Raw genomic sequence first — 70,390 nt, forward strand, 5'->3', positions numbered from 1 at the left:
TTCAAGGGAACTTACGTTCCCATCAGTAGTGTGTGAGAATTCCAATTTCCCCACATCCTCATCACTACTAGCTATCATCAACTTGTTTAATCTCTTCATCTAATAGGTAAAAAAGTGGTACTTATGCTTTATGTTATGTTTATTTAAATGAGTAGGATTAGAATTTATAGTTTAAATAGGTTTGGAACTTATTATTAGCTGTAGGCTAAGCTGAACGGCCTATGGAGAAAAAAAATAATTCAAGAAGCACATTAACAGTATAACTAGGGAGACTGGTAATGTTTAACCAATTTGGGATTTTAGCATGGAGTGGACAATGACGCCATCACAAATGAGTCTGATCTCTTCACTAAAGCACGATCCTTACCTTTCACTTGAAATTCATTGCTATCAGTTCTTCACATTATGCCATATATTTTAGAAATGTTTCTTTTAAAAGAGTATATTCAACTTCCCAGTCATACATTCACTTTCTTATTTTTACTTTCTCACAACACCCCTGTGTGATCAGGCCACTTTGATATTTTACTTTTTCATATGTTGTTTATTAATCTGACCTTTGACCTCTTTTAGATGTTAAAGCACAAGAGTGTAATCAATATCTAACCATGAACATCCAATATAATTAAGACAATTGATACAGGTGGTTAGAACATAGAAAAAGGAGAGTAAAAAAAGTAAATGTTAGCAATGGCCAACCATAGAAACATTCTACATTCTGGATTATGAAAACAAAACACTAACAGAGCCCCACATACTCAGTGAATGCTAACATAAATGAGATGCCCTCTGTTCATGAACACTGATTCACTGTCAAAGGCTAGATGTCTATGATTATAATGCTACTAGCAAAGATGGTTGAACTGAGCTATTCACACATTTTCTCACCTGATTTTCTTTGTGGCCACCTCCAGGTAACAATTTTTGTCAGGGAGACTCTAGTTAGCTCTAACAGGGATTTTGACCTTATTATCCCGATGAATTAGTATCCATAACTGAAAAAATAAGTACCACAAATTATCTAGCATTCTAGAAAGGTTTTGGCTCAGAACTGATAAATCAGTAAACCCCTCTCTGCCCTTCCTTTAATTCTCAATTTAAATTTATATTCTTCACAGAACAAACTGATACTTAAGACTTTATTTCAAAGTCAAAAGCTCTTGCTACATTAACATGCCCACATGGCCTATCTGAGTGAACACATGACAGATACTACACATCATCTTTTCCATGTCAGAGACTGAAAGACAGAGACAGAGCGGGGGCAAGAAAGAGCAGAACACCAATGTGACAAAGTGCTAGAGGCAAGCTGTAAATTGTCTTTTGGTCACTCAGGCTGCATTTTGAAAAAGCTGACGGAAAAGTAGGGCCTATCTTTCCTTTGGAGAGAATCAACTGTCATATAAAAGCATCTTCCTAACTCACTAGCAACAGTGCTGCCCTCCCACCCCTCACATAACTTGCCCAGCAAGAGAAGCACTGCTGGTTTCTAAAGACAATGACAAAAAGCTTTGTATTCTGTCGATGGGAGGGAGCAGTGAAGACCAGCTTCCTGGGCTCTAAACTATGCCAGACTGCCCTGCTAATCCCCCCTAAATCCCACAGTGTTGGGGTGGGTGTGGGGGTGGGGGTGAGGGTGGGAGACAGAATAGAAAACAATCCAAAGTTGAATCAAGGGCAGTAGCTCTGGATTATAGGAGGTCATAACATTTCTGTTTGAATGAGGGAGGGAGCGGGGGACGGTGTGGCAGGGGAAGGGCAGATACAAAAGCCTGTATGTTTATAAAAATACAACACAAAAATAAATTTTATCCCTGATCCTTCTGATATGCTAACCAACATCTGCCCCTGATCATTTGCCAGCCCAGGCTGCATAGAAGGCACAGAGTAGCAGGCATTTTCACACAGCAGGCTGAAAGAGATGTTACTAGAGTGTAAATTACTAATTAGCTCAATAGAAGAAAAGAGAGAAAATACCTGTCACAGAATGCTGTTTACAACTTGACACATAATAAAAACAACCCTGAAAATTTCAGAAGAGTGTCTTACTTTTCAGACTTCTATTAACATGTAAATGGCAAAGGAACAGTATTATAGTCTTTAAAAACTGCCCATGTCTCAGGAACAATAACACACGACTGGAAAGAATGCTTTCCAAATAATCTGTAATTTTCTCATCCTATGAGAGCAAAGTGTTTTTCATTATTACAATCAGCTTTAATACAGAGCGATATTTCATAGCTTTGATGATCACCTAACGGAGGAGGGGAGGTGGCTTCAACTGCTGTATTTTACATTTGTCGGAATCCAGTTAATAATCCTTTCACTGAAATCAGACAGGCCTCATTCTGCAGGTCATGCCTTTATCAAACAGACAGGCCACCATTTTAATAAAGACCGAGGATGAGCTGGAAGGGCAATGGGAATGGGGGTCAGTGAAATTTCCTTATATCACGACAACTGAAAAGACTCCACAAATTTCTGTTAATTTTGGGGGGAGGTAATAGAATGTTAAGATATTTATATTCATCTCCTTACCATAAGGCAAACCTACTTGTATTAATTGCAAGCAATATTCCTCAGGCAGTCTATTTTACACTTAGATCTTTTCCAGTTCCTTGAAGCAACATAAGGATCTTTAGGTAAAATATGTATTTTACCTACATATGTCTCAGTCATGGTGTTGAACAGCACTGTGGCTCCTGTTTTCACATAATAATCACCCATACATCATCAAGAGCTAGCATATACTGAGGACCCACTGTGTGTGACCACATCATGCCAGGCGCTAAGGAGGTCCCCTACAAAAGGGCAGACCACAACAGCTTTTGCTAATGAGGGATGGTTTTCAAAATACAGTGAAGACAACAAACCATAAAATGACAAAATCCACTCCAAATCCAACCTCGAGATTCCTTTGCTTCACATGCTTGACTAAAATCAAACACATACCAACTTGCTAATATACTCAAAACATTCTTCCCTTTTCTTTTTAAAAGTAAGGCCTTGATATCCATTTCTTTTCAAATTTACTTGTTTAAATATATGCACATGAGAGAAAATGATAAAGCAAATGGGGCAAAATAAAAAGCAATTCGTGAATTTGAAGAAGGGTATATAGAAGTTCCTTGTATCATTTTTGCAACTTTTCTATAAGCTTTGAAACATTGTAAAAAAATCCAAAGTCAGAAAAAAATTGAGTGGTAACAAAAAAGCTTTCTGCTAGGGTTGTTTTGAGTTTCAAACAATTTACCTACTTAGCTCATGCTGGGCACTTAGAAACCCTAATTATTAGTTATTTTGAAAAGGTCGGGGCTTCTTTGGTGGCACAGTGGTTAAGAACCCACCTGCCAATGCAGGGGAGACGGGTTCAAGCCCCGGTCCAGGAAGATCCCACATGTCGTGGAGCAACTAAGCCCGTGCGCCACAACTACTGAGCCTGCGTGCCACAACTACTGAAGCCCGCACACCTAGAGCCTGTGCTCCGCAACGAGAAGCCACCGCAATGAGAAGCCCGCGCACCGCAACGAAGAGTAGCCCTCACTCTCCGCAACTAGAGAAAGCTTGAGCGCAGCAAAGACGACCCAATGCAGCCAAAAATAAATACATTAAAAAAAAAAAGAGTAGGTCAATTGTAACAAATGAACCACTTCGATGAGGGATGTTGATAACGGGGCGGGGGGAGGCTATGCATGTGTTGGGGCAGGGAAATCTCTGTACCTTCCCTTCAATTTTACTGTGAACCTAAAACTGCTCTAAAAAAATTAAAGTCTTAAAAAAAAAAGTGAATCAATTATTTAAGCAAATTAAAGCACGAATAAATAGTATTTAGTATGTTGCTTGCATAGGCACACATAAAGAGAAGATAGAAAAAATCAGCAAGAGTCTGAACAGATTTTGCCTATGGATAACCACACCGAAATCTGAGTTCCATTTTTTCCTCAATGGGCAATAATCTCTCATCTGCAAACCTGTATGGACTTGTTATATATCATACAGGTTTGCAGATGAGAGACTGTTGCCCACTGAGGAAAAGTCCAGGGCCTTTTTCTAGCTAAAAAGGTAATTCATTAAACTGTGATGCAATTAGGCATTTTATTGATTTGGGGTTGTTTTGTTTTATAAATACAATTTTGCAACAAAAAATTACGAGCATGTAAGAACCGTGATGTAATCTTTGCATGAAATATGGCCCTTATTGGTAACTGTCCCAGGTTCCAATCTAGGAAGGAACTGAGAAACAGTTAATAACAGAACCATAGGGCTAATTTAAGGATTGGCAAACAAAACTGGTTAGGGTTAAAATAATGTGGAGAAAAGCATGGTGGGGGATCATTTCACAACAGTCAAGCAGAGGTAATACAGAAGCAGACTGCCCACAAAAATGCCAAGGTTCAAATCCCATCCCCACCTTATTCTACTTTATAAACTAAAAAGAAAGATTAAATGTATCATTTAGTTACTACTTGACAAAAAAAACAGCATTATCCGTACTATAAGATTATCAACTATCAAACAAGTAGCTGTAGAAAGGTCTGAATATAACCCCGGGCAAGTCATTTAATCTCAAGGAGTCAGTATTTCAACACATGTAAAATGGGAACAGTAATAGTGCTGGCCTCATTGGATTGCTGTAAGAAGTAAGTGAGTTACAATCTGCAAAGAGCTTACAACAGCGTCTGGCACAAAAGCACTATACATGGGTAGCTACTGAGTTTACAAAGAAATAGGGTCTTCTTAATACTATAGTAAGCAGGTATTTTTACTCAAAACTCGAGAATGGGGCAAGAGAGAACAAACAAATATTGTACTGTGTTCTGCTTAGACAGAAGACACTGTCCTTATAGAGAAAATAATTAAATGCTGGAAAACAGTACCTACAAAGGTTGCCACATTACCTGTGAAGATTTACACAAATAGGATACATTTTTATCTACCTGGAATGATTTAAGTGGGATACTGACTGAAGTTGAAGGATAAACTAGAGGTCCTTTCAAGGTCTCTTCCCATCCAAAGAATCTACAATTAACCAGAAAAACATTTAATTATGTACAACCTACTTATTGAATATATAAACTTAAAATTTTTTGGCTTAGGGACTTCTCTGGTGGCGCAGTGGTTGAGAATCTGCCTGCCAATGCAGGGGACACAGGTTCAATCCCTGGTCCCGGAAGATCCCACATGCCGCAGAGCAACTAAGCCCGTGCGCCACAACTACTGAGCCTGCATGCCACAACTACTGAAGCCTACGAGCCTTAGGGCTCGCATACCGCAACTACTGAGCCTGCGTGGTGCAACTACTGAAGCCCATGCGCCTAGAGCCCGTGCTCTGCAACAAGAGAAGTCACCGCAATGAGAAGCCCGCGCACCACAACAAAGACTAGCCCCCGCTCGCCACAACTTGGGAAAGCCCACGGTCAGCAACGAGGACGCAATGCAGTCAAAAAAAGTTTTCGGCTTAGCAAATAAGATTGTAGTCAAAATAAAGTAAATCGAGTAGAATTCTACTTGATGAACAAATGAAGATAAAGCTTAAATTTATCACTGGATTCCTTATTGATAAATAGTATTATTTGTACTAAAAGATTGTCCATTTTCAATTTTAGAAATATCAACTGAGGGACTTCCCTGGTGGTGCAGTGGTTAAGACTCCGCGCTCCCGGGGCTTCCCTGGTGGCGCAGTGGTTAAGAATCCGCCTGCAAATGCAGGGGATACAGGTTTGAGCCCTGGTCCGGAAAGATCCCACATGCCGCGGGGCAAGTGAGCCCGTGCGCCACAGCTACTGAGCCTGCACTCTAGAGCCCGCGTGCCACAACTACTGAAGCCCACATGCCTAGAGCCCGTACTCCGCAACAAGAGATGCCACCGCAATGAGAAGCCCACACACCACAACGAAGAGTAGCCCCCACTCACTGCAACTAGAGAAAGCCCACGTGCAGCAACGAAGACCCAACGCAGCCAAAAGTAAATAAATAAAATAAATAAATTTATATATATATAAAAAAAGACTCCACGCTCCCAATGCAGGGGACCCAGGTTCAATCCCTGGTCAGAGAACTAGATCCCACATGCACACTGCAACTAAGGAGCCCGTGAGCCACAACTAAGGAGCCCAACTGCCGCAACTAAAGACCCAGCCCAACAAAATAAATAAATTCATGAATAAATAAATTTTTTTAAAAAAGAAATATCAACTTAGAAATAACCACTCACACAAGAAGTGGTGATTTAACACACTATGGCAGCATACAGAAACGATAAGACCCAAACGGACTTTCCCTTTGTTTAGCTTATAGTTTATATTTTCTTCTTCATCATTATCAAATAAATCTAAAATAATTTATGTAAAGATATCAGGTACAAAACAATTACATTATAAAAATGGCGGGACTTCCCTGGTGGTCCAGTGGGTAAGACTCCACGCTCACAGTGCAGAGGGTCCGGGTTCAATTCCTGGTTGGGGAACTAGATCCCACATGCATGCCACAACTAAGAAGCCTGCATGCCACAACTAAGGGTCTGCATGCTGCAACAAAGACCCGGTGCAGCCAAAATAAATAAATAAATATTTATAAATAAATAAATATGGCAATACCACATGTAGAGCACAACCTACTAGCAACGCCAGACATACCTAGAAATGAAGGGAACATGCGCACACATCTCACAGAAACAGGTGCCTCATAGCAAAGTTACTCTTCAGCTTGAAAGTTAACATTTCAGACTAATCCTCTTGAAACTTAGAAGGAAAAATAGTAATTTTTAAAAATCCTGTTAAACTGCTAAATCAATCTAGACACCCTGAACACCTCTCAACAGAATCTAGAATCCATGAACATAGCAGCTGCATCCAGAAAGATTTAAGATCCTAAATTATTAAAATACATTAATAACCAATGTCTCTGATATCCACTAATCAAAATCTAATCTTTGCTATCACAGATGCTATCAACCATTTGATCTTTGCCGTTTATACAAATACCCACAAAACAGCAGCAATCCAAAATTTACACAACTTTGAAGAAAAAGCATCTTTGTGTAACTGAATGTACACTAACGAAATAACCTCAAATAAGTCTCGAGAATAGTTTGCATTTTTTTCTTAAGTACATTATATGCTATCTTTGCCACCATCAAATGCAAATAATCATTCATATTCTTAGCTAAATGTAAAAGCTTCAGGATAAAAATCATCAAAACAAAATACCTGGTTAAGAATAACCTAAATTTTGTCCCAAATTTCTTATCTTCCTTTTAATTTCCAAAAGTGTCTTAAAAATCAAAAGCTTCTTCTAGAAAATATTAATCTTTTTCATTCACAACTACAAAACAGGAGAGGCAGTGGAGCTGTCCAAGGCTCCAGCTTGCATTATCTTAGAGGTTTTTTCATGATAAAAATTACCCATAAACCCATTATTTAACCTAAAAGGTAAGTCCCACTCTAAAATCCTCTACTATTCTAAACCTCCCTTTCTTTATTCTATTTTTGTTAAATGGGTGAGTTCCCTACTACAGTATAAAGAGTCCCACACAAAGCTAAAGGTAGCTTAGGAACTAGGTGTCCTCACTGCCCCGATTTAAATGTCATCCCCGGCAAACTTCCCTGGTTGGCTATTCGCCTTTCTCTGAAATGATTTCTCAATATTCTCCAGCCACCAAAAACAATTAGGCAGAAATCTGGTTGATCAAACAAAACAAAAAGATTTTCATCTTTCTCTATCTCAACAACAGTGTGCTCCCCATTGAAAATGAAAAGGCTATCGATAAAGCACTGCCCAGTGCTTGTCATTTATCACACTGCTACAACACAACACTGTCACACCAGACGGGCACAACCACACTGGAAATACAACCCATTTCCCCATTATCACAACAGTGGTGAAATGCAGAGCTTCTCGGCACCCAGTTGATGCTTCATCATTCATACAAGAACAAAATCAAATCAAAATGGGTCTCATCTTTTCAAAGTGGACATGAAAAGTCGATTTAAAAAGCCATGAAAGGTGGAAGCAGATTCAAGATTCCCTGAAGAGAGAAAGAGATTTCTGGAATATCCTACTTTCATGGACAAAAGGACTCACAGTTTCAACACACTCACAGTTCTCTTCTCAACAAAGAATTCCTTTCCTTCACCCCCTACCTTCACTGTTACTTTTTGGTTTTTGCTCCTATCTCTAGGTCTCTTTACACTCACCATGGTTCCTCCTCTTCTGCACCAAAGGCTCCCTACACTTGATCCTTCACTACAGCGTCTCTGCCCTGATCCACGAGGACCTTCTGGAGCATCTCCCCCAACTACCCACTTAATTCCCACCCCTGTGCAGTCTACCCCAGCTCTACATCCATCAGGCTTCCCCAAGCTGCCCTTAACCCTGTTCTCTTCCCTCACTCCCCATCTCATCCTTTAAATCCTGGGGCCCACCTCTTCCTTGCTCCTCTGTTGGTCCGCTTTACACCCTGTCTCTTAACCTCCCTGTTTGTACCTTGGATCTTGCTGAACCTCGTCAGTTAACACAATTCCCCAGTTACCCTGTCCCAGACCGTCATCACTTCTCACACCCTCACCCTCTTCTCCTTTCAGCTTTCTGGTCCCCGAATCGTCCTACAAACGCCCCATCTCTCATCTCTATTTCCTTTCACCCTTCCACTCCCACCGCACTTATTCCTAACTCCACCTGGTTCTAGCCCAGTGTCTCATTCCCCCTCCCTCACTTTCAAGAATTTACACCCACTGCCCACCCACTAACCCATACCTTTCTCAGAACCTCGCAGTTCCCACCCACCGCCGGTCCTAGACCTTCAGTTCATCTCGCTCTGCACTAGTTCACACCCTTGTCACGTCTGGCTCTAAATCACTCTCTCTCCTCTACTCCCAACTACTACCCCAGCTCTGCCCCTCCTTGCCTTCCACTTGCAACTCTTACCCCAGTAACCCTCACCCCACTACCATCCCCTTCAGAGCTTTCCCCTCCAAACCCCTGCTCTCACACCTAAGCCGAGGAGCCGTCTTCCTAACCTCACTCCCGGCCCGGCTTCCTTATCACCCACCCTGGGTTTTGCCTCCTTCCAACCTCCTTGGCTGGCTTTTTCTCACTCCTCTCCCTGCCTTCTAACCCTTTCTCCCCTTAATTCTCCTCGTCTCATTCACAGACCCGTTCCCCCCAACCGTTTCCAAGCCTTCCTTCCCTTCTCCCCTCAAAGCTTTTACCCCAAACCCAGCGGTCGCCCACCCCGCCAAAATAAAGGGCCGGCGCTCCCGGACAGCCGGCTCTCGCCTCCCGCCGGCCCTCGCCCCAGGCGCCCCCAGCTCGCCGGCGCCGCGGTCCCGCCCCCTGCCGCCGCTCCTCCCGCCCGTGAGGCGCGCGCCGCCTTTGTCGCCCCTCACCCGGTGTGTGAGGTTTTGCTTCTTTAAAGGGGAGGGCCAGTGTGCCGGAGACTCCTGTCCCCGCCTCCGAGTCTCAGAATGGGCTCCCTGGCCGTCGCGCCCTCCCCGGTCCTCGTCCCCCCACCCCCTGGAGCTTTCCCCTTTGCTGCCTCCCCACCTCCTCCGCCCCCTCCCCTGACCCCCCTCTATTTACCGCCATCATCAGCACGCGCGAGCTGTCACCAGGGCGCGAGACAACCGAACACGGCCCCGCCCCCTGCCCACCCATTGGCCCGCCCGCCGGAGCCCCGCCCCCGGGCCCCGCATTGCGCCAACGGCGCAGCGCTGGGCCCTGACCCGACACAGACATCCCCTCCGAGGGTTCGCGCCGCGGCTGCCAAGTTTAGGGTTAGCCACCGACGCGCGGCCGATTTGAGCCTGCCGTAAGGGGCGGCGGCGTAGAGGGGCGTTGTGAATCGCGGGTCGAAGTTTGGTTGAAGCACAGGAGGGTAAATAAGGAGGTTTCCAGACAAAGAGACTCTTAAAGGTACAGAGTCTTACGCCTGTCCCTCCTCCTTAAAGGGCCAGAGACTCACCCGAGCCCATCTCCGCCCCCTTCTCCCCAGCCCATTAGCCCGCGGGAACTGTAAAGGAATTTTACGGTAGCTCCCCGCACTCCTTTTGGATGGAGCGTCTTTGACATCGCTTCCCAATGCCAAGGGGAAAAGCCTTTCTTATTATCCCGTCTAGGTTTTTGTTTTGTTCTGGTAAAAGACTATTATTTTTCAGTGTCCGAAAAATGCAGCTTCCGAACTGTGGGGTTTCCTGAGGCAGCTTTTGCAAAAGTTACTATTGGCTCCCAGGCGAGTGAGCACGTGTCTGACTTTTGCCACTGATGACCCAGTCGGAATTCAGCTGTTTTATGGAAATCCCCCTAAGAGTTTCGCTGCTGTAAACTGAAGTTCGGCACATCGTGGGGATGGAGACCCCAGGTAAATAGAACAGCGGTTATTTCTACAAATCTTCTCAGTCTAAGAAAAGGCTTCCTTCCCGAGCAGCCTCTTGGGTGCATTGCCCTGACACAGCTTGGGATGGGGGGGCTTCCTCCAAATAAGACCAACAGTTACATCACCCAACGCAAGGCTAACAAAACAGGTAAAGGCTTACATTTAAGTACAAGGGCAAGGAAAAGAAATAAACATATGTGTTACCACCTACACTGGCTCAAAGCTACACACCTGTAAATATGAAATAGAGAAGCAACAAAAGCCAAAGAACAACAAATAAAACAAGAAGGGGGAAACAGCATGTGCATGTGTAAGCAAGAATCTACAATGCCCGGAGCCAAACCTGTGAAAACATTTCCAAACTTAGGCTTTTAAGACTTGATGAAAGGAGAAGACCTAGTGGTTGACTGACTGATTTGGTGAGGATTTGCCATGTGGTTCAAGAGCTCAGAGTTAGACCTAAAATTTAGCATTCCCTTTGCTGTCTAACACCTTTAACATAATTTTCTTTAAGGAATTCTTATCTTACATTATGACTCATCTATTTTCTCCTCTTACTCCCCAGCCGCTCGAGAAAATTCTTGGAGAATAAAGATTGGATCTTATTCAATGTTATTTCCCTAACAAAGTACATGACACCATTATAGGTGCTTTTTTGAGTGAAGTATTTTGGAGCCACTTAAGACTTCTGAAGGAAGGGGTGCTCTCAAAATAGCAATGGGGGTGGTGATTCTCAGTGCTGTGAGTATGTATTAGACCAGTGGTTCTCAAAAGTGTGGCCTGCGGAGCCCTGGTAGCTACAGACTTTTTTCAGGAGGGTCCCTGAAATCAGAACTATTTTCATAGTAATAAGATATTACTTGCCTTTGTCACTGTGATGACATTTGCACTAATGATACAAAAGTCACAATGGGTAAAATTGCTGCTGCCTTAACACAAATCAAGCCAATGGCACTAAACTGTACTAGCAGTCAAGGTATTCTTCACTGCCACCCATTCACAGGAAAAAAATAATATCTGTGTCACTTTAAGGAAGTCCTTGATGAAGCACTAAAATAAAAACTATTTGTTTTATGTAAGAACAAATTTTTTCAATAATACTCCTCTATGTGATTAAGTGGATGTAGGCATAAAGCACTTTTGTTCCTTACAGTGTTTTTCTTGAGGAAAAGAACCTGTGCAATTTCTCTGAATTTTGAGCTGAAGTAGCAATTCATGCAATACCATTTTTACTTGGAAGAACAGCTAACAGATAAATTACAGTCATTCAGCCTTGGGTATCCGAAAGATACTTTCTCAAAAATAAACAAATTGAGCCTGACAGCATTGATCAAACTCAAGCTCTCAGGCAAAACTTAGAATTTTCGAAAACATATCTGCCACTGTGGGCTTAATAGCTTCCCAAGACTTTTCTGATGAGATTGGTGGTGATATTAACAAATATGATTGTTTGATATTGCAAAATGAAATGTGTCAACATTTAAAAGATCTGCAGTATTTCCAAGATGACCAATGCATGATGCTACAAAACTGTGTATGGGTAAAAGATCCCTTCAAAGTGCAAAATAAACCAATGAATGTTAATATAATAGAGTACAAAAAGTTCACTGATAGAATTTGAGATTCCACATTACAACTAACCTTCAGCGGAGCTGTGATGTAGTATCAAAAAACATCCACAATTATCGGAAGACGGTATCACTATACTTCTCCCTTTTTCCAACTACACATCTGTGTGAGGTTGGATTTTCTTCATATTCTTCAACCAAACAACAAATTTCAACACACTGACTGCAGAAGCAGGTATTAGAATCCACTGTCTTCTATTATGTCAGACATTCAAGAGATTTGCAAAAATATAAAACAATGCCACTCTTCTAAATTTTTTCTTTGAAAAAAAAGTTATTTTTCATTAAAATATTTTCCTTATGTTAACATGTGATGTGTTTATTGTTACTTTTAAGTGAATACTTTCATTTTTCATTATAAATAAGTTTTAATAAGGTAAGTACCAATAGATATAACCTACATAAACAAAAGCTCTTTGGGGTACTCAGTAATTTTTAAGAGCATCAAGGAACCCTGATACCAAAAAGTTTGAGAATTGTGTATCAGATGGAAGCAGAAAGAATAAGAAGGCTATTTTAGATAATTCAAATATGAAAAGGCTGTGCAAGATAGCTAACAAAAAGGTTTTATTGTAGCTAGAGGGTTAAGAGCTTCAGTGGTTCATCAATGAGGAATGTTAAATAGAATCAGGAACACTGAACTTTCTTTAGACACAACTTTCTTCAGTCACCATATACACTGGCACCCAAAAAGCAGTTCAGAAGCAGGCACAACTAAGGCTTGGGGGTTGACGGGAAACAGGGATGGATGTGTTACGCAAAGAAAATATAGCCATTTCTACCCGACTCTTGTTTTTTTTTTTTTTTAAAGCTCAGCTTCTTTTCCGTTAGGTTGTAGGAGAACAAGTAAAATCCCAACACTATGAGTAAATATTAAAAATATATTTCCATGCTCTAGAAGTGGTCCCTACAACTGTGCTCACTGATCTCACTGATTACAAAAATACACCTGTATGATAGATACTTTCTCTGGACTCTCTCTCCACATTGCTTCTTCTCTATTACAACTATTTCCTTTGCACTGGAGGAGAATTTTAACCTGCTACCAAGCAGTAATAACCCTATAGCTTCCCATCTCAAACATCCTAACTATACACAATACCTTTAGCACCATTAAAAAGAAGTAAGAGCAGAGACAGCCTCACCTTGCCTCCAAAGCACTCTTTACATCTATTCTCCCTTGAGCCTCTCAACAAGCTTATGAAATACGGAAAGAGGGCATCATTACTTCCACTACACAGATGAGATCCAGAAATGCCAACGTGATTGAAGTTACCTGGCAAGTTAGGGACAGCACTATGGCTAGCACGCAGACATCTGTCTCCTAAAGCAGTGTTCTCTTCCATTTAGTAAGCTGCCTCGAAACACCTGTCACCTCCACATTCCTAGCCTTGCCTTTCCCACACAACAGATGTCCGATATTGACTTCTGCCTTTGGGACAATCTAGGATATACAAATGTGGTCCCTAAATTCTTTTTTAAAGCCTCCAAAGAAAGCTCAGTAGAATTCAGATTAACCTTAAAAACAGGTCTATGCCATCTGATGGGGCAGGGATATGTTAGGGAATAAAACAGAGACTACAAGAGAATTAGGAATCTTTGCCCCGAGAGTTCCAAGAATCCTTTAACTTCCTAATTTCATCACAGAGGCAAGGAACTATTTCTCTGCCTCATCAATCACACCATCCTGAAAAATGAAAACACGCTCATTAAGCAAAATGCCATTACAACAGGATAATTTTCAGATCCCATGGGGTGTCATAATGGAAGAGTAACGCCTGGGGCCACAAAGAGTACTATAAAGATTGCTTCACACATATTTGCTCCTACTCATTTCTGAGAGGTTGTGTGTATGTATATGTAGTGACAAGATGAGAAGCAGGAACCTATAGGAAAGAAAAGAGCAGGAACACAGTCCAGCTTCCCAGAAACTGACTGAAAGGCCTGAAGACCTATAAAATGAAGGAGGGAAATCCCGAGATGGGACCCGAGGTGAGGATTCAGAAGTCAGTGGAAGGTCTCGCTTGCAGTAAGTCAGCCGGATGTATGTCACACCTGATTTATCTTTGTCTTCCTGCTCTTTCCCTTCACAATGTACTCCCTTTAGAGATTCTTTTTTTGGACCACGGATCTTTGAAATACTCTAATGAACCCTATAAATCCTATTCCCAGAAAACTGCACGTATACACAAAGCCGTGTCCACTTTCAAGGCATTTTAGGCCTCCTGAGGCTCCCCTCAGGGGCTGAGAACCCACAGTGCATTGAAGAGTCATGGCTCGCTCATACTATAGCCCCAACTAATGGTCTACTCCCTCATTAAGTACCACACAGTCTCCACAACCTGCAAGGGAAAGGACAGGTATGCTTTGCTTTGCTTTTTGTCTCAGAGCTAATGACAAAAATGAAATACACAGAGAACAGACTTCCCTAGTTAAGGCCAAGTTAATGCTGCATGATCTCTGGGAGGGATGGTGTAAAGATGTGAATACTGAATGATGGTCAAACTGTGTGACCTCAAGGGTCCCTTCTAACCCAAGAGACTGATTTTGGAATGCTCTACACAATGGCAGAGTTCTCACCTTGGGGGAAAATCCCCTCCACAAGTGACTGTTTGAAGGCCAAAGACAGCAACCCCCCAGGAGAGGACCAAACTTGTAACCCAGCCGGTCACCATTCCACACAGCAACTGTGACCGGGGACTGCCGCCCAAGGCTCCCAGACAGCAGCAGATATGGAAAGGGAGGCTGTGGTGAGGGAAAGGCCACACATCAGTCCTGCCTGGCTCTAAATCCACTGTGAATAACCTCAAAATGTTCAGCCTAGAGCCCTTCCCATATTTTAAGTCTCAACTTTTGACAGCTGGAGGACACGCTTCTGCTCCCCGCACCCTCCCTCCAGGATTCGGAGAGAAAACTTTTCACTCATCCTGAAGCCTGAGGAATGAACACTGGACACAGTGGGTTGGGGCAGAACTGGTGGTGGGGAGGAGTGGCCAGTCCCTAGGTATTCCCTCAGTGGAGCAGTGACACCAATACACAGTGGGGGACACGTGACGACTTGGTACTCAAGACCTGAGGAAAGCAAGCGGCAGGCAGCCTGGAAACAGGTACAGAGAATCAAAACAGCACAGGAGGAAAGAGCAGGAACTATCAATGGATACACGAAGTGGACGAAACTTAGTGTTTCCCCAAATTCTAGCATCCTCCTTCCTCCTCCAGATTTTGCCTTTTGCAGGTATCACCTGCACTATAACTTAACAGTTCCCTTTAAGTGGACTCTTCTTAAAAACACGTATTTACCCTCATCCTAAGACATAAAGTGCCACTTATACTTTGCTCTAATGTACATTAGAATAAGGCATAAGTACGAAAACAAAAATGTATTCCACATTCCACCTAAAATCACCTGGCACCACACAGAGGTCCAGGCGCCACCCTTTGTCACACGCTGGGAGCCACGAGTCCTGAGTCTGAAGTTTGGTCCTGACTCCAGCCTCACCTCTCAGCATGACCCCCCTGGAAGCCACCGCCTCCCCATTTTACAGTGAAGGAGAACCAGGTAAACTCTAAAGCTGCCCTGCATGGTTCTGACAGTCAAGGTTGGCAGATTTCTATGTGACTCTGACAAAGGTACCCACCAAGGTGACATGTTAGCAGAATCCCAGAAATGTCCTGGTTTCTGCTCTTTTGGGGTAGCTACAGACAGGGAGAGGGGTAAGGCATCCGGAAGCAAAGGAAGGAGTGACAGGAAGACAGTCTAGTGTAAAAGGAGGAATGTCAGATTTGAACCCAAAATACAGCATCTCCATTTACTAGCTGAGTTTAAGTTTTTTTCATTTTTAAAATGAGGATAACCATGCCTCTTTTCCCTTTATACAAATGCTCCTCAACTTTCATTCAACCTGAACTTTCAAAAACTATACACCAACAACCCTAAACTACTCTTGAAAGCCCCATTCAGACTTACATACAAAAGCTGGATGACATTTGGGCCCTTCCCACTAGTTACCAGTTCAGTTTTGGCAACTTTGCTAGTGGAGTTGAATTTGTTAAATTAAAAAATGTATTGCATTACCCACCTTTTTTAGTAATAAGCTTTCTTTAACTGACGCAAAGGACAAAGATGGACAAAAAGTGGCAATTCTTAAAGCCTGATCTGGTGTTTACTGGACTTAAATCTTGGTCAAATGTGTGCTCAAAATAAGGGAAAATAACAAAAGTGAAGTATGCTGGAAATTTATGAGTGAAGATTATGTCTAAAAGGCACAGATAGTTAGGGAGTTTATACTACTTTTTTAGTTTTTAAGGAACCCCTCCTTATAATGCATAAGTCTGGGGTTACATTTACCACACTCAATTTCTATATATTTTCGGGAACACATTATGTTCAAAATGCTATCTCATCTCATAGAAAATTTGAGGCAGCCTACAGAAAAATACAAATAGATAAATCTAGACAAAAGCAAACATAAATCAGAAGGCCAAAAACATAAAAAAATCTCTGCATTTTATTATGTGTAAATAATATCTAAAACATACCTCCATTTAAAAAAGTAAAAACAAAGCAAAGAAACAAGAAGCCGGGGGAGGTGAGAACAAGAAACACAAATGACAGGTCCTACAGTTAGAAAGTTGAATTGAGCTTCCTGCCAGCCAAAGCTAAAAGGGAAACATGACCACTGCATGATTCTTGTTACAGAGGCTTTAGATCTGAGCACTTAGATCTGAAAACAATTTCTCTTTAGGTGCCTTCAATGAGGGACAGTATCCTTGAGGACAATACTGCAGTATGTACATTAATACATTTCCTAAGACCATCTCTGTGCATCTAAATGCTAGCTGGACTGAACATTTCTGCAGCAGGAGTGGGGTAGGCAGACAATGTAGGTCAAATGAGCAGCTTGGAGGCTCAAATGAGATGAGGAGAAAGAGCTCAGGAAAGCATGAAGCACAGTGTGAGTACGAGGTCAACTGTCGAACCCTAAGCTCTGGGCGCATGAGAACTGGAGAGGTCTTGGTGCTGAGACTTAGGCAAGGCGTGTGGAAGTGACTTCCCATGTGACTAATCCAGCTAAAGTGGCTCTCGCATCAGCCCTATCACAGTCCAACTCATAAACGAATGGCTTGCTTACAGGGGTACTCTCTGCAAAGTAACAGCCAAGAACATTCCTGGGCACATCCATTGAGCTCCGTGTAGCAGAGGCTACTAACTGGGTCCCCACATCCATTTTCTCCTTCATCTTTTAGTCACAGAACCCCCAGCGTTTTAACTGGGAACATGACCACCCAAATAAGAGGCTCTATGTCCCAGAGTTCCTTTCAGCAAGATGTGGCCAGAGTGATTTAAGCAACTCCAGGTCATGTCCTTTAAAAAAGAAACTGCTTTCTCTCTCTTTCCCCAGTGGAATGTGGACATGGAGCCAATGTCTACTTTGACTCACCCAAGGACAACACCCTAGGGGTGGCTGAACAAGACAGAAGGAAACCAAGTTCCTGATGACCCTGTGGAGTTCAATCTGCCCTGGACCATTTGATTACCTCTGTACTATTAGAAAAGAGAAAAATAAACTTCTAAGAGCCACTGTACTTTAGGTTCTCCTTGTTACAGCACCTTAGCCTGTGCCTTAATGTACTTCACAACAGAATGGAAAGATGTCCAGAGGAAGACTTCAAAGGACTCAGGCAACACCCTAGAAAAGTAAACTCACAATTCACTTCAGCAAAGAGGTCAGAAAATGATAACCATCAAGTAAGCTGTGCCTCTTACTCCTTTTCCAGGAGGGGCCCAGCCACATTCTTTGAGCAGAGGGAGAGGCCTTTATTACAGCCCAACCCAAACACAACCTGCAGCCTGTCCACTGTGGGCCTGGACCAAATCCCCAGTAGTTAGCAATACAGCCTGCCTTCCCCACCCTCACGAGGCAGGGACACCCCCATCCTATCTTTTCCCCTAGAGCAGGAAAGCTCCAAACTTCTCCACTCTTCGTAATTACTATTCTTGAGGACAGGCCAAGTCCAGCTGAAACACCTGTCGGGGGCTGTGTGTGAGGGTCAGGGGAGGGGAGTCCAGAGCCCCAGAACGGAAGCCACAGCTGGGAACTAGAGAGGGAGGAAAACCTTCCCGTTTGGCCTGGGTTTCTGGGGTCCAGAGGCCTGAGGGTGCAGCACCTGCTCCTCCTGTGGAGTCCGCCTGGCGACAGCTCAGCGGGCAGCTGCCAGTCACTAACGGATCCCCGCCACCGGCACCTGCTGCTGCTTGCGGATCTTGTTGAAGAGTTCCATGTACTGGACCATGGTGTCCGCTGGGCTGTAGACAGCGTCGTGCCTGTTCCCAAACACAGTGGGAGCCCCTGGGGTGTGGCTGCCTAGAAAGCTCTGCAGGAACTCGAGCAGCAGGCTCCAGCAGTCGCTAGCTACCACACAGGGGCCATACTCCACCTGGGGACCAGAAGAACAGAGACGGAGGGTAAGCGAGGGCCAGGACAGGTCATCTGCTTCTCGTGCGCCTCTTGCCCCCCGTGCCCCTCTTCCCCAACCCTGAGGCAAAGACACACACCTTCTAGCACAGGGCTGCCCCGCAGGAAATATCCAACCCAAACACCAGGGATTCGATACACCCAGCATAGTTCCCTTTAGGCTCAGATAGTCTCATCTTGGGGTTATCAACCCACAGTCCTATGCACAAGACCCAGAAGCAGATTTAGGACCCTTTGAATTATCTCAGAACTATACAGTCCCAGCTATGCTGGATGCAGATTCATGGAGAGCTCAGGAAAATTCTGAGAGAGAAAATGAAGAGCAGGAGACTGAGTGTGTATGAGTGTGCGTGTGTGTGTGTGTGTGTGTGTGTGTGTGTGTGTGCTGGGGGGATCAGTAGAGGGTAAAGTAGACACATGCGCTCATAAGTCACTTCAAGACCAAACAATACTCCCTAAGTAGATAAAACCTGGGCTCTGACCCTAAGAAATAATTTCCCAACCCATGTGACAGGGGCCAAAGGACACATATCTTAGGCTTTCTCATTTTCCTTTCCTAATTTTTCACTGGAGAGATGGCCGGGGAAATTACTGGTAACCATAAGGAGAAACAAGTAAAGAAACAGCCAGGCTGTGTTTGTACTCAAAAGTTGGAAACGTGAAGGATAAACAGACTGGGTTTCCAGTGGGTCTCGGCAAATGAAAAGGGTCAGGAAATGAAAAGGGTCAGGAAATGAAAAGGGTCAGGAAATCCTGGCTCTAGAGGTCCTTGGAGTGTCATAGCAGTAATGACCACTAACGCCCTTTTCTTCAGTTGGGGTGCTCCTTAGGGCTGACCTATCCCCGGTTTCTATATTTTAAGTCCCTCCTTAAATGCTACTCCTGCAGGAGGCATCACAATCCCCAAAGTCAGCAGTGCTCTCTTTGGCCTGAACTCCCAGAGCAATCTGTGCCTTTTATGGCATTTCTTATAGACTAACTTCAAAAACAGTTTGTGTGTTTGGGCCTTGCTCTTTTACTAAATCGTCAATTTTCAAAAGGCAGGCCCTGTAGCTTACTTATTACTTTGGGGGGGACCATGGTAGATTGCAGACTCTCACTGGTCCCAAAGCCAGCTACTGACACACTCCGTCTTTGTCATTTTCAGTGTATACGTCAAAGATGAAGTCATCACACACACCATGAGAGTAGAGAGCATGTCAAAGGGAAAGGCACATCTTTGCTTCACAACTTTTTTGGCCGTGGCAGCTTGTGGGATCTTAGTTCCCTGACCAGGGATTGAACCCAGGTCCCAGCAGTAAAAGCACCGAATCCTAACCACTCGACCACCAGGGAATTCCCATGCTGCACAACTTTTCCACCTCCCAAAAGTTAACTGCACTGAAAGTTGCCCTGGTCTGCTCCAGTCCTTGTGATGGGTGACTGGTCCCTCCACATCAGAATTCACCTGCTCCCACCGCCCTCTCCGACCATCCCTCCCCTTCTCCAGCAAGTCAGCCTTCCTAAGCTCTCTACCTGCTGAGAACCCAGCTTCCCATTCCTATCTTGGGCTAGAGAGTCCCTGAGTGATTAAAGAAAGGGTAAAAGACGCAGGGAGAGGAAGCGCAGTGGCTCTGTGGACAGGAATCAGGTAGGTAGAAACATCTGTTTGCAATCAGGGGTCATGGAAATCTGCAGAGCCAGCCCCTTCAGCACATATGCTCCTATTTCACCGAGGTCTTACCTCCACGGAGATGCCTCGGGCACTGGGCCCCATTGTAACCGTGCCCACCTTCACTAGGAAGTCACAGTACTGGTAGCGGGTGCCCCGGGTCTCAATCTTGCTGGCCTTGGCACTCTGAAAAAAGCCCTTGAGCTTCACCATGAGCACATCAAAGTTGGTGTCAGCAACAAGGCAAGGGCCATTCTCAAAGAGGGCGAAGCAGCTCAAAGGGTACTCGGAATTGTGCATCACATACATCAGCTTCCCGGCCTGACCTGCAAGGGACGGAGATGCTACTCAGTATCAAGGCCTTCGTCAGCAAACCGCGGAGTAGAGTCCAATGCGCTGAACGAAGCCAGGTGGCAATCGAGCATCACCTCAACGGTCCTGGAGGGCGGTGGAGGGAAGCCCCTCGCCAACAGCCTTTTCCAGAGAAGAAGGGAGAGGAAAAGGTGGCATGTGATATAACCCACCCACTCTACAGAAAAAGGTGAGGGGCACATGGGGAACTTCGACAGTGGATAATGGTTTAATTCTTAAGTTGAGTGATGGGCTCACAGATGGATGATTAAGGATGATGACTAATAACTCAGAGAGGATTTACATATGGTCTTTTGTACAGACAGGTATCACATATTAAGGAAAATAAAAGTAACAGCATTTGAGCACACCAAATGAAGCAGCTGCTCTCTTTTCTGTCCATCCCTACCTTCCTTGGCCTCCTCCCTCTTTGAAACATAGGAAGTGGCCCCACAGAAGAGTATCTGAGCACGAGGCTGGAAAGGGAGGCCAGAGCCTTCTCTTCCATGCCCAAGTTCATTTAAAAAAATATATTTATTTGGGGCTTCCCTGGTGGCACAGTGGTTGAAAGTCCGCCTGCCGATGCAGGGGACACGGGCTCGTGCCCCGGTCCGGGAGGATCCTGCGTGCCGCGGAGCGGCTGGGCCCGTGAGCCATAGCCACTGAGCCTGTGCATCCAGAGCCTGTGCTCTGCAGCGGGAGAGGCCACAACAGTGAGAGGTCTGCGTACTGCAACAGGATGCGGACTTCTTAGCTGCGGCACGTGGGATCTAGTTCCCCAACCAGGGGTCCAACCCACAGCCCCTGCATTGGAAGGCAAAGTCTTAACCACTGGACTGCCAGGGAAGTCCCCGTGCCCAAGTTCAGACTTCACCCTGAAGGCAACGGGGAGCCTCTAGAGAATTTTAAGACATCTAGCCGGCTTGGGAAGCAAGCAGCACAACTACAGCACAAAGAACTCAGGATCTAGAATCACAAGATCCAGTTTCAAATCCCACTCACCCATTCCAGTTTCTGAGAAATGAGTTTTCTCACTGATTACTATAGGTTTCCTGCAAGAAGGAAGGAAAGCTGTATAGATTTTTAGTTAAGTAGAAAATGGAAGAAGGCAAAAAATGGGAAGCAAGGTTTGTTCACTACAAGAGTGAATGGACAGACTACCACAACCCCCAATATTTATTAAGTACTTAAACTATCCCCAACACTGTGCCAGGGTTTACGAGGCACACAAGCAGAGGGCTTGGCCCCTGGCCTCAAGAAGCTGACAATCTCACTAAAGATAGGTGGAAAACTCTTTAGAAGACCATAAAACGAAAGTGCTTGCCTGGGAGAGACCAGAAGTCTTGAGAAGGAAGGAAAGACTTCAGGGAAGGAAGTGATCAAAGTGGGCAAGAGTCAGCAGGAAAAACTTTCATGGAAAAACCAGGTTATGAAGAGAGGGTGGGATTCAGGCAGGGATGAGAGCACAGCGATGAGAAAGAGTGAGGAGACAGGTGGGGGGGCGCTGTGACCTCTACACAGGCCTCCACTGTGCTGCCGCTTCCTGAACACACCAGGCTCCACACCAGCCTCCCCCCACGCCCTCCCCACTGCCTGCTGCAAATTCACACCTTTCACCTGAGAAATCCAGTTCAAAACATTTCAACCCTCCAGTAAAAAGACATCCAAAGCCAATCTGGCATTCTGTTCCTGTGCAGATTCACTGTGATTACATGCTTAATTCACACTACGGGAGTCTGCAGGTGTTCTTACTGTCTCGAAAACAGTCGAAAGGCAACTAAAGATTTGGGTCGCAGATCAGCCTCACCAACCACCACTTGGGAACCTGTTAGAAATGCAACTTCTCCGCCCCACCCGCTACCTACTGGGTCAGAAACTCATGAGGGGTGGGCGGGTCGATCTGAGGGATAACAAGCCCGCCTTCCCACCCTCCAGGTGATGCTAACGCTAGTCAGTGTGAGAACTTCTGACCTAAAGGCACGGAGCCAGTAAAGCAGCAGAACCGGAACTCCAATCCAGGCCTTCTGAGCTCCTTCCATTCTACCCCACTGCCTGCTGAGAATGTGCTGTTTCTCCACCTAGACTGTAGTTCCTTGAAAGTAAAGGTCTGATGAGGAAAACAGAGCCCAGGCCAAAGAGCTTCTCAGAAGTAGCATGCTATCTTATGTCTATATACAAGTGTTTTGTTTTCCAAATGCTTTCATAACCGTTCTCTCTTTTGATTCTTTGTGTTCTTCCTATTGCAGTCAAAACACATGTTAACACTGCAATTTTACTGATGATGAAATTCAGTTCAGTTCTTAGCTACCATTTACTAGACATTTATTCCATGACAACCTTTGTTCTAAGTGCTTTGCATGTATTAACTTATTTAATTAGCACAACAACACTAGGAGGTAAATACTCTGATTATCTTCATTTTGCAGATAAGAGAACTGTATTGGGAAGGGTGCAAAAAACATAGCCCCCACCAGACAGTTTCATTAGAGGGGACTTAGTACAGGGAATGAAGTACAGGGGTTGGAAGAACTGAAAAATCAAATGGACTGGTGAAGCCACCCAAAGATTAGCAACACAGGGAGCCACTACCATCCCTGAGGCTGGAAGAAAAAAGAGAAGATGTGCTGTTACGAGAGCCAGGAACAAGGGCTGCTGAACAGGAGCTAGAACCAAGGAAGAAACAACAGCCAGAGACACAGCCCAAGGCAGAGGGAGAGGGAGAGAGAGACTGTGGACTCTCTTTCTTCCATCCTCAAATCTTCCCCCATGCCTCTCACTGGCCAAAGATAACTTACAGGAGGCCTTGCAAATGTAGCTTGCAGGAGAAGTGCAGGGAGTGGATCCCTGGGGAAACAGGCAAGTGACCAGCATAAGAACAGTCACAGGTTGCGGGAATAACCTAAAGTTGCAGTTAGTTGTGGCAGAGCCAGGACTCAGTTGTCTGGTTCCATGACCTAGGCTCTTAGTCACTGTGGAACCGTCCAAAATCAAGTTACTACAGAGCCAAGACTAAGAGAACCCAGGTTCCCTCCAAAAATCCTCTTTACCTCCCTAACATCACCAACCACAGCCCATCTCACCTTGAAATGCATTTAAAACAAAAGCTGTTTCACTGATCAAGGTTATGCTAAGGAGGTAGCCAAGGCCACTGGCTAGGTGTGGGAAACAGGAAGCCTTTCTACACAAGTTCCCAAAACTCTAAAGCTCCAGGAGAATCATATGCAAAGCCTTCTGAGCCTCAAAGGAGTCTTTCTCAATTTTAAGGGTGCATGAAGACCATCTGTGGAGCTTATTATAATGTAGATTATGACTGATTACCAGTCAGTCGGTAAGCGGGGGTGGGGGTGGGAGGGTGCGCCAGGAACCTGCACCTTTAACAAGTAACCCAGAGGATTTTGAGGCAATTCGTCGGTGACCAACACTCTGAGCAACACTGTTTTAAAAGTGCAAAGTGCAAAAAGACTACAACACAGGCCCAGTCTAAGAGATGAAGTCAAAAATTAATGAATTCGGAAACTCAAACTCATCTGCCGCATGTCCACGAATACCACCCTCAGCAGAAGAGCAGAAAGGTTTCAATGAACATGAATGTCTATTAACTCCACGCCAGGTTCCAGCCATCCCATAGACCCATCTCTCACTGACCTTGGCTGCCAAGGGTAGAGGCAGCCGTGTGGTAGGTCTCACAGTCCACACAAAATGTTCCTTGCTTCTCTGCTCCAAGCATCTCCAATTTCCGGGTCAGGAGCTCCACGGTCTGCTGGACACTCTTGCCCTCGGCCACGGGCATCTGGGACACACTGGAAGAGAGAGGACCAAAATCATCATGCATGTGTACTCATTAAGTCACTCACTCACCCGCAGAATCACAGCTCCTCAGGGCCAGTAGTTACCTTAGACACCATCAACCCAGACCTCCTCATTTTAAAGACAGGGAAACAGAGGCCCACAGTCCCCGAGAGCTTTGCTAAGAACCAGAGCAGGTCTCAGGACTCAGGTCTATGGAAACAGCATTTCCCGAGTGTGGTATGTGTGCCAATGTTTAAGAGAAGATTTTAGGTGGCATACAGACTGAGCATGCAGTAACGCTGAATTATACGACGAGAAAGGGATTTCCTCTGCGTTTCTTTCAGCTCTGACTACATCAAAGACAAAGCCTCAACTTGGGGTTATTATGTTTTTACCAACTCTCTAACACTTTGCACGTGGGCTGTCCAGCACAGCAGCCACAAGCCACGTGCGGCTATTTACACTTAAGTGAATAAAACAAATTAAAACTTCAACTCCTCAGCTGAACAGTACCCGCATTTCAAGGGCTCGACAGCCACACATGGCCGGGGGCTAGTGTACTGGGTAGTGCTGACACAGAACATTTCCATTGATGCAGAAAGTTCTAAGGATCCTGGGATCAAAGAGAAAGCAAGCCTCAAGTTTCTAATCTTTGGGAGTGAGAGGCAACAGTACGTACAAGAATTTAACCGAAACAATGAAACAAAAAGTTATTTCCAAGATTTCCTTCTATGGTGAGCGAAACTGGCTTCCCCTTTAGAGTGGTAGGAAACAAGCACTAACTATGTGCCATGCAGTGTCCAAAGGCCTTTAGATAAATTAACTCTTTGAATCTTCACATCAACCTTATAAGATATAATATTATTATCTCTTCATTGTCAATGAGGAAACTGAAGTACAGAGGGGTTGAATAACTCACACAAGGTCACAAAGCTTGGTGTGGTGTGGCGTGACCAAACTTCAAAGCCAGGCGAGCTGGCTCCATATCCGTGCTCTTAACCAGTCTACCAGAATGCTTCCCCAGGAATATAGTTGTCTGTTAAAATACTTTTAAGGAAAAGAAACAGAATCCAAAGAAGACATTAATAAATAATAGTTCAGGGGATTTCCCTGGTGGCACAGTGGTTAAGAATCCGCCTGTCAATGCAGGGGACACGGGTTCGAGCCCTAGTCCGGGCAGATCCCACATGCCGTGGAGCAACTAAGCCCATGCACCACAAATACTGAGCCTGCGCTCTAGAGCCTGCGAGCCACAATTACTGAGCCCGCGTGCCACAACTACTGAAGCCCGTGTGCCTACTGACGCCCACGTGCCTAGAGCCCGTGCTCTGCAACAAGAGAAGCCACCACAATGAGAAGCCCGCACAAGGCAATGAAGAGCAGCCCCCACTCACGGCAACTAGCGAAAGCCCACGCGCAGCAACGAAGACCCAATGCAGCCAAAATATAAATTAAATAAACAAATAAATAATAGTTCAAGTGCTACATGACAAAATAAAAATCATAAATACAGTCATACGTGGCTGAATTTGGGGAGACACTGCATTGCTTTATGATCAATCATAATCAACTAAATGAAGCTATAAAATTAGAGTCCTACTGTTGCTAAAAAATTGTCACTACTCTCCATCAGAAAAAGCACTGACAAGCAATGATGATGATGCTTATGTGCCTGCTTTTGAAATAAAAGAGAACCCCTGGGACTTCCCTGCCAGTCCAATGGTTAAGAATCTGCACTTCCAATGCAGGGGGCGAGGGTTCGATCCCTGGTAGGGGAACTAAGATCCCACATGGCACAGCGGAGGCCCCCCCAAAAAAAGAATCCCTAAGGTAATGCTACCGGGGTCAGAAGTCCTAGAAGCCTGAAAAAGTTGAGAAGCATCCCAACCGACAGAGAGCCCTTTCTCTCTGTCTGCCTTCTGCACTGGAAAGAACAGGGTTCCATGCCTCTGTGCAGCAAACTTTTTTTTTTTTTGGTTGAGCCCCGCGGCATACCAGATCTTAGTTCCGCGAACGTTCCGCAAACAGGGAGGCACGGAACTCTTAGTTTCCTGCAGTGGAAGCGTGGAGTCTTAACCACTGGACCGCCAGGGAAGTCCTCAGCAAACTTTTCGTTCACGTTCCTCACATCCTTCTTACACTAAAGGACTTCGAAGGAAACTCATGATGTCAACTGCAGGAAGCAAATGTGCAGTCCCCGACAAACCTGCAAGACCTGGGCTACCAGGAGGACGAGTTCCCACAGGCTCTTATATGAAAAGCCTAGAGCCACTGACTTCAGATACCCTGGCCTCTAGCCCTCTCTGACCAGAAAGATGCTCAAAATATGTATATATATATATATATATATATATATACATATATATATATAAAAGCCCTGAAATCTAGCATTTTGGAACTAATGCCTCCAAGAAAATTAGACCCATATTTTTCCCTGCCACACTGACTTATAACATGTTAGAGATAATAAGTCCATAGAAACTAAACCAACCATGTAATTAAACATAGTAAGAAACAGGTCCTGAAGAGGTGATGTACCTGGAATCCCAATCTCCTAATTCCCGATAGCTTCTTTTTTTCCCTCTAGACCCAAGATCTTAAAATGGCCAAACTAGGACCATACACAGGCTGGTGTAACCGCATTTAGTGGCTGTAGGGAGGGGCAGGCGAAAACCTTAAAAAGATACTGTCTGCCTGTTGCCTATCCCCCACCATCCAGCCCTGCCTGCAAATGGGTCCTAGTCCCGATATCCTACTTCCGACCCTAAAGTTCCACCCCGGGCAGTAGTATGGCCTCACGGGCAGCAAAACGTACCAAGAAAAAGGGAAGGAGGCACACGACAATTGATGGGTTCTTAAGATAAAACCTTTTACCTGCCGCCTTCCAGGAGGAAGGGGCGCATCTCCGAGGGAAAAGTCCCGCAGATTCCGCAGCCCTCACGGTGGCCCCCTCACCCACACAACACGAGGACATCTTGCTCAGCTCCCGGGGGGCGGCGGACCCTGGTCCCGATCCTCCTCCCGGGTACACTGGAGGTTCCGAGGGCCTTCAAGACCCCAAGACCCGCCCCCACAAAATCCCTTGAAGTCCTACCAAGTCACTCCCATGGTGTCGGGCCAGGATGATGGGAGGCTCAAACAACTGAAATGCAATACTCTCCGGCAGCTCACACGAGGTGAAGCAGCCCAGCTAATACAAGATCCAGAGCAGGGAGACGCTCCGGAAATAACGTAAAAACAGAACGCCCAGTCGTCTAGCTCACGAGGAAAAGGGGCGTGTCTAGGCGCCCCAGTGACGTCACTGCCTGACACCACCACCCCACGGCTTGCCGTTCGGGGAATTTCCGTTCGACTGGGAACACTGGGCCTAGATCCATGAAGCTAGGAAAGCGTGGCTCGGACTGCCACCACTTAGAGAAGCCAACATTAAATGCAATGAGTTTATTCGGGAGTCCAGCTCCAGGACCCGTGAGCTCTTTTAGGCGATGGGGCGGCGCTGGTGGCAGTCCCGGCCTCCCAACGCGAGGGGGCGCTGTGAGTTCCGTGTGGCATCTTGGGCGCTGGGAGGTTACTGCGCAAGCGCATTCAGGGGTTTTTCCTCCATCCACACGTGTGAAACTTGCCGGCAAGGCTCTCGAGAAAAATGCCCAAATTGAAGGCGGCTCGCGGGGCCGGGGGTCAGGAAAAGCATGCGCCCCTGGCCGAGCAAATCCTGGCTAGGGGCGCGGTGCGGGCAGGGGCCCGGGAAAAGCGACGGGGTCGTGGAACCGGAGAAGAGGAGGAAGAGTACGTGGGGCCCCGGCTGACCCGACGGATTTTGCAGCAAGCGCGGCAACAGCAAGAGGAGCTCGAGGCCGAGCATGGGACCGGGGGCAGGCCCGCGGCGCCGCGGGAGCGCACCACGCGGCTGGGTGAGTGGCCGGGGTGGGTACGAGGAAGAGGGTGGGTAGCTGGGGTGGATGGCTGAAAGGTTCCGGAGGGGGAATAGCTTGGAATAGAAAAACAGGGGGCCGTATTACACTCTTGCAAAGGTAATGGAATGGGACACCCAGCCCTGAGGTGGAATGAGGGTGGCCAGTGCCCTCCACTCCCACTCCTAGTTTTAGGCACTCGCTTTTAGGCACCCCCAAGGTTAGGCCAACAGGATGTGGTTGCTCACGCCACTAAGTTCTGCTAGTGTTTATCTATTTGTTCTGTAAATACTTATGGGACGTCTACTATGTACATTTCACTGTGCTAGGAGTTTAGATGGTTTAGGTAAAAAAGTAAACAAGATAGACGAATACCTGACTTCAGGATCTTACAATCTAGCCTAGGAGAGAGGCGATGAAATGGACAATTAGAATAATGCACTTCGTGATAAAGTGTAGTTTCTCTGATAACAATTGCATTGGTCTTGGGGGGTCAGGCTTCCCAGATTGCTTGGCCTTTGTGCTAAGACCTGAGAAGTGGGGAGTGCTCTGGGCACAAAGAACAATATTGATTAGGGGCTAAAGAGGGAGAGAGATTAATTAAAAGGTGGTCAATTTTTTTCTTATTAGGCTGGGAGTGTTGACCTCCAGGTTGCGTAATCTGTTTCTCAGCTGTCATCTTTCATTTGTCCTGTGAGCAGTATTCGCAATGGAACACTAGCCTCCTGACTACAGTATCTTGACTTGACTTCTAAGACATCACATACCGACCTGTTTTACAACTTCCTCACCTCTCAGTAGCCTTTGCTGGCTCCTCTTTTGCCACCAATCTCTTGCAGTGGCATAGGGTTCCATCCTTGGACCTCTCGTCTTCACTTCTGTTCACTGCTCTGGTGCTATCATCAGTTTCCAGGTTTAAATACCATGTATTTGGTAACTGCTTCCCAGTTCATATTCTAGCCCTGATCTTTTCCATGAAACCCAGATTCTTATATTTCAGCTACCTCTTCAGCCTCTCCAGCGTGAAGTCTGAGACATCTCAAATTTCACATGTCCAGAACAGAAATCCTGACCATCTTGCCAAACCTCCACCCACAGTCTACTTCGTCTCAGTTAATGGCATGATGTCCTTCCATTTGCTCCAGACAGAAACCTTGGACCTCTTCCTCACTCCACGTCTGATCTATTAGGAAGTCCTGTTGACTCTACCTTAAAAATATATCCAGAATCAGATCACTTCTCACCATCTGGGAGCAGCATCCTGTTCAAACCACCATGATCTCTCACCTGGATGATTGCAGTAGCCTGCTAATTAGTATCCCATACCCGCTACAGTCCACTCAGCTCCACAGCTCGAGGATTACAGTGGTCTACAAAGACCTGTGTGATCTACGCCTTTTGTCAGTCTGACCTTTTCTGCTTCCCCTAGGCCTGCTCTGAGCATTCCATTAAAAATTGCAACACCCCCACCTCTGTCTCCACACTCCAGCTTCTCTCTTCTGCTACGTTTCTTTTGTCGTGGCATTTGTCTTTTTTAAACGTAATATATGTCATATTAGTTCATCGTCTGTTTCCGCCATTAGAATGTAAGCTCTGTAAGGGCAGAATGTTTTTGTTTCTCTTGTTCGCTTATATTCCAGCACCCAGAACAGTGCCTCACTTATAGCAGACACTCGTTTGCTGAATGAATGATGGTGAGGTAGGTCAGAGCGAGAGCTACAAACGACTTGTAGGCTGCCCTAAAGACGATGGGGAGCTATTGGAGACTATGGGGACCAGTTAGGGGATTGTCGAATTAATCCAGGCAACAGGTGATAACTGACCTAGGCTTTGACGGGGGCGTGAAGGCTTTAAGAGGGATTCTGTGAGGTACAATGGAATAGGACTTGGTAATTGATTGGATGTTTTGAGTGAGGGCAGGGGACAAGGCAGGCCTGCTGCCCAGGCTCTCGCTTAGTATTGGCTGGATGGTGGTGCTATTTACTTAGATGTGGAACACAGTGAGTAGTGTAGACCTAGGAGGGAAAGGGAGTGAGTGTGGTTGACGACAGGTGAAGGTTGAAGTGCCTGTGGGTCATCCATGACCCAGCTCTACAGGAGGCAGCTGGAGTTAGGGTCTGGAGCAAAGGGAGGTCCACCTACAGGTACAGATTTGGGAGTTGTTAGCATGTGGAGACAAAAGATCTAGTATGCGTTCCCCTCCCCCCTTGTTTAGCTTTTATCACACAGTCTCTGTTCTTAATGACCTGTTCACGTGTAGCGTTTTATCTCCCCACTTAGATTATTACCTCCCTTTTCAGACGCCCAGCCAGCTGTAGTCTTCTGATAATCGGTTATTCAGATGGGTTGGTCTGTTGAAATCTGAACTCACTGCCCGGCCTCACTTTACCCATCTAGCCTTATTTCTTGCAACTGTCTACACTCTTGGGTTTTTTTTTTTTTAACCATTGATTATACACTTTTAAATTCTTATTTATTTATTTATTGGCCGCACCATGCAGCTTGCAAGATCTTAGTTCGGGGATTGAACCCTCGCCCTCGGCAGTGAGAGCGCAGAGTGCTAACCACTGGACCACCAGGGAATTCCCAACAGACACTCTTGTAACGAAGCCCTCTTGCCAGTGTTGTTACCCAGGTCTGGAAAACACTCCTTCATTTCCCATATTGCCTATCCAGAGCCTAACCATCCTCTGCACTCATCATGTTCTGGGTGCCTGTGGTACATACCATTTCTGCCACTCATTTTGGCACATAATCAAGCCCTACCATGCGTGTAAAAGAGGTGAAGAATGCACAGTCTAGACCTAGATTGCCTGCCTTAGGCAAGTCACTTACCTTTCCTGTGCTTCAGCATCCCCATCTGAAACTGGGTATAATCATAGTACCTATTTCTTGGGTTTATGATGGTTACGTACAGTGTTTAGAAGAGTTCGTGCTATATAACTGAGTATAGTGTGTTAACTATTATTTACTACTATCGCTGTCTCATTGGTTCATACGTGTACATTTTGTTTCTCAAGCAAGACTGTGCGCCCCCCGGGGACTGGAAGGTAGCATTTGCATCACCTGTTTCACTTTGCACGTCTGTGTCTATTACAAGCCAGCCCTGGACCATATACGTGATGGTTAACCTCTGAATTCCTAAGCCATCGCTTACCTTGCTCACCCATTTCATCTCCCCTCTTCTGAGTCCAGGAGTGCCACAGGATGGATCAGATGACGAGGAGTGGCCCACTCTGGAGAAGGCTGCCACCATGACAGGGCCAGACTACCACGCAGAGGTGGTTGTGGACCCCGAGGATGAGCGGGCCATTGAGATGTTCATGAACAAGAACCCTCCTGCCAGGTAGGGCTGGCATGGCCTGGGATTTGGGAGAGTGGATCCTGGTAGCAACTTTATAGAGAAGAAACTTTATATGCAGAGAAGCATGTGTCCTGGCAGTGTTTTGATTCCACACCTTTGGGAAGGGCCTGAGCATTGCGAGTTGTGGGGAACCGCCTTGACAAAAGTGGCCCATCCTCAAAGGACTGTTCTTAATGAGAATGACCCAGACTCAAAATACCTCCTCCCCCCTCTGTCTGCCTGCCTTAGAACTGCCTGGATTACCTGGGCAAACAGTTGCAGGCCTTGTTCTCTCTCTGGGTGATCTGTCCCATTGCATTTGGTCTTGGTATGCTCAGTTTTCTTAGTGGTGAGCTCAGTTTCCTTGGCCACATCTTTTTCATACCCTAAGCTTCATTTTATCCAGGGTTTTCCAGCCCCAGCTTGTATCCACTAGATACCAGTAGTGACCGTCCCCCCAGCTGTAATAATCAAAAATTGTCTCCAGACGTTGCCAGATGTCCCCCAGGGGGCAAATGCACCCCACAGTTAGAACCACTACCTCATTCTCATCTGTAGTACATGCTAGGTCCAAAACATGCAGGCTTTTAAGCTCCTGTGTTCAAACTCCGGAGCCCGTGGATTTTGGCCCAGGAGAGGGGAGTCTAGGATAAGGGCCCTCGACCAGTTCATTCTGACCATGTGATGTTAATGTGACATTGTTCTTGGTTCTTCAGGTTCTTGGGTTCACGCATGTCTCATTGCTAGTAATACCGTGGGAAGGCAGGGAGGCTGAACGACAAGTTCCATGGCCGTGTATTTGAGAGGCAGAATGAAGCTGTGAGCCCCTTTCCCAGTGTGACGCGCAGCAGCTGAGGTGGATGTTCCAAAGTGCGTGCTGGTCCCACCAGAGAGCCTCTCAGGTTCCCAGCCAGCGGCTGTAACTCCTCTTTCGCAGCCCATTCTGACAAGCTTGGCAAGATGGTTTTCCAGCTTGTTGTCAACAGAAAAGTAAAGCTACTAGGAACAGGGGCTCCTGACGGTCTTGAGGGGTGACAGCTGGCATCTTCAGAGAGCAGGCTAGACCCACGTGAGCTCAACAGTCAGAGGCCATTTAGTTTGGGGGGCACATACGTACTGTAAGGTGCCTGACCTTCAGAACCTGAAAGACCAGGCTTTGACTCTTTCCCCTACTCTTGAGCTGTGCGACCTTGGGTGAGTTACTAACCCCTCTGCATATCGGTTCCCATGTCTGAGTAATGGGAATAACAATACCTCGCGTGGGTGTCACACGGACAGTGTGAGGGCACATCTGGAAAGGCCTGCCCTTGGAAGACAGGAGCCATGTTTGTTTTGTTTTGTTTTAATTAATTTTTATTGGAGTATAGTTGCTTTACAAGGTTGTGTTAATTTCTACTGTACAGCAAAGTGAATCAGCTATATGTGTACATATATCCCCTCTTTTTTGCGTTTCCTTCCCATTTAGGTCACCACAGAGCATTGAGTAGAGTTCCGTGTGCTATACAGTAGGTTCTCATTAGTTATCTTTTTTTTTTTTTTTTTTTTTTTTTTTTTGCGGTACACGGGCCTCTCACTGTTGTGGCCTCTCCCGTTGCGGAGCACAGGCTCCGGACGCGCAGGCTCAGCGGCCATGGCTCACGGGCCCAGCCGCTCCGTGGCATCTGGGATCTTCCCGGACCGCGGCACGAACCCGTGTCCCATGCATCGGCAGGCGGACTCTCAACCACTGCGCCACCAGGGAAGCCCTAGTTATCTATTTTAAGGAGCCATTTTAAATAGACTTCAGCAGACCCTGAAGACACCTTTATTGCACCAAAGCCCAATGTAATGATAATTCTGAATCATCACAGTCTGATTGTGCTTAAGGAGGCTGGGAAAAAAAGATCTTTCACCTTGGACCCCTTTCCATAAACTTTAATAAATTAAAAGGGGGGTAAGTGTGTGCCATCGTCTCTCCCTAATGATCCCAGCCACCAGAAATCTCGGTATATAACTGAGGTGCGTCTGGTACTCTGGAGAGGCCAGACCAGGGTTTTATAACCGCACAGTCCTCAGCACAGTGGCAGCATCTGGTGGATGTGTTTGAAATAGGAGCACTTGTCATGAACTCATTACTACTATCGCTGATAGTTCCAAGTAGAGTACACTAACTTTTTTACTCTAACTTTTTTACTCCTCATGTTGACTTTACGAGACTTTACGAGAGTAGGTACTGTTGTTATCCCTGTTCTACGGGGGAGGGAGCAGAGGAGCCAGGACCTGAACCCAGGCAGGTTGACTTCAGAGGCTGGGTTCCTCGCCTCCACACAGACTGTCAGCTCCATCCTGAGCTGAATGACTGACTGCCAGGTCTTCTGTGCTGGGTTGTTGGGCCCAGAGGGGACTGAGGTCACGTGTCCCAACAAGATTGCAAGTTTGTCGGGGCTCTCAAGGGACTGCGTGGGGAGTCAAGAGCTTCCTGGACTGAGAGCACGGCACTCCCACCCATTCCCTCCCTTTCTCCCAGACGCACCCTAGCTGACATCATCATGGAGAAGTTAACTGAGAAGCAGACGGAAGTCGAGACGGTCATGTCCGAGGTGTCAGGCTTCCCTGTGCCCCAGCTGGACCCCCGGGTCCTGGAGGTCTACAGAGGGGTCCGGGAGGTAAGAGCTGAGAGGAGAGCTGTGATGGGACTCCCTCACAGGGGCTTTGGGTGCCCACATCTCTCGTAGAAATAAGGCCCGGTGGCTGAGAGCGGGCTCAGGGGTCAGAGTGCATGGCTCCAGGGTCCTGCTCTCCTCCTTACTTGACTCTCTGGTCTCAGTTTCCCCACTGGAAAATGAGGATGATAATAGCACCTCCTCACAGGGTGGTTGTGAGGATTAAGTGAGTTAATGTATGAAAGGCACCCAGACAAGTGCCTGGCACCTGGTAAACATTGTGTATGTTCATGACGATGATGATTTTATTGTCTCATCATCAGGTGTTGTCTAAGTACCGCAGTGGGAAACTGCCCAAGGCATTTAAGATCATCCCTGCCCTCTCCAACTGGGAGCAAATCCTCTACGTCACAGAGCCTGAGGCCTGGACCGCTGCTGCCATGTACCAAGCCACGAGGTAGAGCAGATGGGGGTCAGGGCTGCTTTGGGTCTGTAGGGAAGGGCTGGGTGTGGGAAGGACAGGCTTCCCTTCCCTTTGCCATTACATCCTAGCTTTGCCCCCACAGCGCTGTCTTATGCTTCTTTATGTCATCATTTTCCCAGCTTTTTCTGTTTCCTGTTTTGGAGCCGAGACCCTGTTAAGAATATCCTGTGATGAGTTTCCAGGGGAGAGGCTCAAAACTACAAGGATACAACCCTAGGGTGTCAGGGTGGCCTCAAAAGTCTGTGGCTCCCCAGGCATGCACAAGTCCCTGGTGACAGCAGGACAGAGGGGACCCATGATGGAGAGGGGAAGGTGAACAGCTGGGTACCTGTCTGCCTGGGAGAGCTCTGGCTCACCCCAAAGACAGACAGTGTTCACCCTGTTTGGGTACATCTCGTAGCCCCTCCTGTTCCCTCTCTCATCTGACCTGGGTGTTGCATGCACCCAGCTCGCTTCACACACCCTCCGATCTCTTGCATGTACCATCCACGTTGATATTTAAAAGGCCAGCTCCAGACTATCAGGTGACCTGGGATCTCCCCCCTTTCCTCCAAAAACACTAGGATTTTCGCCTCTAACCTAAAGGAACGTATGGCCCAGCGCTTCTATAACCTGGTCCTGCTCCCCCGGGTGCGAGATGACATTGCTGAGTACAAGCGACTCAACTTCCACCTCTACATGGCACTGAAGAAGGCTCTATTCAAGCCTGGAGCCTGGTTTAAAGGTGGGAACCCAGGAGGCACTTACGAAAGGGAGGGGCTGGAGCTCCTGCAGTACCTCCTTTCTCTCACTCTGGGCTTAGAGTGACTGCCCTTCTGCCCCTCCCCAGGCATCCTGATCCCGCTGTGCGAGTCGGGCACCTGTACCCTCCGGGAAGCCATCATCGTGGGCAGCATCATCACCAAGTGCTCCATCCCTGTGTTGCACTCCAGGTAGTGTCGGTGGGGGTGGAGGACCACTGGTTGGCGGATTTCCGCCCGGCAGAGTCCCAGGACTGGGGATGGGTGGGGGGCAGAGTGGGGAAGGAGCTAAGCATAGCCCTGGGTTTGCAGCTCATTTAAGCCAGTGGGTGTACCGTTACTCCACAAGAATGTCAGTCCCACAGGAACAAGGTCCCAGGGCCTGGCACATGGTGGGTGCTCAGTAAATAGTTGAATGAATGAAAGAATGGGGCACATGGGAAGAAAGTAAGTTAGGGGTGGAGATCTCAGGACGTTTGGACCTATTCTAGTTGAATACTGAGACAAGCAGTCTGAGCCAGACGTGGGGATTTGGCGTGAGTCAGCGTAGTGCTGGTAACTGGAGTCCAGGGAGTGAGATAGGGGAGGTGAAAAGAATGCCGGAGATTCCCCCTTTAGGGATAGCACAGTGTAAGGGCCAGAAAAGGAGAAGCCTTCCTCCAGCGTTTCCCTCCCTCCCTTCCCCACTAGTGCAGCCATGCTGAAAATCGCAGAGATGGAGTACAGCGGTGCCACCAGCATCTTCCTGAGGCTGCTGCTGGATAAGAAGTACGCGTTGCCCTACCGGGTGCTGGACGCCTTGGTCTTCCACTTCCTGGGTTTCCGGACGGAGAAGCGTGAGCTGCCTGTGCTCTGGCACCAGTGCCTCCTGACTTTGGTCCAGCGCTACAAGGCTGACCTGGCCACAGAGCAGAAGGAGGCCCTCCTGGAACTGCTTCGGCTGCAGCCCCATCCCCTGCTGTCCCCCGAGATCAGGCGTGAGCTTCAGAGTGCCATCCCCCGAGATGTAGAAGATGTTACCATCACCATGGAGTGACGAAGCAGTGCTCGTCCTGGTCTGCAGGGCATGGGAGGACACCAGGATCCCTGCTGCTGACTAAAGGTGACACTGAGCCTTTATAGCTGAAGACCCAGTTCAGGGCCATGAGAGGTCACGGGCCTCTGATTCCCCAGTTCCTGACAGGGAGAACTGAGTCTGGCCGGCTCTCTCTTCCATTCTAGGCCTGCATCCCTGCTCAGTTCTGGGACCTGACTTGAAACTCCACAGCCTAACAGTCCCACTTGCCAGCTGGGGGTTGGAGTGGGTACTTTCTCTCAGGCTGTTGTGTTGGTTCACTGGGAGGTAGATAAAAACAAAAGGCAGGTATTTATTGAACTTCAGTGTTTTGATGTGGTGGATGGAGATCTTTCTGCTTTCCCTCTTTTGTGGAGGTGGGCACTGCATCCCTGCTCCTGTGTAGCAGTGGTTTCTTCCCCGGTTTACATGGGAGCCGTGCCCCCCTCAGACAAGTTTGTTTCTCGAGGCTGTACCCACCCTGCCCGCCCCTAGAGGGCACAGCCTTTGCCTTCCCCTGACAAAGCCTACTTTGGGAGAATGCCAGCAACCAGGAGGTTGTTCACAAGATGGTCTCAGCTGTGGTTGGAAGAGCTAGGAGAAAGCACCTAGAGGGAAGTGGAGATACAGAGGCGAGAAAGGTCAAGCCCGGGGTCACCACCAGACCAGTTCCCTAACTTTCTTAGCTAATGAAAGCTTTAGACCATGGGTTGGCAAACCAGGGTCACATGCCTGTTTCCTTATGGCCCGTGAGCTAAGAATTTTTACATTTTTGAATGGCTAGGGAAAAAATTGAAAGAAGGGTATTTTGTGATAGGTGAAGATTATATGAAATTCAGATTTCAGTGTCCATAAATAAAGTTTTATTGAGATGCAGCCACACCCATCCATTTCCAGGTTCTCTCTGGCTGCTTTCATGCCACAGCAGCAGAGGCGAGCACAGTCTGGCTAGAACCCTTGTTACGTGCTTTGGCAAACGTGAATTTGTTCCAGCCTAATTACTGTATTTGGGAGGAATTTGATCATAAAGCAAATTTCACATTTATATGCAGTTTTGTCTTTGAGAAACACTAGGTGAAAGCAGAAAACTGTACCCGGCTGAGCTGAGCCAGATGATACACACAATGCACATACCTCAGACATGTGCTAGCAACACCAGTTCACCTTGCGGGTTGGTACCACACCCACATCTGGTGTCACAACCCGCCTTCCACATCCTTCCGACCTCCACTTCCACAGCAGACTTCAGGTGTTGTTTGTTTTTCAAGATAAAGGGCCATGTTTACTGCAGTATGTGTTTTTAACCATTTAATGTGTAAAAGGACTCTCTTTCCTCTTTTTAAAAGACAAGTATCCCACATTAAGTATGAGTATAGCGCCTCAAGCCTCATTTTCCCCGTAAGCCCTGTGGTTTTTATTGTGCAATTTTGCATGGTGCAGTGATTTTTAGGAATGCATAGGTCACATTATGAAACAAAACTGACTATATCTGGGGCAGAGACCATATGGCCCACAAAACCTAACGTATTTACTCTGGTCCTTTACAGAAAAGGCTTGATGACCCCTACTTGAGACCACTGATTTCCACCCTCTAGAAATAGGCTTTTGCCCACACTGCCATCCAATCCAAGAAGCCAAAGAGTTTTTTTTCAGAATCTTTATTAAGGTAGCATGATGGTCCTGGGCCACCAGCCTGGACCTTGTGGCCTCGGGAAAGACCTGTGTCAACAGGGCTTGCCTCCCTCTCCAGACAGGGGGCTTGGTCACCTCCAGGTCATCGCTACTTCATCCCCCAGCCTTGCAGGATGGAGCAGAGGGCCAGAGGGAGAGGAGGGCGTGGCCCCACCCCAGGCTGTAGCAGCTCCTCAGCCATGAAGATCCTCTAGCGGTAGGATAGGGGAGGAATGCAGCAACCACCAGGGTCACCACCACTCAGGGTAGATGGGCCCCACCACACCCTCTTACAGCTGTACTCAAAGCAATTAATAAATTAAAACAACCTCTTCCTTCAGCACTGCCCCTCCACCCCCCAATCACACAGGAGAAGCTGAGCGGAAAGCAAAGCGAGGAGGTTGGTTCCTGCCCCTCAGACAGAGGCCAGGGCCCCTCCCTCTAGGAGCAGCTGAGAGCATGGATTATGCAGGGGCTTCCAAGTGCATTGAGAGGAGATGTCCACTCTTTCTTCTCACATGTGTCTAGAACATGTGAGGGTTCTTCAGAAAGACCCCAATCCAAATGCAGTAACTAGGGAATTCCCTGGCAGTCCAGTGGTTAGGACTCCGCGCTTTCACTGCCGAGGGCCCAGGTTCAACTTTGGCAGTTGAGAACACGAGAGCCCCAGAGATAAGGGGGCCCCCAAAAGGAATGCTGGCACATGTATTCTACAGACTTCAATTTCATCTCTGGCCAGCCTGGCCCGCCCCCAGCTAGGACCGGGATGGGGCTGAGCTGGTCAGATGCAGGGAGGAGGAGGAGCCTGACTGGCCACCCGCCGCAGCTGGCCAGGCCCCTTAGTGCACACTGCAGGGACAGGTAGGACCCGACCCCTCCGGCTTGCGACAGGCAAGTAGGAAGGAGCCCCCTCGGGCTTCAGCTGTGGCATGGTTCGTTCCTGCAGGCAGGGAGGGGGGGGTGGCAGTGTCCCCTCCTCTGCTGTCGGTGGCCACTCGAGGGGGCCTCGCCAGGGCTACAGGTGGATGGCTGTGACATCTGTGGGAGTGCTGGTCTGGCTCGGCCCCTGGCTGCTGGAGCCCCTGGGGGCTTTGGGCGCTGGGCTGGGGGAGGTCTGGGCGGCTTCCCTGAGGCTCTCCCTGAGGGCAGCTTCAATCTGCTCCTGACAGGCCCGCAGGCAGTCCTGGGAACAAGGGGGAACGGTGAGGAAGGTCCACGTCCCTCCCCCCATAGCATGTGGCAGCAGGTGCTGGAGGACACCTCCCAGCACACAGGGAAGTCTGGGGAGGTTAGGCCACAGCCCAACCCCAGGAATCAGCTTTCAATTCTCAGAAACTGGCAAGAGGATGTGGCAAGAGGGTGTGAGAGCAGCCCAGCATCTGACACCAAATCCCCCACCCCCACTCCTGCACACCGTTTGGCAAGAAAAGGGTACCCAGGGACAGTGCCCTTCAGCCCGCCCAAGACACTTGCTCTTCTCCAGACCAAGGAAGGAGATAAAAGGCCACAGAAGCCCCAAAAGCAGGGCGCTCGAAACCAGGAGTGGAGACGGGGCCGGGGGGCGACAGCTCCCTCTGCTGGAGGCTCAGGGAATATAGCACTGCCTCGTGAACTGAGGCCACTTGCCCAGCTGCCCAGCACTCACCACTTCAGTGCCTGTGATCCCTGCCAGCAGCTCTGTGAGCTCATCCCCAGATGTGGAGCAGGCACCCAGGCCTTGCACTGCAGCTCCAATGCTTCCCGTGGCAATCATGGATGGCGGGTACATGGCAAAGGTGTAATCTTGGAAAGAGGGGGGACCATGAGGCAAGGGTGGTTTCACGGATAACAACCAGCACGCACCTTCTGTTACCCAGAAAGTGCCAGGCCGTATGAACAGAGCAGGGGTCTTCTTGAAAACCCCAGCAGCGAGTGGTGTCAGATAGCAGCAGGGGAGAAAGGCAGGAAAGGGGCTCTTTCCTGGAGAGGGTCGGGTCCAGGGTGGTCTGTAAGTGATCCTGGCCAGGGACCAGGGAGTGAATGAGTCTCTTCCTGGTGTGGACACAAAATCAGGGTTAAGAGACCTGGTTTCTGCTCGCAACTTAGTCACTGTAAGACCCTGGGCAAGTCACTTCTCTCTATAAGCTCTCAGTGACCCACCTACATACTTGGGGGGTGGGGGGGTGGTCTCTTGAGATCCCATACAGCTCTGCTGCTTTTCTGTATTGAGACTGGGGGCTCAGAGGGAATAGAATTTTCACAAATAAATTTTGAGAAGAAATTTAAGAAACCAGAAATCTGTTCCAAGATTTCAGTTCAAGAAACCAGAATCTCCTGGTTACCGCTCACCCTTCCAAGTCTTCTGATTTCCCTGGCTTGGTAAAAATGTGTTTAGGACTCTTACCTGTAGCACAGAGGGCCAAAAAAGTCTGGGCGTGCTTCTTGACCAAGGCCTGTCGGTCACGGGGCAGAGAGAGCCGGTGCAGAATCAGGGCCAGGAAATCATGGGCAATCACAGCGGCCAGGTCCCACTTGAGCTTCCCCAGGACCAGCACCTCCCAGTCCTGGAGGTTGAGGAAGAGGGTAGGGTCAGTGGCTAAAGAAAGGAAGGGGAGGGAGTAAAGCAGAGGTCTCACAGGAAGGGAAGCCCATCACACTTGAAGGTCAGGACCCCAGTTCTGCTTTTGAATTTAAGGACTGGCACTGTGGCAGGGAAGAGGTGGGGGCACTTGCTTTGAGCCCTATTGATCACTTCCTAGATGCCAGAACTACATGCTTTACATGAATTATCTCTCTTAATTCTGCTGGGTTATCTTTTGGGATCCAGTAATCCAGGCCTTCTCCTGACTTCCTGCAAGGCTCTGAGGACTTCTCCAGCCAGGGCTGAAAGAAAAGACTGCAGCAGCAGATACCACCACCATCGCCATGAACTTGAGGCTCCTCTGGCATGAAGCAGAAAGATTCTCCATAATCCCAAGGATCTGTGAAAGGGGAGCTCACTAGCCTGCCCCCAACTCAGCATCCCATCCAAGTCCACACCTCTTGAAGCAACTGGGGTGAGCATGAGGCCACACCTCCTGTGATACAGCTGCTGAGCCAACCCTGAGGTTCCTCAAAGTGGAGGTTGCCCAACCCAACCCACATCCCCTTGGTGGGACATTGGGGTGTAAGGCTGAGATAGAGCACCCCACTCCACCTCTTTGGCTGGAACCCATAGTGCCTAGTGCCATTTGAGTCTTAGGAAGAGAAGTGGAGGTCAAACCAAACAGGATGGGTCCAGATGATCCCTGAGGGATCAAAGCATCCCTCTGCCTGCCCTAGCCTCTATACCACTGCTAGGTCCTGGAGGGAGGCTGGGAGCCCCACTCCAATCCACTCATCTGGGGTTCCCAGCCCTGGCCCCATTTCTGAGTTGCACAAATGAGGATTTCTTCATTGTTTTATCTCAGGAAGGAACTCATGGGTTTGACCCCTTACTGAGGTAGAAATGGCAACCCCATCCAACCTCTTCTAGGCCCCCAGTCACACTGTCCCTCTCCTGGCCCCCACCTAGGTGTCATCCTCTTGAACCTCTCACAGAGCCTCACAGAAAACAGCCCAGCCCGGAGCGGGAAGAAGTTGGGCAGAGAAGCTAGCATTCTACTCCCGGTGCTTGTCCCAGTGGTCAAACTCCTAACTCAGAAGTGAACAGAGGGACTTGCCTTCTGGCACAGTGATTAAGAATCCGCCTGCCAATGCCGGGGACACAGGTTTGAGCCCTGGTCCGGGAAGGTCCCACATGCCGCAGAGCAACTAAGCCCATGCACCACAACTACGGAGCCTGCGCTCTAGAGCCCGTGAGCCCCACCTACTAAGCCCGCGTGCCTAGAGCCTGTGCTTCGCACCAAGAGAAGCCACCGCAATGAGAAGCCTGTGCACCACAAGGAAGAGTATAACTCCTGCTCGCTGCAACCAGAGAAAGCCCACATGTGGCAACGAAGACCCAATGCAGCCTAATTAATTTTTTTTTAAAAAAAGAAACCTTTAGGGAAAAAAAAGAAGTGAACAGAAAGCACCTAGCATCCAACGAAACATCTAGAAGGCAACTTGGAGTGGGGCTTTCCCTGTGGGGAGGCATAGGGTCCTGCGTGAAGGAGGGCAGCCACCTTACCCTGTATAGGGGCAGCCCCTGAGAATCTCGGCCCTCACTTGGCCAAGAACACACCCCTGGCAGCTTCCATCACATCCCTAACCTCTAGGGCCACCTGAGTGCTAGAACATCCAAATTCTCCTCAGCCTCAGTGCAATGCTGAGGCAGGACCTTTCTTTCTTTCCTTCTCTGGGCCCCAACCTTCTCTGTGGCATGAGGATTTGGACTGACTGGAGCTCTCTGAGGTCCCTTCCAACTCTGACCTTCTAGGAAGTCATTGATCGGCACACTCCACCCCCCAGCTCAGGCATGGGGAGGACTTTTGGCCTGTTCTGAAAAACTCTCCTCACATAAAGGCACACACCCCATCCTAATCTTTTCACAAAAAGGAAGTCCCCTTCTACCTTCTAGCCTAAACCCCTCCAAACACATCTTGCTCATTAGCCCTGAAAACCAGCTCCACTGGTTTGCCAAAAACTACCAAAAACTAGACTTGCCAAAAACTACCAGATTCATCACAAAGAGCTGTGGGGCCTCCCGGATTCCCAACTCCGGCCTCCTACTCCCATCTCCGAGAGCTACTTGGCAGGAAGAGGAATCCCGTTCCTCGACAAGCAGCACTCGGGGGCCCCAGTACCCTGGCTTCTTGGCCAGCCAATCACAGCAGCCTGCACGCTGCCCTCCTCCCCGGGAGATGGGGCCCAGAGACTCCTCTCCGGGTCAAGAGAAGACTGGGCCGCTGTAGAGCAAGGTGGAGGAAGGTGCCAGCTCACCCGTCTCCCCCCACCCCGCCCCTCGGGAGACGATCTGCACGCCCTAAGTAACCTCTTCCAGATCCAAGCAGCTCCCCCACCTCCTCTCCAGGCTCAGTGGGGAAAGAGAACTGGTGTCTCCCCTGTCCTGCCTCGGGAAGAGCCCAGCCCAAGCTCCCAGCAAGAGGCCCAGGGAGCCACTTCCCAAACCACAGGAGTGACAGCAGCTCCCCACAGTGTTATGAAAGACCTTGGTCAGAGTGGGTGGGCCAGGGGACAGGGCATCATTATCACATCGGAAGCAGCTGCAGCTCAGCCCCAGTCTGTGCCTCAGCTCTGGCCTTTGGCTAAAGAGGAAAAGAAGAGATGATTCCACAGGCCTGAAGCAGCTGCTCAAGTTTCCCAGAGTGAGGCTAGCGAACGGAGAATTAGGAAGGAGCTGTTTCTCCTGGGATATGAAAGGAAGGAAAGAAGGTGGGATGAAACGCCTTGGCCCTTCCTTACAGCAACCCTGGCTATAATCTGCTCTGGGAGGGTTTTCGATCACAAAGTCCACACACTGGGATAAAGACTCAACCAGGGCGGCCCCCCTCCCCCACATGAAGCACATTCCACTCCCCCACTCCGGGGGGGGGGGGTGCGTAGGCATGTCCTGCTGCTGCCAATAAATAACTCATGGTGGCTGTGTAAACCCAGAGGCAAAGTACTAGTGAGTGTAGACATGCAGTTTGACTTGTTGCTATCTGGGGGAAAGACCAGGAAGGAGTGGCACCCACTGGAGGTCAGGAGAAGGGGTTTGGTTCATGCTGGCAGTGCAAGCCTGGGCTAGGGGCTACCCTGACCATCACACCACACTGTCCCATCTCTTATTAAAAAAAAAAAAAAAAAAAAAAAAGCCTCTGCTGCCCTCCCCAGGGACAGAAAGCCTCTTGAGGGCCTTAGCTTTCCTTTTCCTGGTAAGTGAGGAGGCAGTGTGTGTTGGGGGGTGGGGAGGATTATGCACGCACCCGCAGCTGGCGGGGAGAGACAGAGTGGTCGGTGTAGATGCACAGTTTTTCGATGGTCAGGGGCGTAGTCTCGCGCAGCTTGGAGGCCAGCAGCATGCAGACCGCACCCAGGAGCTGCAACTGCGCCTTGCGGGTGGGGACGCAGGACAGGTAGCGATCCAGGTAGTTCATGGCCAGGGGGAAGACTTCCTCCTCACAGCGCTGCTCCTCACACACCTGGGGGAGGGCGCAGAGTCACTTCTGGGGCAGAGGCAAAGGAAACGCAGCAGCACTAAAGGGGGGGGGGGCGGTGCGCTGAAGGGAAGTGGAATAGGGAGCAAGAATCGGGAGGGGGTAGGTGTACTTACAGTGACAAGGACTAATACGCAGGATGCGCCTTCCCCAAGGTGTCGTCCCCCCTCCACTTCCTCTGCGGTGCCTCCTTCCTCCCGGGGGTGGGGGGAAGCGGGGTACGCCAGAGGCTTCCTCCCTTAAGGATTCCAAACTGAGACTGCCCCCCACCACCACCAATACCGAGGGTGAGAGGGGACGGAAGAGTCACCCACGGGAGCCAGAGAACTGGGACCTTAAACCCCATTACCGCCACCCAGTGCACACACCCAAAGGGAAGGGAGGAGACGCCAGCGGCTGCCTCCCGCACTTTTCATTTCCCTGACTGCCGGAACAGCGCGCCACCCCACCGCCTTCCCCGCCAGAACCCCGCGACACACAGGAACCGGCTCTGCGGCGGGGGCGGCCGAGCCCAGGGTTTTCCAGCCAGGCGCGCTCTCCCTAGAAGACCGGGCGGGGGAGCGAGGCGGGAGACGCTGAAAGAAGCCGGAGGGGAGAGGGTGGCCCTTGTCCCGCTTTTCCGGCCCGAAGAGAGGGTTACTTGGGGTGCCAAACAACTGGCAGTCAAAGTCAGGGTTGGAGAAGAGAAAGAAAGGGACACCAGGGAGGCAGCCGGGTAGGGTGCACGAGTGAAAGGAGTGAAAGGCCAGGCCCCGAGGATCTGCGCCACAGAAACATCTTGCTGATTGTTCTTGGGACCAGGATGTCCCAAGCCGGGGACGCCGGGGTGGCGGGGGAGGGGAGACCCTCCGGGCGGTACCTCCAGCATCCAGTACGCCAGCATCTTCCGCATGTGCGGCTTGATCTCCCTCTGCACACACTGGAAGTAAGAGGCGCGGGGCACGTAGCGCTCTTCCAGGCGGAGCAAGCTCTGCAGGACACGCTGGTCCCCCAGCAGCCGCGGGTCCGGCCCGGCGCGGGGCGCGTGCCGGGTGCCCTCGCAGCACAGCAGCTCCATACTCGGGCAGCGCACGGGCAGGGCGGGAGTGCGGGCTCGCGAGCCAGAACGCAGGCGGCGGGCCGGAGAGCGCGGGGCGCAGGTCTAGTGCTGGCGCTGGCACTGCGCGGCGGAGCCTCAGCCCGCCCCCGCCGCCGAGCGCGCCGCTTCCCTGACAGGCGCCCCGCCCCTCGCGACCGAGTAGCAACCATGGAATGCTCGGACGTCGCGACGTTCCAGGGGGCGGGGCCTCCGGCGCCCAGACGGAAAGGGCTGGCGGGCGCTCCCCCTCCCCCCGGGCGGCCGCATTGGTCCGCGGGGCGCGGGCCGGCCGGCTTCCGGGCGCTCCGGGTCCTTCTGACCACCCGGTGGAGAGAAGTTCTTTCGAGGTGGGCCTCTTCCCCACCTCCGAGCCCTCCCATTTTGCTTCTCTGACTCCAGTCGCCCAGGAAGGACTCCAAAGTTTATTCATTCATTCGTCAAACCGTGCTTCGCCCTTGGCTGCTTGCTCTAAGGAATATAAATAATAATAAAACAGCTAGTTCTTAGTGAAGATTGTTCTAAGCACTTATTAAATCTTCACGAAAAAGCTATGAGTTAAGTCATACTGATTCTGCGGTTGAGAAAACTGAAGTACAGTAACTATGATAATAGTTTGTCTGCGGCAGAGCTAGGATTGGGAAGCTGACGATCTGGCTCTAGACTCTGTGCTCTACACCACTGCTACTTAAACTGATCCCCAGACCAGCAACATCTTCATCGCCTGAGGGCTGGTTAGAAATGCAGACCCTCAGGCCCATCCCTGACCTGCTGGATCAAAATCTGCATTTCAACAAGATCCCTGGTGATTCCTGTGCATATTAAAGTGTGAGAAGAGATAGTCTAAATCAGCACATTTTAGAAATACAACAGGGCGGAAAGGCCATGGCTTCAAGGCCTCACCTTGTCATTAAATTGGCCGTGTGGCCTTGGACAAACCCTGAAGTCGGCCTTAGTTTCTGTTTGAGGAAAACACGGGCAGAGAAACTAGCTCCTTTTTTTTTCAATCAATATATATATATATATTTTTTTTTTTTTACCAGTTTCTTTTTTAAAAAATAAATTTATCTATTTTTGGCTGCGTTGGATCTTCGTTGCTGTGCACGGGCTTTCTCTAGTAGCAGTGAGACGGGGCTGGCTTCTCACTGTGGTGGCTTCTCTTGTTGCGGAGCACAGGCTCTAGGCACGTGGGCTCAGTAGTTGTGGCTCGCGGGCTTAGTTGCTCCCCAGCACGTGGGATCTTCCTGGACCAGGGCTCGAACCTGTGTCCCCTACATGGGCAGGTGGATTCTTAATAACTGCGCCACCATGGAAGTCCAAAACTAGCTCCTTTTTGGAGGAGTTTCTTGCTCAGACTCTAAATAAAATCTTCCAGTTGCCATTTCTTCTACCTCCCAAACTTTGGGACTTTGCAGTTTGTCCAAAGCTGGATTCCACATGACCAGGAGGCAAACAACAAGCCTCCAGTAACGCTCCAAATGGGAGGAGGCCCTGGGGATCCCTGCCTCTCCTGGGGTCCTCCAAGGAGAGGAGACGCTAAGGAAGCGAGTTACTAGAGAAATGACACCCTATATAAGAGGCGAGCTCTGCGTTAAGCATTTGCTCAATAAATTGTTCTTTTTTATATAATAATTTTTTGTTGTTTTCATATCATGGAAATATTCATCTGCATTGTAGAAGACAGAAAATACTGATAAGTCACACAAAAAAGGAAATAATAATTACAATTGCACCATCCAGATAACCCTTTAAAATGTCGATGTTTATTTTTCTAAAATTATTCTCTGAATAAACACATATATTTTTTAAAATGAGATCATTCTGCGAAGTTTCGTAAGCTGTTTTTTTTCACTAAAAAGTATACTGTCAACACATTTTCCATCTCATTAAATATTCTACAACATATTTTTAATGACTTCCTAGTATGCCATTGAGTGAATAGATCATAATGTATTTCACCAAACCTGTATTGTTGGCAATTTAGATAGTTTCCAGTTCTTCTCTATTAGAAATAATACTGTAAAATATTTTTGTGGTAATATCTTTGTGCACACTCATGATTATTTCTAGAAGTGAATTAATTTCTAGAAGTGGAATTTCTCAATCTGAGGTTATGAAACATTCTAAGGCTTTTGATACAGTTCTTAGTACCAAATTTCCCTGCTGAAAGGCTGAACCAATCTAATGAACAAACATTAGATACCTACTTAAAAAAAAAAAAAGCACCTCTACCAACCGGCGAGATGAAAAGTGGTTTATTAGTAATCTGCATAAATGTTTAAATTCAACAGCTCTTGTTGTGTCAGCGTGAATGTGTGCTGTGTACCTTGTCTGATCTTGCAAGTGGTCTACTCTCTTCAAAAATACAAACAAGAAGTTCCTTTAGTTAACTAATCATTGCATTGCACTCTTTTGTTAGGGAGAACAATGAATCTAAAATTATAAAGATTAGATATGAAGTTATGGGGAGGCAAAGATGTTGAAGTGTAAAGGGCTTTTAGGGGGACGAAAAAATGTAGCTTTTGAAGTTAAATACGTAACCAGAAACCAGATCTGTCCTGAAGGAAGACGTTTCTTTACTTTCAGAATTATTGAGTAGAACTGTTCAGTTAAGAAGATTGGGCATCTTTGATGAGACAGTAAATCACCAGTATTTTTTACTTTTTTCAGAAGTATATTATTATTTCCCCCCATTTTACAGAAAGGGAAACCTGTACTCAGAGTGGCTAAATAATTTGCCCAAGGTCACAAAGCTAATAAGTGTTAGAGGCATGATTCAACCTAGGGAGTCCGCCTGCAGAATTCATGCTCTTAACTACTTTATTCTACTGCCTCTTCTGCTCCTTCATGAGTGCGAATTGACTTATTAGTTGTTGGTTTACTGAGGAAGGGGAACACCTGCACCCTGGGGAAGGTGGCTCCTGGTGAGCAGGGCCTTTTGAAGGATACCTCTGCCTCGCCCCTAGCTGGGACTGCCATGCCCAGAGCAGAGTCATCCTGGGCCTCCAGGCCAAGGTCAGCTACAAGCCGGCTGTCCTACAGGGAGGCAGGTGAACTCAACACAGCGCCAAGGCAGAAGAGTTTCTGGAGGGCTGGCTGATCTGCTTGGGAACTTCGCCAAGCACCTCCACCTCAAAGAAATAGGGGCTCCCCTTGTATTTTTCATAAAAGAAGAAAAAAAAAAGACAAAGCACTGACCAGGGCCAATATGGGGAGGAGTTTCTGCCCAGGTGCATTCAATTAGAAAAAGTTGCTCAATGAAATGGCAAATTAGAGGGGTGGGAATGGAATGTCACAGGCCAGATGAAAAGCCCCAAGGAGGAAGGATGCAATGCTTTCTTCCTCTTCTTCCTTCTCCCACTCCTCCTCCTCTTCAGCACTGAAATGTCCCCATTTGAGAACTGAGGGGGTGGACAAGGTGATGGGTGAGGCCCATCACCCCACAGGCTACATTCTATAGCTGTTACCTTCAGACCCATTGAGATGACAGGTAGAGGCAAGGCAGCCTGGGTGGGGGGCTGGGGCAATGCTGCGGGGTCAGGCTGCTTGTGTTCAAAGCCTGGCTCCACCATTTCCTCTTTGGTCCAATGAAGATAATAATAGTTTTACCCCGCAGAGGGGTTCTGAGGACTAACCAGGCAGAAAGCATCTTGCCTGTGCCTGGCCCATATGAGCATTCAAAGATGGTAGTTTTGCTGTTGTCGTTGTTCCCTCTTTCAAGGAGTACGCTTTCTCCTATGAACATATACCCGGAACCCCTCAGGGAAAAGCAAAATTTGAGGACCAGAAGCCCTCCTTCTGGAATGGCAGCTCCAACAAACTTAGATGATCCATCTCACAGTGTGAAGTACATGGTCAGGGGGTTGGTGGTGAACACTGCAGGGCCCGGGGCCACACTGCTCTGTCACTCCACCCTCCCTGGCTGTGTGACTTTGGGCAAATTATACCACCTCTCTGTGCCTCAGTTTCCTTTTCTGAAAATGAGAATGATAGTAATGAAACCATGCTTATGTTGCGGGGTTTTGTTGCTAAGCAAGGCTGCTCGGTTTTGCAACCCTGCTTTAAGTGATTATTAACTTACAGGGGTCTCCCATACTTTTTTCTTTACTTACAATTCCCTAGTGGAATTAACTATCAGTAATACCTCCCCTAAGTGTGGTTGGGAGGATGAAATGCACTCATTCGTGTCAAACACACAGAACAGTGCCTGGCGTATGGTGAGCCATTAAAAAAAAAAGTTCATCGTGATTGTGGAATTTACAGGCACAAATTTCTTTATCTATGGGGACTATTTATGATAATAAATGTAATATGATGGATGTGGAGGCACCTGGAAAATATAAAATGCCAAGGATTACTGTAGTGGTGGGAAAGATTTGGCAAATTCTTTGCTTCAGAAAGGATGAAGACGACAAGTGTTCTGGTCAATGAAACAATCCAGTATATGAAAAGCGGTCTAACATGCCTTTATCGGATTCCTAGTTTTCTGAGAACTGGAGAAACTTATATGAATGCTATTTCCCCCCAAATTTTTACTTGGAAATATTTCAAAACTACAGGAAAGCTACAAGAATAGCACAGTGACCACTAACACACCCTTCACCTAAATTCCTATGTGTATTTTGCTGAACTATTTGAGAACTAATTACAGACATCATGACTCCTTACCCCTACGTTTTTCAGCCTGTCTCCTAAGAATGCAACAGTCTCCCAGTAACCATGAAACAATGATCCCAATTAGAAATTGCATACTAATACAATACCACAAACAATCTACATACAAAGGTCCCCAGTTGTTCCAGTAATAGCCTTTCATAGCTTTTTGCTTTCTCAACCCAAGATCCATTCGAGGATTGTGTTTGCATTGTTACCTCTTTAATCTCCTTTACTCTAGAACAGTTCCTCACCCTTTCTTAAAAAGTCTTTGATGGACTTCCCTGGTGGTCCAATGGTTAAGACTCTGTGTTTCCACTGCAGGGGGCACGGGTTTGATCCCTGATGAGGGAACTAAGATCCCACATGCCATGCGGTGTGGCCGGGGGGAAAAAAAAAAAAGTCTCTGATAACACTGGTATTTTGGAAAGCCAATTGTTTTAATTAAGCATTAAACCAAACTGAACAACATTTTTTTTTTTAGAATTCAGGAGTCACTTCAGGGCTTACAGTAATCCGAGTCACTATTTTCAGCATCTGTTTTAAAATATTTCAGATCAGTAATCTCCAAAAGTTTTGTTCATCCATTCCTCAGTAAAAACTAAGCATACTCTTCCAATGGATACAGAATACTTAATTTATAAACTATGTCCAAACCTGCTACTCTAACATATTATGTACATTATAGAACATACAAAGAAAATGTAAAGAGTAAGACAAAAATACATAGAATAGAATTTTTCACATTTTCTTCCCACTCTACAGTGGAATGTCTTACACCCAGTGTTCGCCATTATTTGTCTATCCAGCTCCCAAGACAGGTTTCACTATTGATCAAGAAACTCTTTCCCACTGAGCCTGAATGGGCCTTAAAAATTTTAACACCGGGGACTTCCCTGGTGGTGAAGTGGTTAAGAATCCGCCTGCCAATGCAGGGGACACAGGTTTGAGCCCTGGTTCGGGAAGATCCCACATGCCGCGGAGCAACTAAGCCCGTGTGCCACAACGACTGAGCCTGTGCTTTAGAGCCTGAGAGCCACAACTACTGAGCCCACGTGCTGCAACTACTGAAGCCCACGCGCCTAGAGCCCGTGTTCCACAACAAGAGAAGCCACCGCAATGAGAAGCCCGCGCACCGCAACAAAGAGTAGTCCCCGCTGGACGCAGCCAGAGAAAACCCGCGTGCAGCAACAAAGACCCAACGCAGCCAAAAATAAATAAACAAATAAATAAATTTAATTTTTTTAAAAAAGTGTTAACACCGGGACTTCCCTGGTGGTGCCGGGGTTAAGACTCAGCGCTCCAATGCGTGGGGCTCAGTTTTGATCCCTGGCTGGGAACTGGATCCCACATGCATGCTGCAACTAAGGAGCCCATGTGTTGCAACTAAGGAGCCCGCCTGCCGCAACTAAGACCCAGTGCAACCGAATAAATAAATAAATAATTTTTAAAAAATGTCAACACAGCACTCTGGACAGGGCTACCAAATCAGAGCGGGCACGTGAGTTGACCTGTTTTCTGTTTCCGTTTTACACAGGAGGCTGCCTTCTCGGCAACTCAACACGGATGTCCAATAGGCACCTTCAGACTCAACTTCTCCAAAGCGGATATCCTAAGCTTTCCCTCAACAAACCTGCTCCTCACACCAGCTTCCCCTTATCAGCACATGGCAACTCCATCCTTCCAACTGCTCAGGCCAAAACACTCGGTGTCATTCTTGACTCTGCTCTTTCAAATCCCACATCCATCCATGAGCAGAGCATGGAACATCTACTTTCAAAATATCTCCAGAATCCACCCTCTTTTCTTCTCTTCCTCTGCTACCTCCCTGGTCCAAATTCAATTCTTTGTCCTAACTGGTCTCCCACATCCAACACATCACCCATTTCTGATTGGTTCTATGTCCAAAACACATCTCCAATCTTTGCCTTTTCTCTATTTCTACGGCTACCACCCTGGCCTCAGCGGCATCATCTGTTGCTTGGACTGGGGTGGTGGCCTCCTGATGGGCATCACTGGTCCACCCGTGCCCCATCCAGTCTAGTCTCAACCCCCCAGGGCTCTCCATTCACTCGTGATTATCTCTCAGTCACTCTGCTCTCGCCACACTGGTTTCCTTGCTACTCTAGGAACATACCAGGTGTACATGTCCCCTTTGTATTTGCTGTTCCATCTGCCTGCAGTGTTCTGCCCCTCGATGTCCCCAAAGCCCCTCCCTCACTGCCTTTGGGCTTTAATTCAGTCACATTTTTCATATAGCCTCTTCTGGCCATCCTACCCCAACCCTGATTCTCCCTGGGCCCTTTCACCGCTTTATTTTTCTGCTTACCCCTAATCGCTAACGTACACTATACTCTACCTTCATGTTCTGTTTATAGTTTGTCCATTCCCTCACCACCCCACCGAAACCAAATGGTGCCTGGTACACAGTAAGTGTTCAAAACATCTCTTTTGCATGAATGAATGAATGCATGAATGAGACAAACTGGATGTGAGAAAAACACCAGCACAAGTTGCATGATAAGTGGCAACTCACTCGTGGTCAGTGAGGAGCTCTAGAGCACAGGGTCAGTGGGGAGGGGTGGGGCTGGGCACAGTGGACAGCATGTGTTCCCCCCACAAAGCCAGGAGGCTCTGCTTAGCCCCAGCCTTTTGCTACACCGTGGTAAGGAGCCATCCAATTCCTTTAGTTTCCAAGGCACACACATGCTCTATGGGCTGGATCTGATGGGCAGGGAGCAGTTTGCAATCTCTAGTCCATACGTTGCTTGTGAAAAGAAACCTCAGGAACTGGCCTGAACCCGTCAAGTCTCTCCTTATCATAAAATGAGAAGACAACCTATATATTCACACATGTGCTTTTTCTCCCTTGTTCTGGCTGCCAGGGTTCTGAATAAATGAGACCTTCCTGCTTGATATTTCTGTTCCACAGCTAAGGGTGAGGTGAGATCTGGGCCTCAGGTTTGGATGGGTAACTTGCTACAGCAAAACACCTGGCAAAGAGAGACTGGTCTTTGGACTTTCAGCTGGGAAGCAAGGAAGCCAGTATTCTTCATTCTAGGCACGAGATAGCCCTGCACCAGCTTAGCATCACGAAAAGTAAGAGAGGCTCTGGAGTTAGGTTGCTGTTTGCCGGTTGTGTGATCTTGGCCAGGTTACTTAACTTCTCTGTCCTGGGCTTCTCATCTGCAAAATGGGGATAGTAACAGCACATACCTCATAGGGTGGGTGCAAGGATTAATACAGAGAAAGTACCTACAACAGCCCCAGGCTCACAGTAAGTGCTCAATAAAGGTAGCAGTGATGGTTAACAATCCACACTTACTGGAACATGCTGGACCTGAGTCAGAGATGAGAAGCCTCTGTTTTAAGAGCTTCCAGTCTGGACTGGATGACTATGGTGATCCTGCATCATGGAGAATCCCAAGATGTCATTAGGACAGAAGACTTATTTACCTGGGCATCTGCAACCCCCATCAGAGGCAGGCAGCGTGATCTGTGTGTGATGGGCAGGGTGGGCTGCAGTGGGAGTGGCAGGGGTGGGGTGATCCTGGGCACCTGAATTCCATGAGGCAGCCTGCGGTGGAAGAAGTGGGACTGAAGGAGCTCAGAGGGTACGTGGGGGCATCAGAGGGGAGAGGCAAGAAGAGGGCACCCAGAGAAAGTTTAGCTGCCAACTGTGGGGCACCTACCCACAGTTGGGAACTTTAGGTAGTAATAATAGTAGTAGAGCCCACTTGCTAAGCACTTTCTCTTAGCCAGGCACTGAGAGCTTTACCAATTCACTCTAAGAGGCACAGGTGCTATTATTACCCTCCTATAACAGATGGGAACAGAGAGACACAGGGAAGTTAGGTAACACCCAACACCAGACAGTGCGCAAGTGGCTGTCTTAGTTTGGGCTCCTCAGAAGCCGACTCTGAGACAGGGATTCGAGTGAAGTAATGTACCTGGGAGGTGATTCCAGGAAGCACCTGGAAGAGTGGGGAAATGAGACCCGAGAGGAAGGAAACCGGTAAAGAATGCATCATTGGGTCAGTTACCACTGTGGGGTAGTGGCACTCAGTCCTTCTGGGAACTCTGGTAGATGATGAAAAGCCCCTGCCTTGGGGGACCTGCTCCTGAGGGGCAGAGCGAGGGAACAGGGACACCTGTCCATCAACTCCTAACAGCCATGGTTGAGGGCTGCTGGGGATGGAGGTGGGTCTGGAATTAACCACCAGCACTTCCAGCTTTCCTGAGTGGTGGTGGGCATGGCACCGGGGGCCGACAGCCAGAACAGCCATCAGGCAAAGTCGCAAGGCTGGGGCTTGGAAGGGGGCTGCTGCACCCTAAAATGTGAGGTCCACAGGCATCTGGGTAGAGAGTGTGTGCTACCTCGTCAGAGGTGGGATTCGAACGCAGGCGCCAGGGTAGGAGTTCTAATCCTGAATAAAAATATTTTTAACAGTTTTGCGCTCATTCAAAAGTTGTATGTGTACCAGAACATCAAACCTGGGGCTTTACCACGCTTCCTTTTTTATTTTTTTAAATTTATTTATGTTATTTATTTGTTTTTGGCTGTGTTCAGTCTTCGCTGCTGTGCATGGGCTTTCTCTAGTTGCAGTGAGCGGGGGCTACTCTTCGTTGCGGTGCGCGGGCTTCTCATTGCAGTGGTTTCTCTTGTTGCCGAGCATGGGCGCCAGTGCGCGAGCTTCTGTAGTTGCAGCACGTGGGCTCAGTAGTTGTGGCACGTGGGCTCAGTAGTTGTGGCTCGCAGGCTTTAGAGCGCAGGCTCAGTAGTTGTGGCGCACAGGTTTAGTTGCTCCACGGCATGTGGGATCTTCCCGTACCAGGGCTTGAACCCGTGTCCCCTGCATTGGCAGGTGGATTCTTAACCAGTGCGCCACCAGGGAAGTCCTATCAAGCTTCCTTTTAAGATACGTTATTTAACGAAAAACTGTTAATTTTGAAAATATGAAGTAGACAATAGCAGAGGAGGCACATGGATGTGGCAGCTGTGAGGACAGCATGTAAATGACAGACAGTTGGGAATTCGTGGAAGAGGAATAAAAGGGCAGAGTTTTGGGAATTCCCTGGCGGTCCCGTGGTTAGGACTCCATGCTTCCACTGCAGGGGGCATGCGTTTGATCCCTGGTCAGGGACTAAGATCCCGCATGCCTCGTGATGTGGCCAAAAAAACCCCCAAAAGGCAGAGTTTTGAATCTGAAGACCTCAATTTAAGTCCCAGGACCCAGCTCTGTACCAGCTATAAACACAGAACCAAGCAAGCACCTCAACTCTGGGAGCCTGTTTCCCCATCTATAAAAGAGGATAACAAGAGGCCAAACTGCTTAGAGGATGGTTCTGAGACCAGATGTGATAATGCACGAGTTAAAAAGCATGAAGTAAACTGTGAAGTGCCAGGCGAATCTGAGGAGTGATTCCAAGGAATACTGTGGACAGCAGTAGGGATGGGGGATCCTACTCTACCCCTCTTTGTGCCACGTGCAAAGTGCCCACCGTCACCACCCCAACTTCAGCCTCGCAAACAGAACCCAGATTTTGTTGTGGGATCAGATGGCTGTTTCAGGGGAGGCCCGACACTCCCGTCTCAGAGGTTGAACCTAAATTCTTCCAAACCAAATCATGATAATTCCACAGCTGGTTTAGGAATGGGCAGCTGTCATATTCTAGCCATAAGGTGTGAAGTAAGTCTAATAAGGGGGCTTCGGTAAGTGGGGTGCAAGAGAAAAATAGATTCATTTCTGCCTCAGGTGAGAATGGAGTAAGCTGTGCTAATATTTATTGGATGCTTACTATGTGCACTATTCTAAGAGTTTAAAACACTAATTCATTTAATCCATATAACATTAAACTTCTGAGGTAAAGCACTGCTATCATTCCATCTGACAGAGATTAACCAAGCAATTTACCCAATGTCAGATAGCTATGGGATCTGAAACCAGGTTTGGCTACAGAACCCACACTCTTAACCATGTTGCTGTGATGCCCAGAGTAGCTGCACCCATCTTGCAATAATGAGAGAAGGAGCTGACACCTGAGAATGACAGCTGAAAGATCAGAACAAATTTCCCTCCCTGATGTTGTTGAGCGGCTGAATTAACCAATCTTGGAACCACTGCTTTTTGTGATGTGTGAGATAGTATATTTTCCTTATTGCTTTAAGCTACTTTCACTCCCCAAATAAAAGTTCCTTTCTCTACTATCCCACGTGATAGGACAGCCTTCGATAGCAAACAGGCAAAGAACTCCACCAGACATTCAAGAAAACAGTAATTTCAATCTTATACAAACTCTTGCAGAGAATGTAAGAAGAGGGTTCACATGTCAACTCATTTTTAGTGTAACTTTGATTCCAAAACCCAACGAGTACAAAATGAGAAAAGAAAATTACACTTATGAACATGAATGTAAAATCCTAAGCAAGATATTAGCAAACTGACTCCAGCAATATATAGAAAGGGCAATATGTTATTGACTTTATACCAAATGCGTGGTAGGGGCTTCCCTGGTGGTGCAGTGGTTGAGAATCCGCCTGCCAATGCAGGGGACACGGGTTCTATCCCTGGTCCAGGAAGATCACACATGCCGCGGAGCAACTAAGCCTGTGAGCCACAACTACTGAGCCTACGCTCTAGAGCCCGCGAGCCACAGCCACTGAGCCCATGAGCTGCAGCTACTGAAGGCTGCGCGCCTACAGCCTGTGCTCCACAACAAGAGAAGCCACCACGATGAGAAGCCTGCGCACCTCAACGAAGAGTAGTCCCCACTCGCCGCAACTAGAGAAAGCCCTTGTGCAGCAACGAAGACCCAACACAGCTAAACTAAATAAATAAGGTAAATAAACAAATAGAAAAAAAAATTTTTTTAATGCATGGTAGTTTATTTTGAAAACATCGATATAATTCATCACACTAAAAGATTAAAGGAGAAAAAAATCATATGATCACATCAACAGAAGCCAAAACCGTTTTTGATAAAATTCAACATCCATTTACAATATGAAAAAACTCTTGTCGGGCTTCCCTGGTGGCGCAGTGGTTGAGAGTCCGCCTGCCGATGCAGGGGACGCGGGTTTGTGCCCCAGTCCGGGAGGATCCCACATGCCGCGGAGCGGCTAGGACCGTGAGCCATGGCCGCTGAGTCTGCGCGTCTGGAGCCTGTGCTCCGCAACAGGAGAGGCCACGGCAGTGAGAGGCCCGCGTACCGCAAAAAAACAAAACAAAACAAAAAAACTCTTGTCAAAGAAGGGATAGATGGAAACTTTCTTAGTCTGATATAGGGCATCTAATAAAATCCTACAGTAAACATCTTATTTAGTAGTGATACACTAAAAATAAACCAGGCAAAGTGCCAAGCATGCCAGGCCACTGGACAGAGCTTTGAGGGCCTTAGCAAAGGCAGGGAACGACCAAGGGTTACTGCTTCCTCCTCCATGGCCATCCTAACCAGTCCTTTGTTCTCAAGGCCACCTGTGCCCAATGTTCTCAAGGCAGACCATCATTTCCCACCCCTCTCTTAACTTGTACATTTTTTAATGAATAGCATCACCTTTCTTCAGAGTCCTCAGATTTTAAGCCATCTTGGATTTCTTCCTTTCTTGGGTTTCCTATATCCAATTAGTACCTAGCCCAACAAAACCATTCTCTGAAGCTCACTTAGATCCCACTCTTCCTATTCCTCCAGTAGGCTTTTAACAAATTTCTCAAAATTTTCCACCAAAGTAAACCCCCTTGACAGCAGAGAGAATTCATCTCTCTGAGGAATCTGGTTGCATAATCTAAAATTGCCTTCTGCAAACCTGAAAGTCTAATATTCTGCCTTAAAAATGTATATACATTTCGCATGTGGTCCATCATACAGTCATAACTGTTATAAAAATAATGGTTTAAATTACTTATGGTTAGGAAAATGAAACTCCATGGAACCCATGTGTATCATAAAACTAACCGAAGGAGTCTCAAACCTTCTTTTGAAAGGCTGGGCCTTTTTCAGAAATATATTCCTGAATGTTCTGCAACATTACTATTGCAGAAGCCTCCCTGAGAGGCCCTAGGTCTTCACCCTGCTTCCACACAGATCCAGGATCCGTGGCCCAGAGCCATCAGATTAATCTCTCACAGACATGCCTTTCATCTCCAGTCCAAGGACCTGCTTATCAGGTCAAATTTAAAAGTCAACCAGCCTGGCTTTTAAAGTTCTCCTTCAAGAGGGCCAAGGCACCCCATCCCATTTTATCTTAGCTGGAGCACTCCAGCCCACCTCAGGACCTTATCACCCACCACTGGCATCCTTTCTCCAAATCTAGCTCCTTCCTTCAAGGCCTAGCTCCTGGCCCACCAATTCCAGGAAACTTGCAGGGTTGTAAGATTGAAAGATTCAGGGAAATTTTGAGACAAAAGGATTGTTGATGCCCAAAGAGGGGAACTGACTTGCCCAAGGGCACACAACCAGTGAAAGGTTGTTACAGACTGTTTTCATTGTTTCCCCCAAAACTGGAAACTCCTGGGGGTGGGTACCACATCATTTTATTCCCCAAATTTGTTAACCTCCTGTAGGATAAAGACATGGCTGTGGTTCTGGACTCCCTGCTCAGGCAACTCCCCTGCTTGGAAGGCCTTTCCTCCACCTCTGTTCAGTCATTCACACTTGCAAAATCCAGTTTAAGATCCCTCTAATTGTAGGTTATTCACTTTTTCCTTATTAAATTGTCGTTAGTGTTGTTAAAACACTGAGCAAAAAAATACATTTTTAGAAAAGATCCATATTTCCCCCAAACTCACAAATCCAAGCCAGGTGACTTTTTCTTTTCTTTTTTTTTTTTTTAACATTCCCTCCAAGAGTGTTTGAATCATTAATTCTCTCATTCATTTATTCCACAGATCTTCACTGACATGCTATCAAATGCCAAGATCCTCCTGGGGCCATGAATACAAGGACAAATAAGCTCTTTTCTCTTAAAGAAAATACAGTCTCCTGGGGGAAACGAAATGTACTTTGCTTTCCTTTTTTCTTTTTTTCTTTTTTTTTTTTTTTTTTGCTTTCCTTCTTAATAATTTACCTTTGCTTGATTCTTCAATTGACTCAAGTATGTGGGTTTTGGGGCTTTGACTCATCCTGTGGCCAGAAAGTTCCCTGAAATCAGGAATTGAATCTTCTAATCTTTTTGCACCTAAGTAGAATATGTTCCAGTTAGTACTGGTTGTCCTGATATAATTATTAACGGTGCACCCTTTCACTCTCAAAAGTGCCCGGTTTGGAATAACAAGTGTTGGTGAGGATGTGGAGAAATTGGAGCCCTCCTACACTGCTGATGGGAATGTAAAATGGTGCGGCCGCTTTGGAAAACAATTCGGCAGTTCCTCCAAATGTTAAACAGAGGGACTTCCCCGATGGCGCAGTGGTTAAGAATCCGCCTGCCAATGCAGGGGATACGGGTTCGATCCCTGGTCCGAGAAGATCCCACATGCTGCAGAGCAACGAAGCCTGTGCACCGCAACTACTGAGCCTGCGCTCTAGAGCCCGTGAGTCACAACTACTGAGCCTGTGTGCCACAACTACTGAAGCCCGCACGCCTAGAGCCCGTGCTCCGCAACAAGAGAAGCAACGCAGTGAGAAGCCCGCGCACCTCAAAGAAGAGTAGCCCCAGCTCGCCGCAACTGGAGAAAGCCCATGCGCAGCAATGAAGACCCAGTGCAGCCAAAAGTAAATAAATAAATTTTAAAAAGCATTCCAGATTGGATTAATAAATTATATGATCACCTTTTACCTAGGGTGGCCTTAGCATGAATGATTGACAGCATATGGGCTTTTGAGTTAAACCTGGGCTGAATCCCACCTCTGCCACTGACTTCTTGTGTGACCTGGGAGAAATGATCTGATTCCTCGTCTGCAAAATAGGGTAGTAATATCTGCCTCAGAGGCCTGTTGTGATATAAGTAAGCTTATGCGTGAAGAGTGCTGGGAGCCCCCCAATCCCATATTCAAAGTACTCAACTTTTAGTAGATATTCACACTGGAAAAGTCTGATCCAGAACAGATGGATGGATCAGTGGATGGAGCAAGCCTGAAGCAACTCAAAATTCAGGGAGCAGGTTTATCCACTCCACAAAACGATATGTTCTCCTTAAAAAGGTACTCAAGGAGAAGCAGCAGACCAAGTTCCCCGCTGTCATCCATTCTGCTTGGTCATTCAGCGCCCACATCCGGTGCCCTACAGGGTGCAGAGCCCTAGGCTGAGCTTCCTGGAGAATAATGGGGAGAGATCAGGATACCCACTTTCAGAAGTTTCCCCTCAACAGCGGGAGGCTGGGCGTGTGCAGAGGAAGAAGGCAGCCGGCACAAAGGCCACGTAAACAAGTCCAGGCTGACCGGAAGCACCCCTGGTCTGAGTGCCTCTGAGCAGATAACCCCGGCTAGGTCAACCGTGTGCTCTCCCTGAGATGTGCCCTCCATCACCTACCATCGAATGCTGAGGTGTGTCAAATAGTCCCAGTGATGCCTTAATCAAAACCTTCATCCACAGCTCCCCTCACTCCTCCATACTCCATCTGCCTCTAGAACTACAAAAACATCTTCCAGGACTTCAGCCCAGGCCCTGGTTTTCTCCTCTCACGTACACCTCTGAGACCTCACCCTATTCCTTCAGCCTCAGCTTTCATGTTTCTCCAGCTCTAACCTTCATCCCGAACTCCCAGCCCACACCCCCACCTGGATGTCACACAGACACCTCGAACACAAGATGCTCGAAACCTAACTCTCCTTTTTTTTTGCATTCGGTGTTGGTTAACCATGATCCACTGGGTCACCCAAGATGAAAACATGGACATTAGTCTTTCTCAGCTCCTCTGGATCCGAGTTTCCACATCAATCTATAAGCAGATCCCGTCACCTCTACTTCCAAAATGTCTCTGGAATCTGGCCCCTCCATTCAAGGCTCCGGTACTCCCAGCTAAGCCTAGCACTGCAGCAACGCTCTCTTCCCATGGTCTCTCTACCTCCACTCGCCCTTTCCAGCCTGTGTTCCCCAGGATTGCCCAACCACTCTTTCAAAACTTCAGGAATGCACACGTGCTCCCTTTGCTTCTTTAAACCTTAAAATCTCTGTGTCTACAGGGCAAAATCCAGACCACTTATCCGAAATGGACGTGCAAAGTCGGCCATTAAAAAAAAAAGGCTGCCATGATCCACCCTAAATCCTCCCTCCAGCTTTATCTCCCCTCCAATCCCCCCACCCCTTCCGACCTATACTCCAGGGCCACTGAGTGTCCAACACAGATGCTCCTATTCAGCCCACACACTGCTTTCTGCCTAAACCCCACATCCCCACCGCTCTTCAAATGCTCCATGTCCTTCAAGGCCAGCTCATATATCACTTCTGCAGAGATGCTCGCCTCAGTTTCTCTGCTGAAGTCTGAAGGGAGCTGTGGGGTGAGATACAGGGTCCACAGAGGCCACCCTGACTACTGACCAGGAAGGAGGAGTGTGCCTTTGCGAAGTCATCATAATTCAGGGTCGGGTCCTCAGCTTTGCAGGAGAAAGTGTGTTTCTTGAGGCTGCCTGTGGAGTAGACACAATCTAATTGTCTCCAATAAAGGCCATGGAAAGAAACAGAGAGACAAAACAGAAAAACAGAGCCACGGGTGAACCTCAATCCCAGCTGATCCGCCCATGCTGTCATTGACACGGGAAGTCAAAGTCCAGCCAGAGTCTGGCATGGTGAGCAGAGCAGCCTGTCCTCAGCCAAGGCACCCACTGTTCCCACAAAAGACCGTGTAGGGACTTCCCTGGTGGCGCAGTGGTTAAGACTCCGCGCTGCCAATGCAGGGGGCCTGGGTTCGATCCCTGGTCGGGGAACTAGATCCCCCATGCATGCTGCAACTAAGAATTTGCATGCCATAACTAAGACCTGGCACAAATAAATAAATAAATAAAAAGACCGCGTAGAGCAATGGTCGACATTGTGAGTCAAGAGTTACAGAACTGGCTGGGGGCTTCCTGGTGGCGCAGTGGTTGAGAGTCCGCCTGCCAACGCAGGGGACACGGGTTCGTGCCCCGGTACGGGAAGATCCCACACGCCGCGGAGCGGCTCGGCCCGTGAGCCATGGCCGCTGAGCCTGCGCGTCCGGAGCCTGTGCTCTGCAACGGGAGAGGCCACAGCAGTGAGAGGCCCGCGTACCAAAAAAAAAAAAAAAAGAGTTACAGAACTGGGGTTTGAAACCCAGCGTGGCCACTTACTCTGTGACTTTGGATGACTTAACCTAGACTCTTGCCTTCCTCATCTGTCAAATGAGGCTAGTGATTCCCTTTGTCCTGGCTATTCCATCTGCCTGGACCACTCTTCCCCTAGATTCCCACACAGCACCCTTCCCCCTTCTCTCATGCCTTTGCTCACTGTTCACCTTCTCAGAGAGGCTTTCCTGACCTTTTTAGATAAAATGGGAGCCACTTCCCCTACCTCTAGAATTCCCATCCTCCTAACCCTGCCACATCCCCAGTGCCTGGACCAGGGCTTGAGGGAAGTGTTCAACAAATGCAGCAGAATGGCTGAGTGAAGCAAACGGATCCCACAGAGGTGTGAGGCTGTAAACTGTACAGAACTGTGCATGGCCCACCCCATGCAGTGTTACAGTTTATTAGGAGAGCCTCCTACTGAGAGCCTGCCACATGCCAGGCACCCAGAGATGCCCAAGGAGAGCTGGGGGCTCAGAGTCCTGTTGGAAAAACAGATGGAAACCTCAGGAGAAGGGCACCTGCTCCAGGCTGTGTGTGTGTGTGTGTGTGTGCGCACGCATGTGTGTTTATATGGTTTTTCTCCTAGTGAAGACTTAGTGATGCTTAGTGAGGTGCAAGGACCAGGAATATTTGGTGTGTGGTTCAGCACTGCCAGCAGGTAGGGCGCAAGACAGGATGGTGGCAAGAACGGAGGCCGGACAGAAGGCAGGGCAGATCATGAAGGACTTTGTGGCTGCAGCAGAATCTGAGCTGTGCCCCAAAGGCAATGGAGAGCTATTAAAGGGTTTTCATCTGCACCAGAACCTGAGTACATAAGCATCTGGAGTTTCAGGAAGAGTAAACTAAGTGAGCAGTTAAGAGGTTCTTGTAATAACTTAGTGAGAAATTCCAAGGGCAGCTTATGATACTAGAAGAAATGCAGGAGACAGAATCACTGGGACTCGGTGGCCATTTGGATGGTGGTGGGGAGAATAGTCCAGGCCGACTCTCGGGAGTCTGGCTTCGGCAATTTGGAGGAAGGTGCTTCTGTTTCCTAGGATTAGGAATCTAAGTGGAAGAACAGATTTAGGGGAAAAGATTCTCTGTTTCACAGGTTGCCGTTGAAGTGTCCACATTCAAGTGAAGTCCCACACCGGCCGGACATAATAAATAGGCGTCATTTATAGAGTCCTTACCGTGCGCTTGGAATGCCGAGTCTACTTTCATTCTCACAACAATCATCTAAGGTAGGCATTACTATCCCATTTCACAGGTAAAGAGACTGAGACTAAAAAAATAACCTTTAAGGTCCACAGCCAACATGGGCCCCGCTGGAGTGTGAGCTCTGGCCCTGGCTGCAGACACCCTCCCCTCTCTCCGACCTTGACCTGGATGCCTTGAGCCTGGACGACAGGGGTATGCAGGCACCTCTGAAGTCCTCAGCACAGGCAACACAGCCCCGGACTGGATGCTGCCACCTAGGAAATGTGGGAGAGCAGAATACAGAGATCACCCACATCCAAGGGGTAAGTGGAGAAAGAGGGCCCTCGGAAGGGAACAACAGCCCGAGAGGTGAGGAGAGAAGGGAGAAAGCTGAAGCAAAGACCTGACGCCAGATCACGACGCCGCCGGAGGTCAGCAGGGCCAGGACCCCTCTCTCAGCCCAAGCACCCCCCAGCCCCACTGACGCATTCTTTCTTCAGATACGTTAACAGAGGCCAAGGGTTAAGGTCGAGCCCTCCTTGGCTCTAGAAGCCTCTGTGTCTCTTTAGATCAGTTTGCCTATTTTTACTCTGACCCGTTATGGTTCGATTTTATAGTTTACCTCAGAGCAGAGGATCTTAATTTCAATTTCTGGGAAGTTTCTTCCAGGCTGACCTCCTGCAGTGTAGAATGTAACAAAAATATTATCTATTAGGCCTGTAGACTCAGATCTAGATGAAAATACAGGCTCTGCTGTGTGACCTTGACCCTCAGCCTTCTCACCTATAAAATGGGGATCATATAAGCTGCTTGTAGGGGTGGTTCTGAGGGAGAGAAATGCACCTCCAACATCCAGTTTATGGTATGTGTTGTAATTATTACGTTGTCTCCATTTACTGCTTGGCTTCATTCCTGATCACTTGGTGAACTGGTGAAGAATCCTTTTTTTTTCAGCGGCGCCACGTGGCTTGCGGGATCTCAGTTCCCCAACCAGGGATTGAACCCGGGCCATGGCAGTGAAAGCCTGGAATCTTGACCACTAGGCCCACTAGGCTACCAGGGAACCGCCGAGCTTATGAAGAATTCTGATGCCCCTACTCCACTCCCAGACCGGGAGACCAGAATCTGCAGGCCTGGGGCCCAGGTTCTGTATGTTTATCCCCAGGTGGTTATGAAACACGTCCAGGGCTGAGCCACAAGTCCCACTCCAGCAAGGAATTACTCCCTCCTTCTTATATATCTTCATGCTGAATTTCTCAGTCTATCCGTAAACTACCTCTTAGAAGGAAGGTCTGTCTCTCCTAGGATCATACATTCTCAGAGGGCCACCCCCTCCCAGGATGAATGTGGTTATTCCCAAACCAACAATCTATTGAGTCATGCCTCCTATCCATTTACAAGAATTTCATTGTCAAAGGGCAACCGGGAGCTTTCTAATTTATTCATATATTCCCTCATTTGCAGTTGCCCCTTGAAGCTCTCTACAACACAGATAATTGAGAATTCACACACATTCTGGGGTGAGGTTGGAACAAATGGAAAGAGAAGAAGTTTAGCACAAGTTCATCCAAGTCTCCTCCAGGTATGAATATCTGCTTCATAATTAATGATAACAAGAACAACAGAAACAGTTATATATTCTGTGTGTCAGGCATGGTTCTAAATGTGTTACATAAATTAATTATTTTAATCCTCAAATTTATTGTTATCCCCGCTTTACAGAGGAGGAAACTGAGAGGTCCAGGATCTGGATTTAATGATTTAAGGACAAGCTAAGGAGACATGGACTGGGCAAGCTCCCAGCGGCCTCAAACCAGAGACCACTGAAGAAGAAAAACTGACCTTGTCTCCAGGCCTGGGGAGGATGCAGGAGGAGGAGGGCTGAGTCCCAGGAAACCAGACTGGGGGTCACAGCTGACCACAGGCCAAAGGCTTCATGGATTCCCTAGCAGAGGAATGAGACACATGAAAGGGAAATTCCTCCAGGAAAAGACAGCATTTTTGAGGGTTTTTTGCCCTCATCTCTGATTTCAGACCCATGGTTTCTTTGCTGAGTCATGGAGGACATTTTGAAAGGGGTGGGGCGGTGGCGGAGTATCAAGTCCCGGCTCCCAAGGCCGGACTCGCTGGGGGCCTCCTGGGCAGCCCAGCTCCCTGCCCCTGGAAGGCTGACACCACCCAGCACCTGTTCTAAAAATAGTTCACCAGGAGGAAGTATATTCTACTCTCTTCTTCCTCATCTTCCCCCGAGTCTCTTCAGTGAATAAATTAAAACACGAATGAATGCTTGAATGAATCAAGTCAATAAGTGATGGGACAAACATTTACTAATCCCCTACTGAAGGCTTTGGAATCAGATACCCCTTGGATTCCAGCTCTGCCACTCATGACACTAGCCAGGCGACGGAGCCTCAGTTTCTTCACGTGTAAAATGGGGGTATTTGTTTCAGTCTACAAGCTTGAGGGGAGGGCCAAGGGAGGTAAGAGAGGCAAAACTCTTGGCACCCGGTGGCATTCCATAAATGGTACCTCCTGTGTGCCAGGCACCGAGAGGGGTTGGATATCAAAGAGGAATACACCTGGTTCTCTAGTTCACAGCCCAGTGGGAGGGGAAATAGAGATACAATGAATCAACACGATGGATGAGTGCTAGGAGACAGGCCAGGTCCCAAGGCAAAGGACACAGAAGGGAAAAAGACCAGCTTCCAAGTTGGGATGGGGCACATCTGGAAGTTTCTGCTAAAGTCTCTGGTCCAGAGCTTCTCAGACAATCACCTGCACAGAACCACCCGGGACTTTGTGAAAATGCAGACTACGATTCAGCAGTTCTGGGTGGGGCCTGAGATTCTGCATTTCTAACTAGCTCCCCCAGCAATTCTGAACCAGGGATCACACTTTGAGTCCACAGCAAGGCAGCTGTCAGCTGTCCTCACACCCACAAATTTCTCTATTACTCTTTGTATCCATTTTAGGACACCTGCTCAAAGTGACTTGCAGAACCTGGTAACTGGGCAGCTACCTGAGCCCCTCCCCAGATCCCAGAATCAAAGTCACAGATACACCCTGGTGACTCTGTTGCCCACTAAGGTTCATGTCCTTGAAGGTGGTTATTTATTTGCTTCCTCCAGCCTTCCCCTTTCTAGGCCAGATCATCCAAATGCTTCACATATTTTCACATCCGGTATTTTGTAATGAATTCCCTTTAAAAGTTCATATATTTAGGAGAAAGGAGTTTAATTATGAGTCTTTTATTAATGTAAACCATCTTCATTCCATATCAAGGGGTAGGAGAGGGGAAACCATTGGAAAAGATTAGAATTTTTTGCTGATTTTGATAAAACAGCGGTTATCAACAAAGATAACATTTAGCTGACAGCAAACAGGGTAAGATGTGTCACCAATTCAAAGATTATTTTAGATAAATCACTGCACCAGAAAACATAACTTGCCCTAAAATCTTACGGTTCACATATGGCAGGAACTTTGATGGAGTTTTCCCCAAATTTGACAGCTATCCTAATATTTATATGATACCACCAGGCACTTGTGAAGCTGAAATAAACTTTTCTAAACCATCGATAATTTAAAAAACCTCCAATCAACCATGCTAGATAACACTGGGTTATCTTTTTTATTTTCTCTATGGAAACTGTCATAAGAAGACACAAAGAGGATGCAGCCAAAAGATGTAGGAAAAAAAGTATTACAGAGGAGAATCAAGTAGATAACACAAATATTCTGTTATTTTTCTGGATTTGGTGACATTTGTGGTATTTTTCATGTTTAACATTTTTCTAATATGTCGTGATTTCATTTCAAAATCTGAATATTCACTTTTGCACCTTTTATATTTGGGATTTTGCAGTGTTTTTCTTAAAGAGGGCCCCCCAAAATTGCCTAAGCTTTAGACCCAACAAAATCCGAATCTATCCTGGGGCAGAGTGGAAAGCTCATGGGCTTTGGTGTCAGTCCTGGGCTTAAATCACAGATATATCCCTTGCTGCCTGTGTGCTGTGTGGCCTTAGACAAGTAACTTAACTTCCCCTGAACCACGGGGCCACCAGGGAAGCCCCCCTAACTTATTTTTAAATTGTGGCAAATTCCTTTATCTAAAATGGGATGGAATATCTATCTCACAGGCTTGTCTCAAGGATTAAACAAGATGCTGCATGTAAAGTGGCTATTATGTGGCCATCTCAATGACCTTGTGGTAAAGAGAGAATTGAGACAGTGAGAGGTTCATTTGAGGTCACACAGCTGAGGACACGTACTTTAGAAAAAGAAGTCTGGATTTCAAGTTTATATTAACAATCCTCCTTCCTCTCTATCTCCCCCACCCCTTTCAAGACAGGAAGTAAAAAGCAATCCCATGTTATCCATGAGCCCAACTAAATCTAACCCATTCCTCTTCACCAAAGAGAGGTCACAGAGCCATTTCCCACCACCAGCACAACCCGCCCCCACGCGGGGTATATGAAACGAGCACCCACCACCCTGACAGCGCCTGTGAGAAATCATGAATCAGATGAAATTAAGAAATACTTGGCCTTTTGTTGAAATCATATACTTGGTTACCAGTTTTATGTTCTCTTTTTCCCACCAACTCAGACAACCCCAAGTTTCTTCTCTTCTTTCCACAAACTTGTGCCAGTTTCTTTACAAGCATTATCTCATTTCTTTCTCACCGTGGCTCCACACGATAAGTAGTTATTACCCCCATTTTGTGGATAGAGAAACTGAGGCTCAGAGAGGCGAAGCACCTTGCCTGGATATGAATCCCAGTCTGTCTAATGTCAGAGGCCAGGCTCCTAATCATCAGACAACATTGTCTTCCTGCCAACTGCCCCCTCCTGTATTTCTCAGGACAGTGGAATTGCAACTCAAGTGTGTGCTGGAGTCAAGAGTGGACAATGAGAGGACCCTTGTGCCTCCATAGCTCCCCTGAACCCCAGCATTGCCCAGCGGTGCCAAACTACTCCTACCTCCCCTCAACTTGCCTACTGACTCATCCTTTTGCTCCCAATCTTCCCTGCAGAGTAGAGCTAAGAGCTGCCTGCCTCTTGAGGAGCTATGGGATGGGCATCTGAAGACTCTGGTTCTAATCTGGTTGGGCCACCATCTCACCCTTAGGCAAGTTGGTGGATCTCTCTAGACCTCATTTGCCACAATTTAAAAATAAGTTAGGGGGGCTTCCCTGGTGGCGCAGTGGTTGAGCATCCGCCTGCCGATGCAGGGGACGCGGGTTCGTGCCCCGGTCCGGGAAGATCCCACATGCCGTGAAGCGGCTGGGCCCGTGAGCCATGGCCGCTGAGGCTGCGCATCCGGAGCCTGTGATCTGCAACGGGAGAGGCCACAGCGGTGAGAGGCCCGCGTACCGCAAAAACAAACAAACAAAAATAAACAAAAATAAGTTAGGAAAACAGACTCCCAGGATCCTTGGCAGTTCTGACATTCTCCAGGTGAGCCCACCTGGAGGACATATACGCAGATCATTGAGCGTGTTCTTGCTGACTTTCTGAAGATTGCTCCCACCCAGAGCTAGAGCGTTCTCTGTTTATAGTACATCATGAAGGCTGCAAGGTAGATATGGTGGTTAACACGAGGTGGCTGTGGAGTTTCGATTAGCCTTGGCTCTGAATCCTGGCTCGCCCAGACCCTGGCTACATGGTCTTGGGCAAGTCCTTAACCTCCTGAAGCTTCCTTTTCCTCCTCTACAAAATGGTGATCTCATAGTGATCCCCATCCCATAAAGCTGTTGTGAGGATAAGAGAGCTGGGGCCTGGAAAGCACTTAGTGCCAGGCTGAGGACTCAACCAAAAAGGCCATTTACGATCATTACCATGTGTGATGTCCTCAGGCTTCCTTGTCTATTTTTTTTGGGGGGGGGCTGCGTTGGGTCTTCGTTGCTGCGGGCGGGCTTTCTCTAGTTGCGGCGAGTGGGGGCTACTCTTCGTTGTGGTGCGCAGTGGCTTCTCATGTTGAGCAGCACAGGCTCTAGGCATGCGGGCTTCAGTAGTTGTGGCACGCGGGCTCAGTAGTTGTAGCTCGGGGGCTCTAGAGCGCAGCCTCAGTAGTTGTGGCGCACGGGCTTAGTTGCTCCACGGCATGTGGTCTCTTCCTGGACCGGGGCTCGAACCCGTGTCCCCTGCATTGGCAGGCGGATTCTTTTTTTTTTTTTTTTTTTTTTTTTTTTTTGCGGTATGCGGACCTCTCACCATTGTGGCCTTTCCCGTTGCGGAGCACAGGCTCCGGATGTGCAGGCTCAGCGGCCATGGCTCACGGGCCCAGCCGCTCCGCGGCATGTGGGATCCTCCCAGACCGGGGCACGAACCCGTGTCCCCTGCATTGGCAGGCGGACTCTCAACCACTGTGCCACCAGGGAAGCCCGGCAGGCGGATTCTTAACCACTGTGCCACCAGGGAAGCCCTCCTTGTCTATTTTTGACCTGGTATATAGACACTGAAAGGGGTACCCTGGAAGGAAGACTGAGTTGCAGAAGAAGCAAGAGACATGCGATGGACAGATGGTGCAACTCCGGATGGCTGCACCTGGCTGATCTGGGAAAGAGAAGGGCCTCACCCTCTGTCCAGCCCCACCCACGTGTGTCTGGGCAACGTCAATGAGATGTTGGGCTGGAAAGTGCTGGAGAACATGAAAATATCCAAAGTGGGAATGACAGATATTTCTGAAATGCATTCCAAATTTTCTATCTCGGCAGGCGATGCCAAATCTCTGGGCTCAAGCATAGAATCTGTTCTTTCCTTCTCTCCACATTGGCACCATTCCTAATCAGAATTTCATTCTCCATTCAAGCAGTCAGCTCGAAGCCTCCAACTCTTCCAGCCTCAGAGAGCTCAGCCCATCTGCTCTAAAGCCTTTAAAACAAACAAATAAACTGGTAAAACAAACAACATTCCTACCATTTCTCTCTCTTCAAAAAAGAAAAATCTTGGCATTTATTTAAAATACTAAAAAATGGAAACAACCTAAATGTCCAACAATAGAGGATTCATTAAATAAATTATAACCTTAA

General features: G+C 47.8%; 3 protein-coding genes across 5 annotated transcripts; 1 reads left to right on the forward strand and 2 right to left on the reverse strand.

The window, feature by feature from the left end:
• Positions 1–18,222: 18,222 nt before the first annotated feature.
• On the reverse strand, positions 18,223–27,375 carry MED20 (mediator complex subunit 20). The gene is made up of 4 exons (XM_065886161.1): positions 27,362–27,375; positions 24,124–24,278; positions 20,200–20,453; positions 18,223–18,438 (listed from the first exon to the last, which is right to left on the reverse strand). Exons 1-4 carry the CDS (start codon positions 27,373–27,375, stop codon positions 18,223–18,225), a joined length of 639 nt encoding a protein of 212 aa, XP_065742233.1.
• Positions 27,376–27,578: 203 nt separating this feature from the next.
• BYSL (bystin like) lies at positions 27,579–37,726 on the forward strand. Of its 2 annotated transcripts, none has more exons than XM_065885405.1 (7): positions 27,579–28,178; positions 31,369–31,524; positions 34,028–34,166; positions 34,487–34,620; positions 35,211–35,371; positions 35,477–35,579; positions 36,078–37,726. In XM_065885405.1, exons 2-7 carry the CDS (start codon positions 31,433–31,435, stop codon positions 36,421–36,423), a joined length of 975 nt encoding a protein of 324 aa, XP_065741477.1. In that variant the 5' UTR covers positions 27,579–28,178; positions 31,369–31,432; the 3' UTR covers positions 36,424–37,726. The 2 variants fall into 2 exon arrangements, with proteins under 2 accessions (XP_065741477.1, XP_065741475.1); XM_065885403.1 differs by having other exon boundaries at positions 27,911–28,182; positions 36,078–36,423.
• Positions 37,727–38,088: 362 nt separating this feature from the next.
• On the reverse strand, positions 38,089–45,347 carry CCND3 (cyclin D3). Of its 2 annotated transcripts, XM_065884825.1 has the most exons (5): positions 45,070–45,347; positions 43,980–44,195; positions 40,496–40,655; positions 39,758–39,894; positions 38,089–39,295 (listed from the first exon to the last, which is right to left on the reverse strand). In XM_065884825.1, exons 1-5 carry the CDS (start codon positions 45,265–45,267, stop codon positions 39,128–39,130), a joined length of 879 nt encoding a protein of 292 aa, XP_065740897.1. In that variant the 5' UTR covers positions 45,268–45,347; the 3' UTR covers positions 38,089–39,127. The 2 variants fall into 2 exon arrangements, with proteins under 2 accessions (XP_065740897.1, XP_065740899.1); XM_065884827.1 differs by lacking the exon at positions 43,980–44,195 and having other exon boundaries at positions 39,128–39,295; positions 45,070–45,267.
• Positions 45,348–70,390: the final 25,043 nt, after the last annotated feature.

Source organism: Phocoena phocoena, chromosome 10 (assembly GCF_963924675.1).
Source record: "Phocoena phocoena chromosome 10, mPhoPho1.1, whole genome shotgun sequence".
In the NCBI taxonomy this organism is placed as follows: domain Eukaryota; kingdom Metazoa; phylum Chordata; class Mammalia; order Artiodactyla; family Phocoenidae; genus Phocoena; species Phocoena phocoena.

What these genes read in the sequence shown, in the direction of transcription:
- MED20 (XM_065886161.1), bottom strand. An exon ending in CTCTACCCTTGGCAGCCAAG is followed by an intron (nt 20,454 to 24,123) that starts GTCAGTGAGAGA and finishes CGTCCCTTGCAG; the next exon opens with GTCAGGCCGGGAAGCTGATG. An exon ending in CCCGAGGCATCTCCGTGGAG is followed by an intron (nt 18,439 to 20,199) that starts GTAAGACCTCGG and finishes TCTGGTCCCCAG; the next exon opens with GTGGAGTATGGCCCCTGTGT.
- CCND3 (XM_065884825.1), bottom strand. Translation starts at nt 45,267, where the DNA reads ATGGAGCTGCTGTGCTGCGAGGGCACCCGGCACGCGCCCCGCGCCGGG. An exon ending in TGGCGTACTGGATGCTGGAG is followed by an intron (nt 44,196 to 45,069) that starts GTACCGCCCGGA and finishes GCCCTCCCCCAG; the next exon opens with GTGTGTGAGGAGCAGCGCTG. An exon ending in GGATCACAGGCACTGAAGTG is followed by an intron (nt 39,296 to 39,757) that starts GTGAGTGCTGGG and finishes CCTTGTTCCCAG; the next exon opens with GACTGCCTGCGGGCCTGTCA.
- BYSL (XM_065885403.1), top strand. Translation starts at nt 27,911, where the DNA reads ATGCCCAAATTGAAGGCGGCTCGCGGGGCCGGGGGTCAGGAAAAGCAT. An exon ending in CGCACCACGCGGCTGGGTGA is followed by an intron (nt 28,183 to 31,368) that starts GTGGCCGGGGTG and finishes CCCTCTTCTGAG; the next exon opens with TCCAGGAGTGCCACAGGATG. An exon ending in ATCCCTGTGTTGCACTCCAG is followed by an intron (nt 35,580 to 36,077) that starts GTAGTGTCGGTG and finishes CTTCCCCACTAG; the next exon opens with TGCAGCCATGCTGAAAATCG.